Here is a 72,089-nt window from a genome sequence, read left to right as displayed (position 1 = left end):
TGTTATGTGTAAATGTTCTTGAAGAAAAGTGATTGAGAAGATGAAGAAGATGAAGTCTCTTTCAGGTTTCTATGTGCTCACAAAACAATTGCTCCAACACTGCTTTTGATCTGTGTTCAATTGTTTTTCCCTCAATGAATTCGTTCCCATCATCTGCTGTTGAGACCTGTTCTTATATGTGCTGCAAAAACAGTTGCTGTTATGACTTAAAACAACTTTGTGTATTGATGCATAGGAGTGTGTATCGATACATACTGTAAGTTGTGTGAATATTTGGTGAAATTAATTACTCATGTATCGATGCATAAATCGTGTGTATCGATGCATGTGATTTTTACACTGATATGTATCGATGCTTAATGCTTATGTATTGATGCACAGGCTGTCTCAGGTGGTCATGTATCGATGCCTATTGCGCATGTATTGATGCACAGGCTGTCTCAAGTGGTCATGTATCAATGCAGAATTCGTGTGTATCGATGCATAGAGTTTTTGCCCTTCCATGTATTGATGCATGGCTCGTATGCATCGATGCATACTGAACAGAAATTATTTTGTGATTAATCACATGCTACATGTATCGATGCAGAGGCTCATGTGTTGATACATACTGATATAAAATGCATTTGAATTGTTATTTGAAGGGAATTTTCAATGTAGATTTGTATGTATGTTTATGCAACAATAAAGTGGGATGATGGACAAAATAAGAACACAAATATATCATGTAATGCAATGCACAATCAATTTGGATGATGATCACACAATTTGCTATCATTAAAAATTAATTCAAGTTAAAGAATTCTTTCACAGCACTTTTTTACTTGACACATATACACGTTAACAATAACATATTTATTATTGGTTTAGGGCATTACACCTTGTCAGTTGTATCTATCGTCACCAACTTATCGCATAGTTGGCAAGGGAAAAGTGCACAACACTTCGGGTGAATTACTTCAGCATAATCCCCTCCTGGTGGGATATATGAAAGTTTCGGTTGACCTTGTATTAGATACGGACGCGCTTCTACCATTACCTGACGTTGTTTCAGAGACAACGTTGATGTGAGATGCAGTCGGATCCTTTGTTGGATGGCCGTCAGATCTAATTTTCCCAGATGCCGAGGTATATATGTTCTAAATGATTATGAATATTTAGTATTCACATTTCAATTCAGCTACAATTATGATATTTAATCAATCCTTATTACATGGTAATGTTAGACTCCTACAAGACCCACACATAAAGCTGGTAAAGGGATTTCAAGACGCATCGAGTCGGTTGCATCTCAAAAAGAGGTACAAAAATATATACCCATTGAATTATATACGCAACGATTTTGTTGCATCACAAAAAGTCATGATTTAATTTATATGAATTTTTAGGTTCCCGGTCGAATGTTGAAAAAAGCTGGTAAGGATATTCCAACGAAGTCCGGGACAAAAACAAATCCTAAATCTCAAAAAGAGGTACAAATATATATACCCATTGAATTATATACACAACGATTCTGTTGCATCACAAAAAGTCATGATTTAATTTATATGAATTTTTAGGTTCCCGGTCGAATGTTGAAAAAAGTTGGTAAGGATATTCCAACGAAGTCCGGGATAAAAACAAATCTTAAATCTCAAAAAGAGGTACAAATATATATACCCATTGAATTATATACACAACGATTCTGTTGCATCACAAAAAGTCATGATTTAATTTATATTTTTAGGTTCCCGGTCAAATGTTGGACAAAGCTAGTAAGGAAATTCCAACGACGTCCGGGACAAAATCTCAAATTATGATGCGTCTTGAGAAAATGGTGGAAGAGTCAGATATTATGCACGGCGCCATCCGTAGTGTATATATGGATGAAGGTGTTTTCGGAATTGCTCATTCCGAATTAATTGCAAAGGAGGACATGCAACAACTTTTTGAACACGAAGAATTGGGCATCGCTGTCATTCATACATACATATGGTACTCCGATCAATCTATTATTTACTTAGTTGAACAATTTATTTACACATTTCAATGAGTAGTCTAATGTTTATTATGTTTCTATTTAAGGTATATGTATGACACATTGATGCGGGGAACTGAATTGTGTAACCGATTCAATTTTATTGCTGCTTCCCGTATCAACACAATGTTTATAACGAAAAATCCAACATCCGTAATGAATGAACTAGTCGATAGATTCATGGTGGCCGGCGATAATACTACACCCAGTTTGTATTTTTTACCGTTTAATTCTGGCAACGGGTTAGATTTTCTTTCTAATAATTTCATTCTAATCTATGTATATCTTTTACGTAGAAAATTTTCATGCATCTAAATTTTTGTTTTATTTTACAGTGGTCACTGGGTATTGGTTGCTATGGATCTTTCGAGACTAATGGTGTATTATCTCGATTCGTTACCGGGTGATTGGAGTAAATATCCAAGTATGAAGAAGACGGTTGACGCGTAAGTGAAATTCCCCTAAATATTCGTGTGTATTTGTATATTTAATTATGTCTGTCAGATTGATCTCAATATACGTTTTTATTTTGTTAGGGCAATACTAAAATTTAGATCGAAAAAGAATTATCGTAATAGGAAGGACATTACCTGGGTCAGAGTTCAGGTATATATTAAGTTTCTTATTTTTGCTTATAATAGTGTTTGTTTTTTTCTTATAATAGTGTTTGTAAGAAATTAACTATATATATATATATATATATATATATATATATATATATATATATATATATATATATATATATATATATATATATATATATATATATATATATTGTTTGTTTGTTTTTCTGTGTAGTGTCCTCAACAAAACAATTCGATCGATTGCGGATTTTTTGTATTGAGATTTATGAGAGATATCATTGCGTTGAATCGTATAGACATCCCAAAAATGGTATGGAATAATAACTTAGGGTTTATTTTAATATTATCGGATATTTCATCTAATTTGTTACTAAATCATGAATATGTTTTATTCTCTTAATTGTAGTACTTTGACGAATACAAATCTTACTCAAGAGCTCATTTGGATGAAATGAAGTATGAATTGTGTCAATTCATTATTGATCATAGAATCATATAGGTTGTAGTTGTTATACATATATGTATGGAATGTTGTTGTACATGCATGAATATCAATATATTAATGTTGTGTATATGGAGGATTAATGTTGTATATAAATGGATTCATGTTGTATATATCAATGGATTAATGGTGTATAACATTGGATTAAAGGATGAAATCAATATGAATTTTACACTTTTGCAGCATGTGAACAGGTTCCCAATTAAATACCCACTGTTTTTCAAACAAATTTTTTTAAAATAACTAACACTTTAGAGGGCGCTTTCTGTAGGAAGCGCCCTCTAAACACTTTACATTGACAACTTTAGAGGGCGCTTTGTCCAGAAAGCGCCCTCTAAGGTGACCCTTTATGGACCACTCCAGAGGGCGCTTTTTTCTGAAAGCGCACTATAATGTGGCCCTTAAAGGGCCACTTTAGAGAGCGTTTTCTCCAGGAAAACAAAGCGCTGTCTTTACCTATGTCAGCGCCACTTTAGAGGGCGCTTAAAAGCGCTATTATAGGCCAAAATAAGCGCCCTCTTTTCCCTTATTTGGCGTAGTGTGAATCATAAAGGAAGATATTTTGTTAATAATAAAAACTGATTCCATTATCGCTGATGCATTTCTTTTTGTGCACTGCAACTGAAAGCACACCTAGGGTCAGTGCTAGTTCCATAATCCGTTGTTTAACATTATTTATGCTTTAACTCACACTTTATAACTGGTTATAGTATATTCTTATCGAAGGGAGATATAAAAAGATGTTATTTAATACCTCGGTTAATGTAAATCGAGAGGTAAAGTTATTTAATAATGGATTCGAACCCCAATATCTATATTTTTATTATTTACAAAGTTGGATGGTGCGCCCAACATAAAATCTCGATTTTGTTTAAAAATTGAAGTAATAGTCTTATATATTATTACGTCGGTTTTATTTAAAAATCGAAGGGTGAATTTTTTTTTTATATTTTCGTTTATACTTGAATTACATAATTAGATGACTGAGTACAGAACCATATTTTACAGATTTTTGAAACAGAAACATTGTACCTGCATTACAGAACCATATCATAGAAGAACAATAGTTTACACCAAATGCAAAGTCAAAATTGGACAAACCTTATAATTTCACAACAAAACTAAATCAAATGATTAACCAACAAAAGCAATCACAAAAATGGAAAGTGATCTTGTAGAAAACCGAGATGAAAGATAAAGTTTCTTAAAAAAAAATAATATATAGTGCGTTCCAGGTCGTTTGACCTCGGTTTTTCAATAACTGAGGTGAAAGCTTCGTCATAAAATGTAGTATTTATAGTAGTGATTTCTAACAGAGATGTATGTAGTTTTATTCTATATATTAATGTATGAGATGTAAGTAATAAATTTTAATATTGTATGATACAAGATTGTATGTTTATGTTCGAAAAATGCAAACATTTTAATAGTGAAATATTACTTGAGCCGAATAAAATTGTTATAAAAAGTATATATCAAACAATGCTTATTATCAGAAAGCACTATCTAATGATGATTTACACCAACGCATTAGAAAGTGTTGCCTAATAATGACTTATACCAGCTGTCATATCCCAAAATTTGCCTGTTAATTTTTATGATAAATTGATTCATGGCATTCATTTCACATTTACATTCATTCATTAGCATACATTCTCATATAAATTATAAATTTTAATTTGTTTATTATGTGATACAAATATAAAAAATAATAATGATTTTGGTTATCTGTATGATATAAATAAATTATATATATATATATATATAAATAAAATAGTTTTAATTTAATGATAAATAAAAATAGATTTGAATTTTAATTGTATAATTAAAATTTTAAATTAATTTTATTTGTTAAAGCTCATTAAATTATAATAACTATTTTTTATAATTTAGTGACTCATGTTCCATTTATTCATTATTTATAAATAGTATTTATTTAGTAATTCACGTTTTTTACTTAATAAAATTTATTCATAAGAGTAATATTTTTTTTAAAAAAGCCAATAAATTATAAAATAATTTTGATTGATATAAGTAAGAATAATTTTGATTTTTTTTAAATGATGAAAGTAAAAATAGAATGAGGTTTAAATTTTAATTCAATTATGTAACTAAAATTTAAATTAATTTTTATTTGTTAAAAGTCATTTAAATTATTCATTATTTATAATAATATTTGTATTTAATAAATATTTATTTATAATAATAGATATTTAAGACCAAATCCAAACCAAAAATATATAAATAATCATAGTATTATTTATCATATGATGGTTTTGTTTTATAAAAAATAATTTTGGCTCTAATTTAATAACAAAAATTTTAATTTTAATTGTGCAATTAAAGCTTTAAACTAATTTTATTTTCGTTTTATTATTAAATTGCATTTTATTATAATTTAGAAAAGTGAAGTTTGAATGAGTATTCCATGCCTCACGTGGAATTTGAACTTTTGAAATACCAGCCCATGCAAAATGTTAGAGCTAACTCTCCTAAATTATAGGGTGAGATCCTAAAGTATAGGAAGGGATCCAAATATTTAGCAAGGTTAAACCCTAATCCACACCATTATAAATATTTCATATGGCTGCAGCAAAAGGGGGAAGACGAAAAAGAGGAGAGATACAGGAGAAGAAGATACACAAGGCAAGGTAGAAGCAAGAAGATTCACGGGCAGGGAAAAGAGAAGCAACCATAAAGCACTCATAGCTTGAATAAAAACAACACACATACAGTGAGCAAGCTAGAAGAATCAAATCCCCAGTAAGTGTTCATTATGGAATTTGCATCCAACATGATTACCTTGCAATACTCCTTAATTCATGCATGAATAATATTGGTTTAATATATATATTGAGATGATGTATTCATGGTTTGGTGGATGTTGATATTGCTTTATTCAAGTATGCATCTGTTCTTGATATGTCATAGCATGTTGGAGAAATTCTGTTTGCATGATTAAAGAATTATATCTGTCATTTAATTATTATTATATGAGTGTTGTTTCTAACATGATTATGTTTATTTCACATGCTGTTATTACATAATAATGATGATGATGATATAAAGGCGATAATATAAATAATTGGTTGTCTTTAACATGTATGTGTAAGGTTTGTTTTATCATTATCACTTGCAGTAAAGAGAACTAATACATGAGTAAAATAATATAAGCTTCTTGATTTGTGCATGGCTATTTTTATTATTGCATGATGATTACATATGATCTTATTTTATGTGTGTGGTTTGATATAAGATGAAGTTACAGGTTTGTTGTATTCACATGAAAGAAACAGTATGAGAAAAAATAAAGTAGTTTGCCGTAAGAGAGAAAGTTGTAACATGCATGGTGGTGTTGTGTCAAAATGGAAAAATCCATGTAGAATTAATATATATTTTAATGAAGGCGAATAAATAACGAATGGACCAACATGGCTCGTTGGTAGGGTCCTGGGTTCGAGCCCCCAGGACCTATTTTTTAGCTTTTCAGTGTTTTACTATGTTTACTCCCTTTCCACTATAATTAATTCACCACTATTTTTCTATTATTAAAATAAAACTCATTAATTAATTTTTTAATTAATATATTATATTAGTTATTTAAACTAGGATATAATTTAATCTAGTTTATTAATTAAATTTTTATATATCACTTAATTAATTAAAATGGGCTATTTTGAATAATAAAAATCTAATTATATTTTTTTTTCTCTTTTCTTTTAAAATTTCTATCAATTTAGTCTAAGTTTTTCCATAAATTCATAAAAAAAAGTTTCTATTATTATAGACTAAAAATATTCTTAATTCATTCTTAAATTTAGTTTATTTATTTCATTTGTCATGAACTTTCTATGTAATAGATTTAATTAGGATTTTTTTTTATTTCTTTCTTTTTAGTTTAATTAGGTTTTATTATTTTGTATGCCCTTTTAATTTTATACTCGTTAATTAAGATTTAGATATTTTATATCCCCTTTTAAATTATGTACCCCCATCCCGAAGCCATGTAATAACGTAGTCTTATTTTTCGCACTTTAATTTTTCCATACTGTGAATATAACTGTCTAGATGTATGCTAATAGGATTGCATGGAAAGATAAATAATCGAACTTAGATAAATTAATTCAAGATAATATATCATTTCCACACTTGCACCTCTAGGGTAACCCTCTCTTTGTTGCCTTACGATATTACGATCATGTCCCGCGAATGTGGGGATACCCTTAGCAAAGACCCTTTCGATTAAATCATCATCATCCCTAAACAGATAAGTCATAGTCCCTTCGATCAAAAGGTCAATGTCCCTACAAGATAAATCATAGTCCCTCGAACAATGCCTTCGAATATATGACCTTGTCCCTCGAACGTTGCCTTCGAATATATGACTTTGTCCCTCGATGACCCTTCTTTGTAGCCTACGATTAAATGATGATCGTCCCTTCGAATGCTAAGGTATCCTTACAAATGTTGCCTTCAATGGCCAATCGACGACCCCACGATGTCCCTTTACATCCAAAGGATAAGACTACTTACTTCTCAATAGTAAGGACAGTTTTACCCTCCTAAGGATAGGAAATACCCATAAAGACCTTGGTTAGGTATAACTCTTAAATGCTTGCTCACAGCTTAAAATACTTTTCACACCTCACACTTTTCAAAACATCTTTTAGAAAATCACCACTTGGTATACATTCGCACCAGAATCATCGCCGAGTTATATTTTTCTAAACATCTTTCAAAATCAAACGAGATAAACACTTTGTATACATTCGTACAAGAATCATTACAAAGTTAAACTCTCCTTTCAAAATATTTTCTAAATACACCACATTTCTCAAACACTTTCTCAAACAAGGAAAACATAAGTGAGTTAAGCAATTAAGAGCCCATGGATAACCATGGATACAAAGGGTGCTAACACCTTCCCTTTGTATAATGTACCTCCCGAACTCAAAATCTAATCAAGGTCTTTCCTGTTCTTTTCCGCCTTTCCTTATTGGATAAAAGAAAAGTCAGTGGCGACTCTTGCTATCCGCAACATTGCTTTTCAAAGCAAAAACACAAAGTTAGTTCACCATATCACACCAGCGTTTTTAATAGAAAGCGCTTCTAATAATGACTTACACCTTAATGATACTTTTTGCTAGCGCTTTTATTAGAAAGCGTTCATTAAGAGGTATTGCTTTAGCAGAGAACGTTGCCTAACGATGTCTTTTGCCAGCACTTTTATCAGAAAGCATTGCCTTAAGAGGTCTTACGCCAACACTTTTCATAATAAGCGCTGTCTAAAATGCACTTAAGCCAGCGTTTTTACATTAAAGAAAAATGTTTCCTTTACCTATGCTAGCGCCAGAATAGACAACTCTTGAAAGCATTTTCTAAGGTAAAAAAACCGATGTCTTCTTTGGCATAGTAATAGCACTTGAATATTTTTCCTCCTAACTGAGAAAGATAAGTGAGTTATAAATTATACGTAGATAGCAGAAAACTAGAATGATTTGGCACCAAACAAGTAATTAAACTAAACACAAATTTCTAAAAAAACACTTGAGAGAAAGATAAGTGAGTTCTTGTGCACTTCTATGTTCAAACCCTTTAAAATTGTCAGGTTTCTTTATTTTAGAATGAGTACACTTTGAGATAGACTTGCCATTTATCATGAAAACAAAAATGACAGAAGAAAGTGAGTCTTTTGTAACTTCTGTATTTTGATTAGAATACACCCTTGGTCTTTATACAGACTCAGAAACTTTAGTTATTCTAGAAAATATAATAATTAGTAAATACTATTAATTGGCCACTATCTCTTGACCTTCTACAACAGACTCTTAATCTCTCCATTAACTTATTAATAAAATCCATTAACTATAACATTAAAGTTTATTCAACAAAACTCCTATGTAAACTTAAATGTTTCTTCTATTCATCATGTCTATCAATTTCTTGCCTTTGTCGAAGATTTCTTTTGATAGTGGTTTTGTGAAAATGTCTGCTGCTTGGTCCTTACTTGCTACATGCTTCAATTCGACATTTCCTTCCTTCACGTGTTCTCGAATGAAGTGGAAACGAACATCAATGTGTTTGCTCCTTTCATGGTTAACTGGATTCTTTGCTAACTCAATTGCTGACCTATTGTTGACTTGTATTGTTGTTGCACCTTTCTGTTTTAGCTCCATTTTACTCATCAATCTTCTGAGCCATATTGCATGACAAACGCACCAGGATGTTGTGTTAGATGCCCAAAAGTGCTTATTTGAGCTATCAAATGTGGGCATCTTTCACTCCTTTTTGTTGCTAAAGTGTTTGAAACCGCCTTTGTTTTAGATGAATTGCAATACAATGTTAAACGATCTTGGTACCTTTAATTTGTGCGTTATTGTGCAGGAATTAGGCATGAAATAATAGAAAATAAAGGCACAAGAAAGTTGGCAAAGGGACCAAGAAAAGAATGCATTCATCAGCATACTCGCTAGGCGAGTGTTGGGGCGAAGTGCTCGCTAGGCGAGCACCCAGCAAGCAGCTAGCGAGCAACCCCAGAATTTTACAGTAGCAAAGTCAGCAAACTCGCTAGGCGAGCGCCTAGCGAAGGTGGTAGCGAACACGCCCAGACTTGGTCAAAAGCACAACCAGCACTTGCTCGCTAGGCGAGCCACTAGAGAGCTCTCAGCAAACAATTCCAGTAGCAAAACCACCTAAGCTCGCTGGAGCGAAGGTGGAAGCGTAGGCTTCGCCTAGCGAAGGTTTTGTTCGCCTAGCGAACATGAAATCTGGCCAAGATATTTTCTCTGGGCACAGGTGCCTATGGTGCCTATTTTGGGGCTCGCTAGGCGAACCATTCTGCTCGCCTAGCGAGCATGACAGCTCAGACATCAATACTATAAGTAGCAGGGGCTACTTTTTGGGACGAGACTTTTGTACTTTTACTTAGCATTTTCTTAGATATTTTTCCAGCATTTTTCTCTAGAGATATTTTGTAACCTAAAAACCCATTTTTCATCTTTGATCTTCTCTTAGCAATATTTTACAAAAAGAAGGTGGATTCCCATCCAATCTCGATTCTTCGACTCGGATGTTGATCAACCTTCTTCCGAAACTTGTTGTACAAGCCACCATGAAAATGAGTGGCTAAGTTCTTCATTTTGTCAAGGTTAGATGTAGATGATCATAAGCTTTGTATGTAAATGGGATGATCTTCATTTGTAAACTCTTTAATGACGAATGTATGGTGAAAACTTTGTTTTATTGAAAACTCTTTGTGTTGGTTTATGATCGAGAGATGTTTACCAACTCTTTACCTAGGTTTTCATCCAATCTTGTTTGTTAGCTAGAGATAGTAATGAATGATTTTGTTCACCATAAAGTTGAACCAAAAAGTTGTCATTTTGATATATTGTGTTAGAGATAAACAATGGATCAAAATGGGAAAACCCACAATGTGTGTTAGAGATAAACACATTGGGAGGACTTTGTAAAATAATTTATCATCTAAAGGAGTTTATGAGTTTGTTGATCGAACATATACATGCAAAGTGATCGTCGAACCCTAACTTTGACAATCTTTCTCAAATAGAAAAACCAAAACTTCTACCGCATTTTCTTACACTTTTATGCAAGCTACTGTGACTAAAACCAAAACCCCCTTGTTACTACGAGTTAAGAATTAAAACAACTATCGAACGGCGGCAATATCTCACAATCCCTGTGGAAACGATAACAAAAACCCGACACCAAAACTACACTCAACAAAATGGCGCAGTTGCCGGGGATTGTGAATTGATATTGCGAGCATCGCAATAGTTGCTTAATTTTTAACTTTTGAATTTTTGACTTGTGCTTGTAATTTGTTTGGTTTTGTGTGCAGCTTTCGTTTTATGCGAGGGCAGGTTCCCAAGGATGAACTTCTTTTTGATCCCGAGATCGAAAGAACTGCCAGGAGACTGAATAGCAGAACGAGACGAAGGAGGCAACAAGCTAGACAATGACAAGAACAAGGAGAAAGTTCTTCTACAACACATCCACCACCTTTCATACCTATTATGGATCAACCACCATAACCACCGCCCATGTCCATACCGTGTGTCAACAGTCCAAGGAATACTGCTCAGTTTGCCAACCACACGGGAAGGCAAGCCGAGATGAAAACGAGAACTCTTAACCTACTATATGGAAGTCCATTCACCGGAATGGACCACGAAGACCCCTTTGCTTTTCTCACCAAATTTTATGAGATAGCATTGGCGGTCGGAGTTGATCAAGCTCAAGAGCTACCGTTGTTCAAAAGATTATTTCCCCACGCTTTGCTCGGCAAAGCAAAAGATTGGTACTTGGATCAAACACCTGCAGTCATGACGGATTGGAACGTGTTGGAAGAGAAGTTCATTGAAAGATTTTTCTCCCACAACCGTTTCATGGAATCCAAAACGGCAATCTCCGTGTTTTCACAAGGGACCAACGAATCATTGAATGAGGCGTGGGAAAGATTCAAATCCATGCTTCGGAAGTGTAAAGGACATGGTTTTGACGAATTGACTCAAATCCACATTTTCAAAAATGGCCTTCAACCAAATTGCAAAACTTTGTTGGATGCTACCTCGGGTGGTTCCTTGTTGTCTAAAAGCGCCGAAGAAGCTACTTATATCATCAACAGAATGGCTCTAAATGACCTCCAAAGTCAAAGTAGAGGCAACTCTTTGAAGAAACCGGGAGTGCTTGAACTTGGGACGAACGATGCCATTCTTGCCCAAAACAAACTCATTTCACAACAAGTGGAACTCTTAACTCAACAAATAAAAGAGTTGAGAGAACCTTCAAAAGCTAAAAAAATAGCTTGTTGTGAGCTTTGCAAAGGTGAGCATGACACCGGATTTTGTCCACCTCCCGGGTTCGAAGAAGTGAATTACATGGAAAACCAACAAGACTACCAACCGAGGCAACAACCACAACAATCGTATCAACCACATCCTCCAAATCAACAACAACACTTTCAAGGGAATCAAGGGTTCCAACCAAGGACTAACTATTACCATAACCAAGGTTATGGGGGTGGTTCTTCTAACCGTCAAAACCCTCCCCAAAATCCTTACCAACCTCAACAACCGCCGGTCGTGACTTCAAAATTGGAAGAGACATTGACACAATTTATGCAAATGTCGATGACTAATCAAAAGAGCACCGATGCGGCAATCAAAAATCTCGAAACTCAAGTAGGTCAACTTGCTACACAACTAGCGGAACAACAACCCGGACCATCTTTTTCGGCGAACACGCAAACGAATCCAAAAGAGTATTGTAAAGCGATAACGACGAGAAGTGGAAGGAAGTTGATTAGTGGGAGTGACAAGAGAGATGAGAGTAAAAAAAGAGAGGAAGAAAAAAATGATGAGGAGAAAATAATAGAGGATAGTATTAATGGTGAAGTGGGGGAGTGGAGTGAGGAAGAAGTTGAAAAGGATGAAAAGAATGGTGAAGTCGAAAATAAAGAAAGTGTGGAAATTGAGAAAAATAATAATGATGAAGTGAAGGTGGAGCCAGTGAAAAAGAAAAGAGAGAGGAATCCTAGAAGTTCTTGAGGAAAGGAGGTAGTAAGCGCTACTCCAATCCAAAACCTTTCGTATTCACATGCTCCATCTAAAAGGGAGAATGAACGGCATTACGCCCGGTTCATGGATATATTCAAACAATTGAAAGTGAACATTCCGTTTGTCGAAGCATTGGAGCAAATGCCTAAGTATGCAAAATTCATGAAAGACATACTTACTAAAAAGCGGAGGTACACGGAACCAGAGACAGTCTTGCTTGATGCACGATGTAGTGCCATCATTCAAAAAACTCTCCCAAGGAAGGAATCTGATCCGGGACGAGTCGCTTTACCGGTAACCATCGGAGACACCTACACGAGTAATGGCTTGATTGACTTGGGATCCAGCATCAATTTGATTCCCCTATCCATTGTTAAAAGATTGGGAAATGTTGAGATCAAATCTACTAAGATGACTTTACAACTAGCTGATAAGTCTACAACTGCACCATATGGAGTGGCTCAAGACGTGTTAGTGAAAGTTGACAAATTCTTTTTCCCAGTTGATTTCATTGTTATTGATATGGAAGAGGACGATGATGCTCCATTTATTCTTGACCGACCATTCATGAAAACCGCACGCATGATGATTGACGTTGACAACGGTTTGATGAAAGTAAGGGTCCAAAATGAAGAGGTAGCCTTCCATCTTTTTGAAGCCAAAAAGCATCCTAATGAGAAGCATGATTCTTTCCGAATCGATGCCACCAAGGAGAAGCATGTGGAGGTCACAAACCAGGTTCATGTTTCTAATCCTTCCGAAAGATCTCTTATCGGAGTATACAAAGTTCCGACCAAAAATAAAGGAAAAGAGATGGAAGCATTATTGCATGAATTAGAAGCTTGTGGAGAACTTGTTTATCATGAAGACACAAGCGAAGGTTTGGATATGACAAGGAAAGTGGAGGAGCCAAAACTAGAGCCACATTCGAAGTACGTGTTCCTTGGAGATAATTGTACTAAACCGGTAATCATTAGCGATATTTTATCCACAAAAAAGGAGAATCAATTGATGCGAGTGCTGAAAAAGAAGGACATTATCAAACTAGTAGAGGCCGGGATGAATTGTTCTATCTCCAATGGTGAATGGGTGAGCGTTGTGCAAATAGTTCCGAAAAAGGGTGGTATCAGGTTTTATCGAAGGTTCATCAAGAACCTGTTGAAGACAAAAAAGCCCTTGAGGAAGTTGCTCAAAAAGTGGATCGCGGGAGCTGTGCTATTTCCTTGGATGCTCCTCTGTGAGCATCAAACCATCGAGCTTATCCGACGTTAAACAAGCGCTTATTGGGAGGCACCCCAACATTGTAAGTATTTACAGTTTTCTGTTATGTTGTATTGGTGTCCATTTTAAAAAAACCTTGCTGAATGTGCTTTACCTGCTGTTAGAAAAAAACAAAATGTTGTCATGCTCGCTAGCTGCTCGCTAGGCGAAGGCAATAGCGAGCTGATTCGCTATCTGCTCGCTAGACGAAGAAGTAGCAAGCGCTGCGTGGCAGCACTTTATTTCTGTTTCACAGGGCCACTCATTTGGGCCCAAACACTTGTTATTTCGTTTTCTTTTAGTATGGTAAAAGTATCAAGCTTATTCTCACACACTCACACTATCACTCTAACATTCATTCTCACTCAAACCCTAACCTCCTGTGCATTTCAAATTCAATAGATCTCAAACCAGGTTTGCCCCTTCTTCATTACTTTCTGTTTCCAATTGCTTGAAATTTCTGAATATGAGACATTTAGGGTGAATTTGGGGGAATGAGTACATTAGGTTTTGCATGTGGGTGTAGATTTGCATGTACCTTAGAACGATGCCTTTCATGATAAATCATTTTGTTTCTGAAAGGGATACCATGAGACTTAGGTTTTTCTGGAATTTGGTTGTTAAACATTGCAGAACCCAAAACCCGTAAGATTCGCTAGCATCTTGCTAGGCGAATTAGTGGCGAGCATTCGCTGCCACTTCGCTAGGCGAACCTGTAGCGAAGCTTCGCTAGATTCTCGCTAGGCAAAGCAGCAGCGACCATGACAGTAGTTGGATTTTCTATTTTGCTTTCTAATCTGTTCTGTGGTTTTGTGTGTTTCTTCTCTATGTCTTTGCAGATGGAATCCAGGTCCGGCGCTTCTAAAAAGAGAAAGGGCGGGAGCACTTCCCGTCCCGTGCCCATACAGTTCGACACCAACAAATTTGTCGGGCCAAAGCAAGCGGCTAGATATGTGGCTTTGGAGAAGAGAAAAATTCTCCCGGAAAAGAGATTTATAATCAACCCCGAAGGCACCTACCGTACATTTGCCGGGTTGATTCATAGCAAAAAGTGGGACCGGTTGATTTCTCCCCTTGAGCATTATGACATCGAAACAGTGCGTGAGTTCTACGCGAACGCACTACCGAACGACGACGAGCCATTCACATGGACGACTAGAGTATCCGGCCGTACAGTTGCGTTCGATCGGGATACAATCAACCGGGTGCTGGGTGAACCGCTCCATCTGGGAGCGAATGAGAGGGACGCTTACCACCGTGATTTGAGGCTACACAGAGATACCGATTCAATTTCTGCTGCCCTGCTATTTGAAGGGAAATCAGTTGAGTTGAACCCATCTGGGGTTCCGATTAGATACCATAGGGAGGACATGATTCCCATGGCTCAGCTGATACTCATGTTGGTTCTGACAAATATAAAACCTAAGTCTCACACCTCAACCGTGCCGATACCAGTGGCACATCTGGTTCACTGCATCCTCACGGATATTCAAATCGATGTGGCGAGGATAATTGCTTTAGAGTTGAAGTCCGAGATTGAGAGCGGACTAAAGTCGGGGGCACGAGTTAAATGCTCCCTTGCTTTCCCGTGTCTCATCATGGCTTTGTGCCAGCATGCGAGGGTGAAGTTACCCTCCCGGAGTCAAGTGAGGATCCCGCCAGCTATTGATGACAGATACGTGGCCAAGTACTGCAAACCGAAGAACTTAAGGAGTTGTTCAGCTGCTGATGTTACCGGGACTTCTGATGGTCCTGGTACTTTTGCTCAGGGATCCGATTCTTTCCAGCAGGCTGTCTGTAACTATAATTGGGATTGGATGGCGGCAACTCAGCGCGCCATGCTAGATATTCATGGTTCTATGCAGTTGTTATAGTTGCAGGCACGTGACCCTATCGGAGAACATACGATGATGACGCGAGAGCAGTTCCTGGAGAACGCTAGCTGGCCTGTGGACAGGCCTGTGTTCGGAGAGGGGGCGGGTGCCGGTGCTTCTGGTGGTGTCGGTGATGACGGTGATGACGATGATAGTGATGAGGGTTCTGAGTCCTTTGAGGGCTAAGTTTGTTTTATTTTTACTGTATTTTCAGATTTGTTGTATTTTGGTTATGTACTTTTGGGGTGTTTTGTCCCCCATGCACATTTTTAAAATTTTTAAGTAATGAGTATTGTTTATGTTTTTAATTGGTGTGTTTGGTTTAAATTTCTTTTTGTTTAATAAATTTTTGGTTGTTGAGTGTCAAACCTTCTAGATTGGTTGCTCCTCAAAGAAGTATCCAATGAAGGTGCATCCGAGCTTGGATGGCAATGATAAAAATAAACAAGTGAATAATGCTAAGGTACATGGTTACCTCCGGTTAGAATTTTAGAATGCATTAAGAACTTTACTCTTTTTGTAATTGAATATTGTTCTTTTTGCAACATATTGGAATGAATGTTTCATCTAAGACTTAGAACCACAAATTGTGAGGAAACCTCCATTGTACACTTAAATGCTGGATTCTAATAAACTTTGTTGATTCATTTGATTCATGCTTGGTCTTTTATTATTGTGAATTTGTGGAAGCAATTAGAAATGATCAAGGCGTTTGTTTTCTATCGAGCACAACCAATTCCAAATACAACTTACCCGTGAGCAGAGAGAGTATTCGTTAACCCCTTTGAGCTTAAACAGTTGAATCTCAGCTTGAAATAAAGCGAGATGTCAAAAATCTTTTTTCTTGAAACCCGAAAAATTTTGATAATTGTTCTTTTGCCGTAAAAAGTCAAAAGCATTCACTTAGGGTGAGTAAGAAATAAGTTGGGGAGAACGAAAAAGAGAATCGGTAAGTGTCACAACTCTTGAAAAACCGAGCAAGCATTGAAAAAAATGATGACAAAAGAGAAACATCTGTTTTGTGAATACGATGTGAAAAGAAAATAAAAAAATAGAGAAAATGAATGCTTGCTTGGAAGAAAAATAGTGAAAAACAAAAATTGAGTTGTGAAATAAGAGTTGTGAAGGTTTCAAATGAGAAACAAATGGAACGAAGTTGAGATGTGTGAATAGTGTACAGTGAATGTCTCTTTTGCATCGGCAATTTCGTTTTCAATGGCCTTAGATATGACCCTTGTTTCTAAACCTAACCAAGCTACAACCGGAAAAGTCCTTAGTGATCTTCGCGCTTTCGCATTTTCATTTATAATTGTTAGACATTGTATGAATTGAATTGATTTCTTCATTGTTTGTTGGAGAGAGAGATTGTCCCCGCGGTCGCAAACGCGTAATTTCTTCAATCCTTATTCGAAGAGGAGAGATAGGGTGATTCATTCAAGATAATATTGTTGTGGATTGTTACACGTTTTACATTGCTATTAAGTTTTAGTTCTTGTGTATTATGTTATTCTAACCATTGGGAATTTGTATCTGGTTGATTCGCTTGTGTTTGAGCCGTTTTATCCGACTTCGGAGAAACCTTTTTCTTAAAGCAAATCCTCTTGTCCTTCAAGAGGCATACTTTGCTTGAGGACAAGCAAGAATCTAGTTGGGGAGAGTTGTTAGATGCCCAAAAGTGCTTATTTGAGCTATCAAATGTGGGCATCTTTCACTCCTTTTTGTTGCTAAAGTGTTTGAAACCGCCTTTGTTTTAGATGAATTGCAATACAATGTTAAACGATCTTGGTACCTTTAATTTGTGCGTTATTGTGCAGGAATTAGGCATGAAATAATAGAAAATAAAGGCACAAGAAAGTTGGCAAAGGGACCAAGAAAAGAATGCATTCATCAGCATACTCGCTAGGCGAGTGTTGGGGCGAAGTGCTCGCTAGGCGAGCACCCAGCAAGCAGCTAGCGAGCAACCCCAGAATTTTACAGTAGCAAAGTCAGCAAACTCGCTAGGCGAGCGCCTAGCGAAGGTGGTAGCGAACACGCCCAGACTTGGTCAAAAGCACAACCAGCACTTGCTCGCTAGGCGAGCCACTAGCGAGCTCTCAGCGAACAATTCCAGTAGCAAAACCACCTAAGCTCGCTGGAGCGAAGGTGGAAGCGTAAGCTTCGCCTAGCGAAGGTTTTGTTCGCCTAGCGAACATGAAATCTGGCCAAGATATTTTCTCTGGGCACAGGTGCCTATGGTGCCTATTTTGGGGCTCGCTAGGCGAACCATTCTGCTCGCCTAGTGAGCATGACAGCTCAGACAACAATACTATAAGTAGCAGGGGCTACTTTTTGGGACGAGACTTTTGTACTTTTACTTAGCATTTTCTTAGATATGTTTCCAGCATTTTTCTCTAGAGATATTTTGTAACCTAAAAACCCATTTTTCATCTTTGATCTTCTCTTAGCAATATTTTACAAAAAGAAGGTGGATTCCCATCCAATCTCGATTCTTCGACTCGGATGTTGATCAACCTTCTTCTGAAACTTGTTGTACAAGCCACCATGAAAATGAGTGGCTAAGTTCTTCATTTTGTCAAGGTTAGATGTAGATGATCATAAGCTTTGTATGTAAGTGGGATGATCTTCATTTGTAAACTCTTTAATGACGAATGTATGGTGAAAACTTTGTTTTATTGAAAACTCTTTGTGTTGGTTTATGATCGAGAGATGTTTACCAACTCTTTACCTAGGTTTTCATCCAATCTTGTTTGTTAGCTAGAGATAGTAATGAATGATTTTGTTCACCATAAAGTTGAACCAAAAAGTTGTCATTTTGATAGATTGTGTTAGAGATAAACAATGGATAAAAATGGGAAAACCCACAATGTGTGGTAGAGATAAACACATTGGGAGGACTTTGTGAAATGATTTATCATCTAAAGGAGTTTATGAGTTTGTTGATCGAACATATACATGCAAAGTGATCGTCGAACCCTAACTTTGACAATCTTTCTCAAATAGAAAAAGCAAAACTTTTACCGCATTTTCTTACACTTTTATGCAAGCTACCGTGACTAAAACCAAAACCCCCTTGTTACTACGAGTTAAGAATTAAAATAACTGTCGAACGGCGGCGATATCTCACAATCCCTGTGGAGACGATAACAAAAACCCGACACCAAAACTACACTTAACATGCTGCTACATATTCTGCTTCACATGTCGAAAGTGTTACTATTGGCTGCTTTTTAGAAAGCCAAGTGAATGCAGTATTTCCCATGAAGAACACATATCCAGAAGTGCTTTTTCGATCATCTATGTCTCCGCACCAATCACTATCAGAGTAACCAACCAACTTGTATTTGTCTGAATTCGAGTAGAACATCCCAAGTGACACTGTTCCTTGGGTGTACCTCAGAATTCGCTTCAATGCTTTCCAATGTGTGTAAACTGGCTCCTTCATGAATCGACTTACTATGCCTACACTTAATGAAATATATGGCCTTGTACATGTGAGATAGCGAAGACTTCCTACCAAACTTCGATATTTGCCTGCTTCGACACGTTCTCCTCCATCAAATTTCGGCAACTTTGTTCCTGGTTCCATTGGCGTCGAAGCCGGATTACAGCTTTCCATCTTATATTTTTTCAAGATTTCTTTTGCATATTTTTCTTGTGAGATGAAGATTCCTGTTTCTTCTTGTCGAACCTCCAGACCAAGAAAGAATCTCATCAGGCCTAAGTCTGTCATCTCGAATTCACGTGTCATTATGCTTTTGAATTCTTCTATCATCTGATCATTATTGCCCAGAAAAATAAGATCATCGACATAGAGAGCAACAAGTAATACATTTCTTCCATTTTTCTTCACATAGAGGGCATGTTCGTACGGACATTGCTCGAACCCGTTCTCCTTGAAATGTGTGTCGATACGTGTGTTCCATGCCCACGGTGCTTGCTTCAGCCCATATAGCGCTTTCTTCAATTTCAGTACCTTCTTCTCTTCTCCAGCTTTCATGTACCCGAGTGGTTGTTCAACATAGACTTCTTCTTCGAGTACACCATTCAGAAAAGCTGTTTTGACATCCATTTGAAATATTGGCCATTTGAATTGAGCAGCTTGAGATATGAGTAATCGATTTGTCTCCATTCTTGCAACAGGTGCAAATACTTCGTCATTATCAACTCCTGCTTTCTGTTTGTATCCCTTCACAACAAGTCTCGCTTTGTATCGTTCTATTTCTCCTTGAGCGATCATCTTTTTCTTGAATACCCACTTTACACCAATGGGTTGACTACCTTTTCGCAATTCAACTAGCTCCCAAGTGTTGTTGTGGTTAATCGCCCCGATCTCTTCGTCCATGGCACTTTTCCACTTCTAGTCTTGTACTGCTTCTTCAAAACTGATGTTTTCAGCATCTGCCAAGAGACATACAAGGTGCACTTCACTTGTCGAATCATACAGATCTTGCAAACTTCGCATTCTGGGTTGTGGAGGTTCATCTTCATTGTCAGAGTCTTCAAGTTTTGTTGAAATGTTTGGTGGTACAACGACAGATGATTCTTCAACTTCGACGATAACTTTTGTAGAACTATTCCAGTCCCACTTACTTGCTTCGTTTATTCGAACGTCTCTACTCACTATCACCTTCTTTCTTATGGGATCAAATAGCTTGTACCCTTTTGTTTTCTCATCATACCCAATGAGTATGTATTTCTGACTTTTGTCTTCAAGCTTCGTTCTTCGTTGATCTGGTACGTGTGCATAAGCCACACTACCAAATACTTTGAGATGAGAAACTGTTGGCTTCTGTCCGCTTCATGCTTCTTGTGGTGTTTGATCTTCTAAGTTCGAATGTGGACATCGATTCTGAACATAAATGGCACATTGTACATCTTCTGCCCAAAATTCCTTTGGCATGTTCTTGCTTTTAAGCATTGAACGAACCATGTCAAGGACTATTCGATTCTTCCTTTCAGCCACCCCATTTTGTTGAGGTGAGTATGCTGCAGTTAGAAATCTCCTTATGCCCTGCTCTTCACAATACTTCATAAAGGCTGTCGAAGTATACTCACCACCTCTATCAGATCGAACTGCTTTAATGTGTCTGTCGGTTGCCTTCTCCACCATTACTTTGAACCTTTTGAACACCTCGAATGCTTCAGACTTTTCTTTCAAGAAATAAACCCATGTCTTCTGTGAGTAATCGTCGATAAAGGAAATAAAGTATCTTTTGCTGCTGAAAGATTCTGGCGTGATTGACCCACATATGTCGGTGTGAATCAATTCAAGGATATGCTTAGCTTGATATTCTGCCTTCTTTTGAAATGAAGTTCTTGTTTGTTTTCTAAGCACACATTCTTCACAGAACTTTCCTTCATAATCCATATCTGGTAGTCCATGCACCATGTTCTTTTTCGCCAACCTTTTTAAACCAGCATGATGTAGATGACCAAAGCGTAGATGCCATAGTGACGCTTTGTCTTCGACATTTACTTGTAAACATTTTTCTCAAACGTTTATCAGATTCAGTTTGTACATTCGATTTCTCTCCATTTCGACACGAGCAATCAGATGTCCCAGCTTATTCTTCAAATGCAGTATCCGTTCTTTCATAAGTATCGAATAACCTTTTTCTGTAAGTTGCCCCAAACTCAAGATGTTGGTCTTAAGATTTGGTACACAATAAACATCTTGAATTGATCCAATCAACTTATCCTTCTGCAAGTAACGGATCGTTCCCTTGCCTTCGACCTTCACTTTCGATGCATCTCCGAAAGATACATTTCCATCTTCAATCTTTCTCATTTCTTTAAACAAGTGTTTGTGACCACACATATGGTTACTTGCTCCTGAGTCAAGATACCAAACATTGTCATTTGTGTTGATCTCATTTTGAGCCATCAAGAGAAAACCTTCATTTGCTTCAGCTTCCAAAGTTAGATTGGTTGTTTCTTCTACCTTCTTTTCGATTCGACAATCTTTTGCAAGATGTCCCACTTTATCACAGTTATAGCATTTGAATGAGTTGCAATCCTTCGCATAATGACCATACTTGCCACACTTGTAGCATTCAAAGTTGGAATTGTTCGTCCTACCACCTCTTTGACCACGTCCTCTGCCACGCCAATTTTGCTAGCTCGACTGTCCTCTCTCGAAGTTGATGCCTCTACCACTTCGACCACTGTCACGTCCTCCACGACCACGTCCTCTTCCTCGAAAATTTTGAGAAAGGAGTACTTTTTCTTCTTTGATTTGCTCATTGGTTTGATTTGCGTCCTCTACTCCTTCTTCCTTCTTTTTCATCTTACATTGTTCGTGTGCTTCGAGGGAACCAGCGAGCTCTTCGACTGAGAGCGTCGAAAGGTCCTTCGACTCTTCTATTGCACACACAATATTCTCAAATTTATCTGTTAAAGATCTCAAAATCTTTTCAACAACTCGTGCATCAGTTACTGTTTCGCCATTTCTGGTGAGTTGGTTCACCACCTTTTGTACACGTGTGATGTAGTCAGATACATTTTCTGACTCCTTCATCTGCATCCTCTCCAATTCGCCACGAAGTGTTTAGAGTCGAACTTGCTTTACTCGATCTGCTCCTTTGAACACTTTCTCTAGCGTGTCCCATGCTTCTTTCGACATAGTCGAACCGACAATCTTTTCGAAGCCTGATTCATCAACAACCCTAAGCAGCATGTATAATGTCGTTTTATCCTTCGATCGCGTCTCTTTCAAAGCCTTGTTTTGAGCTGTTGTATATCCCACAATATCTGTTGGTTCTTCAAACCCATCTTTGGTCACCTCCCACGCGTCTAGAGATCCGAGAAGAGCTTTCATTTGGATACTCCAGTTTTCGTAATTTAACTTCGTTAGTCATGGCAACGGCATTTGATTCAACATGTTTGCCATTAGCTCTGATGCCAATTTGACAGAAGAAAGCGAGTCTTTTGTAACTTCTGTATTTTGATTAGAATACACTCTTGGTCTTTATACAGACTCAGAAACTTCAGCTATTCTAGGAAACATAATAATTAGTAAATACTATTAATTGGCTACTATCTCTTGACCTTCTACAACAGACTCTTAATCTCTCCATTAACTTATTAATAAAATCCATTAACTATAACATTAAAGTTTATTCAACAAAAAAAAACTACATCATGCATTAGAAGTTTAACAGCAATCACAACTCATAATAAATAGGTAAACAAATAAACGATGAAGTTATGCATCACCTTTCAAACAAAACAAAACAATTTTTTTATACACAAATGGTATATTTAAATATACACAACTAACGGGTCTTAATTAAAGACAAATACTTACATATGATGGGAATGGAAACCATGGCTGGTATTTTTTTCCAATGTATACTAGTGCAGAGGATAATGTCATTTCTATACATACACAATTATAATTATATTATATATGAGAAACAACATGAACTATAATTATATTATATATGAGAAACAACATGAACTTGGGTTAGTTATAAAATTGAGGTATAAACTAACATATATTGAATATCATATACATTGTAATCCAATTCAATCTAGTCTCTCATGCAGGAAAATTTAAAGACAATAAAATACAATAAAAGCATACCTTTTAAAATCAAAATCCTAAATCGTTGCAACAAGACACCACAAGTTTGATGAACAATAATGAAAGAGAGAGAGAATCTTATATATTTATACACATGTTACCAAATGATTAGGACCCAAAACACATCAGCAAAATACAAGAAAAAGCAAAAATTTGGGTTCGTAATCGGTTAACACAAATTGTTAACCGATTACTTTGTGTTAACCGATTACAACTGACAACAATAAAATACATACTATCAGGTGTAATCGGTTAACGCATTTGGTTAACCGGTTAACACAACTCAAAATTGCTTTTTCCTTTTCTCAAAAGTGATTTTCTTCCAACTGTAACTCGTTACACTCTCGTGTTACCCGGTTATAGCACTTGAATTACTTAGTTAGCACTCAACACCCCATCTTAATTCAAGTGCTACAATTCTTCCATGCTCAGGTTCGTGTTTAACCTCTTGAACAAATCATTTGTGACTCCCTTAATTAACAAATCAGCAACTTCGTCCTCACTTCTTGAATATCCCAATCGTAAACTTCCTTCACTACCAAGTTCCCTCAAGTAGTGAAATCGCATCTCAATATGCTTGCTCCTCCCATGTGCAATTGGGTTCTTAGCATGGTTAATCGCGGAAATGTTGTTAACTAGAAGTGTGACAACCTCACCCTCACTGATGTCCAGCTCCTCTAATAGATTCATAATTTATACGACTTGGCATGCACATAACGAAACAACAATGTACTCAACCTTACAAGATGAGAGTGCAACTATCGGTTCCTTCTTCGAACACCAAGAGATTTGTGTAACACCGAACATAAAGATGTATCCAGCTGTAGACTTTTGACCATTTTTATCTCCGCACAATTTTGAATCGGTAAAACCGAGCAATTTACATTTTCCTCTTGTATCCGCTGCGAGAAAGAGAATTTCACAACCAATAGAACCTTTGACATATCGTAGGATCCTCTTGACTGCTTCCAAGTGAGACACCTTGAGTCTACCCATGAATCTACTCACAATACCGACACTAAATGTCAAGTCTGATCGCGTATTGCACAACTAATGTAAGGATCCAATCAACCTGCTATATTGAGTTGGATTAACATCTTTCTCATCCTCATTCATAGACAACTGTAGCCTTGGTTCAGCTGGAGAAATTTCAGCATTGCATTGCTCCATTTCAAACTTCTTCAATATCTCAAGAGCATATCTTCTTTGGTGCATGATCAGTCCTCTTTTGGACTTGTGGAACTCAATACCAAGGAAGTATGTCATGAGGCCAAGGTCGGTCATCTCAAACTCTTTCATAAGTTCACTCTTGAACTTTGAAATGCAATTTCCGTTGCTACCCATAATCAATAAGTTGTCTACATATGGACAAAGGATAATTACTCATTCGCTCATATCCGTCTTCACATACACTCCATGCTCGGATACACATTTCTTGAAGACAACATACTTTAGGAAACCATCGATTATTTTGTTCCAAACTCTTAGAGCTTGCTTCAAACCATATAATGATTTCTTCAACTTATAGAACTCCAACTCTTGGTCTTTCATAACAAAACCAGTGAGTTGTCCTACATATACCTCCTCTTCAAGTGGTTTGTTCAAAAATGCAAATTTGACGTCCATTTCGTAGATAAGCCATTTCGTAACCGGTTAATACAAACTGTTAACCTGTTATATATGAAAATAATAAAATACATACTCTCATGTGTAACCGGTTATCGCATTTGGTTAACCAGTTAACACAATTCAAAACTACTTTTTCCTTTTCCCAGAAGTGTTTTTCTTCCAGCTATAACCGGTTACATCACTTGAATTACTTGGTTTACACTCAAAGTAAATAAATAAATGGAAGGATGGAGAAAACACACAATTAATTAAACTAAGAAAAACATTAAATCAATCAAATATCAGCAACAAACAACATTTCTTCTTCAAATTCAACATTAAAAACTATAAATCTTACAGAGGGGAGATAAAAATTTACCTCTTGTGTGTACAAGCCTCTTGCATATGGTGATCGTGTGGTTTTTTTTGTTCTTCATATGTGATGACAAGGAGAAATTGTACAACAGTAGAAGAATGATAGAGCGACAACACAATGACAGTGGGAGGCAGACTCATGAGAGTTGATGGGAAAGATAATGTGAAAGGGAAAATGTTGTTATTTTTATTAGGGTAAGATATTGAGATAAAGTATAACAGAGGTCAATGAAATTATTATTATTATTATTATTATTATTATTATTATTATTTGAATAAAATATTTAAAATAAAAAAGGAGGGAAATTGAAACCGAGCGCTCTAATAAAATAAAGACACGACGAAAAAAGATGCAAATCAGGGAGGTTTACATGTATAATATTACGTTAGTTTTAAAAACCCTGTCATATTTATAGTTAATAATGGAGGTTTTATTAACCTCTTTAACAAAACCACCATAATTTACCCATTTTTTATAGTGATTAAAACCGAGATTAGGTTGGAAAGTTCATCCCGTATAAAAGCTTTCATTAGGTTCAAGCTCATCCCCTAAAAAGTTTGGATGGTTCGAGATTATCCCGGTATTAAAATTTCACAGGTTATTGGTTATACCGTATAAAATCAAGGAATAAGGTTTGTGAGCTCAGCCCATATAAAAACTTACATAGTTTGTAGAAAAAAAGACTAACCAATTCAACCTACCATTTATGGATAAGAAGACTAACTGCTTCAACTCACCAATAGAATATGCACAAGTTAAATCTATTGTCTTGTATTATTTGGTTGTAGGTTAACCATCATTTCCTTAAATAAGGAGGTTCGTGAGTCTTGCCTTCTAAAAGCTCTCAACTATTATTCGAAACTCCCAAGATCAATTCTTGGGGAGAGGAATAGGTCTTTTTGTTTTGAACGAACCTCTACATCGTGGTGTTCATCTCTTTCCATGAAACTCCTTTAATTTCCACAATTTATTTTCTACTGTTTATTTTTTCCACTTCTAAAGTTTTGAAAATGTTTTTAAACTCTGATTTTATTTCCCAAAGTTTTCAAAACCAAGTTTTTCAAAGTGGCAACAATGACAAACAAAAGATTGACTTATTCTTAGCTTTAAAGATTCTCAACTGAATAGCCGTGACCAGGAGTGTGTTGTTTAAAACCATAGGTCGGTGTGTCTAAACCAAAGAGTTTGGCATTAACCAAAAGATGGTGTGGCCAATGTATAATTGTAGGATTTTCCTAGATCTGGGAGATCAAGACCTACAAGAAATGGATTTGCCTAAGCATGAAGCTTATAGGGCAAAAAATAAATGAGGTTGCCTAATAACAGAACTTGTAGGGCTTGAATAATTTTCTTGATCACGGAGCTCATAGGGCATGCATGAGTTGTTGGAGCACAGAGCTCCACATGGCAAAATAAAAAAAGAGTCTGCTCGAGCTCGGAGCTCGCATGGAAATTCACGAGGGTTTCTAGAGCACAAAGCTCGACAGGAAATGCATGAAGATTTACAAAGTATAAAGCTCTATAGGTCTATGTATCATCCTTTTGATGGAAGTCCCTTAATCATTAATACTAGTTGTCATCCTTTTGATGATGGACATTATCCTTTTGGTGATGGTGACCTTTGAAATCATTGTGACTTTTTATCATCCTTTTGGTGATAGCAAGATATGATTGACCTAACCATCATCCTTTTGGTGATGTCGACGTTTGTCATTGTGGTCTAACCATCATCCTTTTGGTGATGACAATCTTTACAATTATGGTGTACTTACTATCATCCTTTTAGTGATAACAAGTTTTGTTATTGATCTTACCTTCATCCTTTTGGTGATGGTGATCATTGAATTTGTGTACTTACTATCATCCTTTTGGTGATAACAAGTTTTATGGTTTTATCTTACCATCATCCTTTTGGTGTCGATGATCGTCGAAGTCATTATGAATTAATAATCACCCTTTTAGTGATGGCCCTCATCCTTTTGGTGATAGCAAGTTTTGTTGTTGATCTTACCATCATCCTTTTGGTGACGGTGATCTTTATCATTGTTATAGTAACCATCATCCTTTTGGTGATGGCGATCATTGAAGTTTGATTTAACCATCATCCTTTTGGCGATGGCGATATTTGAAAGTTGGATCTAACCATCATCCTTTTGATGAAGATCTTTGAAATCATTGTGACTTACTACCACCCTTTTGATGATAATAAGTTTTGTTGTTGATCTTACCGTCATCCTTTTGGTGTCGGCGATCTTTGCAGTTTTAATCTCACCATTTTCCTTTGGCTAATGATGACCTTTGTAAGTTATTCATTGTCCACTCAAGGTTCTACATTGATTTGATATCCTACCCCCAATATCTAGGTTCTCTTAAAAACTCATTACAATTTATTTCTTTTAAGATAAATTTGAGGTCTTTTCGTATCTAATTGACTTCTACATTGAAAGTATGAACATTGTAGTAGTTCCTCTTACTAGGTTTAAGGCAATTAGATATGAGCAAGTGTCATACCCTAAACTTGTTGTATCTTAAATATGTATATGCATTTTTTTTACTTTCTCAAATCATCTCCATCTGCATCAATATAACCATTCCATTTGAGCATGTATTGTCATCATTTTAAAATCATTGATTTGCATGACAATTGGTTATTGAGTCTCGTATGCATTCATCAACTGAAAATTCTGATCTTTTACACATTTAGGTATCATTCATCCCATTTTTATTTTAGACAACATTTCATTAATCATATTTCATTTTGAGTAGTCATATTATTCTATCATTGTCGTCCCATTTTTATTTTTAGTATTTTATTAAATAATAATCTTCATTATTATAAATCAATATTATCATATTTATTTTAATTCTTTTATATATTAAGAAGAACATTTTATCATAATAACTATTTCTTATCTCATTTTAAAATATATATGAATAGTCTTCTTGTTTGTAACTTTTCTTTTCTTTGATCTAATTTTATTAAACATACACATCTCATTATTTTAAATAAATATTTTGCCTTCTTATTTGCATAATCTTCATTTAATATTTTATTTGCCTCCAAGAGAAGTCTGATTTGCATTTTTTGCATTAGGTGAAAGTTTGATTGTTTGCACCAATAAAAAGAACAAATTAGCATGAGTTAAAGTCCTTTTGCTGTAAAAAAAGACTAAGTCATTTCAACTTGTATTAGTAGGAATTAATTCCATTTACATTATCAAAATGAAAACCAATTTTATGCATCAGCAGAAATTACTCAAAAAATATTATATCAGTACCAAAATTAACTGCATCATACATCAATAAAATGGTTAACTTACATCAATAAAAATTCACATCAGTAGAAATTCACAAACTCATTTGCATCAGTGTTAAAATAGGCTAGTATATTTTGCATCAATATAAACAATTTATACTAGTAGTAAACCAAATTACATAGGTAAAAAAGAAGAAAAATTACAATTCATAAAATGACAAGAAATACAAGCAAAATCATATTACAAATTTAATAATGAAACCTTCAAGAAGTTGGAACTACAACCCCTGCAAAATCATATTACAAATCCCAACAACATATAAAGAGAGGGGAAGACGGGGAACGAACAAGCAACTCAGATATTGAAACGCACATGAGGTAAAAATTCAATTAGAGGCCATCAAACCTTCGTCGGAGCTTCAAACCTCGGCGGGGTCTTGTATTTCTTTCCTTCATTTTTTATTCTTCGTGTATTGTTGCTATTTTTCTCTGCTATATTGTTGAAATCTGAAACAAATATTGGATTGGAGTACGATAGGATTTTGGAAGTGTGAGTTTTGATTGTTATATGTAACTGCTCGTATATATTCATGCTTCTTGACGTTGTTTTGTTCAAAAGAGGTAAATTAGGGGCGATTTAGGTTTGATTATTTTGGGCTATGTGTTTTTAGATCCTTCCATTTCGCTAGGAATTTGGAGAAATTAAGATTAGATTCATATTCTACACTAAAAACTAAGGGGGTTGGTCTTTGCACTTTTAGGTTTTAAGGTGCATCCGTCGGAGGAGACGGCGATGGCCACGGAGGGCCGCCGGCATCGCTGCCACCGGAAGTGGAGGGGAGGACGAACAGACTCGGTTGAGTCTGAGAGAAGAGAGAGTGAGAACACGGTTATGAAAGAGGTAAATGTGAGAGCACATAGATATATGAACCTACGTTAATTTGCTTTTACTAATTTTTTTGGTTCTCCAAATATTGTACGCCTCTTCTCCTGTATTACACACCTTTTCACTTCTGACACAAAGCTCTTTGTAGGAAGCAACTAATTCTTCATAAGAGACATCCTCATCATAAAAATCTTCATCAGATTCATATCTACCAGTGAAAGCTATAACATGCTTAGCAGTTTCATCATCAGTTTCACCTTCAGAATCATCAGACAAAGAAACAGACAAGCCTTTTTTTTGTTTCTTGAGATATGTAGGGCATTCTGATCTAATGTGACCAAAACCCTCACATTCATCACACTGAATACCTTTTCCTTGATTGGGATTTTCTTTTGTTCATGCTTTTTTTTTGGGGAATCACTATTCTTACTAATGTCAGATGAGATGTTCTTGACATTTGCTCTCTACTTCCTGTCCATTCCCTTCGGCACCTTGTTGAATTATCTCTTATGCAGTACAATAGCATTATACATTCCCACATCAGTATCCAAGTCACATTGATCCTCTTCATCTTCAGTGTTGGATAAAAAAGTTATACTTTTGTTCTTCTTTTCAGATTTGTCACTAATACCCAATTCAAAAGTTTGGAGTGACCCAACAAGTTCACCTACTCTCATGTTGCTGATGTCTTGGGCTTCTTAAATGGTTGTGACCTTCATGTCAAATTTCTTAGGTAGGGACCTGAGAATTTTTCTAACCAACTTTTCTTCTGACATATTCTCTCCCAAGGCACTAGATGAATTTGCAATTTCAAGAACATTCATATAAAAATCATGAATACTCTCATCATTTTTCATCTTTAGATTCTCAAATCTGGTAGTGAGAAGTTGGAGTTTAGACATTTCAATTTAGATGTGCCTTAATGGGTGGTTACGAGAATTTCTCATGCATCTTTGGCCATAGTACAATTGTTTATTAACTTGAATATGTTTTTGTCAACTCTATTGAATAGTGCAGTTAAATCTTTGGAGTTTCCAAGAGGCAGTTCAGCTTCTTCCTTAGACCAGTCCTCTTCAGAATTCAAGTCGGTAGTAGCCTTCCCATCTTTGTCCTTCATAACAAGATGTTCCCAACCCTTGATGACAGCTTTCCAAGTCTTACTATCCATAGATTTTAGGAATTCCACCATACGTGCCTTCCAATAGTCATAGTTGGTGCCATCTAAGATGGGTGGTCTGTTAACAAGTCCTCCTTCCATGGTACCAGAAAGTATCTTCCCTGGATCTCACCCAGAAACAGAGCAGGATGCCTGCTCTGATACCAAATGAAATTATGGTATGCAGATATCAGATGTCCTAATAGATGTCGAGAGATTGATATCTGATCAAAAAACAATAACAAGATAACTTACAGATATGAGAACAAAAAGTAACAAAACACAATGTCAAGACAAATGTTAAGAGATCATCTGCTGACAGAAACACTTTTACCAAAATAGTAATTATGCAAAATTAAATTGCAGAAGATAAAAGACACAATCAATTGTTAACCCATTTCGGTGCAATGTCACCTACATTTGGGGGCTACCAAGCTAGGAAGGAAATCCACTAATAGTATTAGTTCAAAGCCTATACAATCTCAGTTTACAACTTATCACCTAATCATTACCCATACAATTTCTACCTAGAACCCTTATAGATATGAGAATCCCCCTCTAACTTCCAATCACCGTAGTGATATCCTAAGTCACAAACCAGTGACAATAACCCAAACCACACGATTACACTTCCAATAAACAATACTTGGTTATGTCTTTAAAGCTTTCAATCCAGAACAATACTTAACTCTTAGCTTAAAAGCTCATGAGTGAGAATAATAACTTCATATACAATCAAGTACAATCAGTCAACCTCTATACATGAAAAGATACACGAGGGAAGTACGAACAAACACTAAAACCTAAGGAACTCTCAAAACCCTAAACCCTTATTTGTGCACACGGTTTCTTCAATGTGAATTGCTTGAAAATTTAGGTTTAGGGAGTCCTTATAAATAGACTCTTGCATTATGGGCTTGGACTCTTCAAATTAGATCCAATATTCTCTTGTAAATTAGATGCAAGATTTTCTCCACAATAATAGGAACAAATCTATAATATTTCCTAAAAAGTATCAAAAGATCCTTTTTGTGAAATCACATCAAATTTGCAATGTTCCTAAAACATCCTTGATTTGCTGCATATATAGGAGAACTAGAATCATCCAAAACCTCGCATTTTAAAATCAAATCTTCAAGGATTCACACTTGCAGACCTCTATAGGTGTACTGGTGTAAGATATCATAACATCTGTCAGGACATAAGTGTGCAAGGAACATAAGCAACACCTACTGCACAGTTATTCAAGATGTCATGACACTTTGTTCAACATTTCTCAGGACAGCAGTCTGCAAGGAACATAAGCAACACCTGTTGTACAGTTATTCAAGATGGCATGACACTTTGTTCAACATTAGGTTGTGATACATGATTTCCTAAATTATTATTCTAACCAGTTTTTCTTCTAACATCTTTTCTCCCAAGGCACTTGGTAAATTGGCTATTTCAAGAATACTCATGTGAAACTCATGATTATTCTCATCATCTTTCATCTTTAGATTCTCAAATCTAGTAGTGAGGAGCTGAAGTCTAGACATCTTCATTTTAGATGTGCCTTCATGAGTAGTTCTGAGGATCACCCATGTATCTTTAGCTACAATACAAGTGTTTATCAAACTGAATATGTTTTTTTCAACACCATTGAATAGAGCATTCAAAGCTTTGTAGTTTCCAAGAGCCAATTCATCTTCTTCCTTGGACCAATCATCTTCAGGCTTCAAATCAGCAGTAACGTTCCAGTCTTTGTCATTCACGACAGGATGTTCCCATCCCTTGATGACAGCTTTCTAGGTCTTTCTATCCATAGATTTTAGGAATGCCATCATTATTGCCTTATAATAGTCATAAGTGGATTCATCTAAGATAGGGGGTCTGTTAATAAATCCTCCATCCTTGTCCATGGTACTAGAAAGTATCTTCCCTGGATCTCATCCAGAAACAGAATAGGATGTCTGCTCTGATACCAATTGAAATTCTAGTAACCAGATCCTGGATGTCGTACACGATGTCACGACACCATGGTCAACACATTGTCACACCACAAACAATATTAAGATTTAACTAAGATCACAAAAAAAGCAGTTGTTAACCTAGTTCGGTGCAACGTCACCTACATTTGAGGGCTAAAAAGCCATGAAGGAAATCCACTATCATATAATTAGTTCGAAGATCCAAACAACCTCAGGTTTTACAAACTTATCACCTAATCTATAACCGTGGACGTTTCTATATAAGACTCTCCTAGATATGAGACCCTTATCACTTCCCTTCAATCACAAACAATGATAATGACTTTAATCAAATAATAGAATACACTCTTCTAAAACATATAATCCAGTCTCGCTTAAAAGCTTATGGGTGATTAACAATAACAACTCAAAAACACATTCCAACTCTAATATCAACGAGATATAAGAGCGACTCACAAATAACAAAAACACTAAACCCTAACACATACAATATTCAACATTGCTTCGATGCCTTCTTAGGTTTAGAAACGATCTATAAATAGCAGTGGAAAGTGTAACACCCCAATAAAATAAAATAATTATTAAAAAATTGAATTAATAGTATATTATTAATTTAATTAAATAATTAGATTATTATTATTGGATTATTTTAATTATTTTGGAATAATAATTATTGTTGGAAAATATATAAGTGTGAAATGAGGAAAGAGAATCCCATTTGGTAAAGGAGTGTTTTCACGTGAAAACAGAGAAACTGCAGAGAAGAGGAAAAGGGCAGAGGCAGAGCAAGAGGAAGAAAGTTGGAGAAGAGGAAGAGCTTGAACTCAAAGAATTGCCGGATTATCTCAGGTAAGGGGGGTTTATCGTCGATTAATGGGAATTATGGGATAATATGTAATGGGTAGTGATAAGCCGTCGATTTAACCCTAATTGGGACTGTATATGCTGAAATTGATGTTGGATAAACTGTGTTAAAAACTGTAAATTGAATCGATAGTTGTGCGAGTCGTAAATGTTAGACTATGGCACGGATCCCAATTAAAAACTTGAATCGGCCCTACCAATTTATGAGACAAATTGGGTTTTTGGAGAAAGGGTTTTAGATGCGGGAGCGGCCGGAAAACCTGATATGCATTAAGCTGACGGAACTTGGAATAACTCAGAAAAATCTGAGTCTGCGCGCGAACGGTCGACCATAGAGTCGGCGTGCGCTGACCCGTGGGGCAAGCGCCGACTGTATGCGTCGACGCAAGGCATTTTTGCGCCGACCCGTGAGATAAGCGCCGACTGTATGCGTCGACGCAAGGGGTGTTTGCGCTGACTCCCTCCAGTTGAGCAGAGCCTTTGCGCCGACCAGCGAGCTTTGAGCTGACCCCTATAGTCGACTCAAAAGCCTTCATTCTTTGTTCATGGACGTGCATAATGGTTTTGTCATCATCGAAACTGGATATCGTATGTTGCAGAGTGGAAAGATGGATATGTTAATGTTGTGTACATAATTGAGAGCTGGCCTATGTTGGCACGTGATGTAATAGAGATTGTATTCCGCTGTTGTGAGCCGTATAGGTATTAGTAGAGAGTGCTAATACGGTGTTTAATTGACTTACATGATAATGATGTGTTGATTGATGTATGATGGCATGCCTAATGATGTGAATGTATATATATTGCCTGTGTTGTGAATGGACTGTTGTATGGCTTAGAGTGTAAGCTTATGTCCGTTGTGAATTATTGTTGATGCTGCATTGTTAGGTGATTAGCGTGTATAGCATAGCCTTCGGGGCTGTAGCTAATTCCCATTGTGAGGAATTAGTGAGTGAATTGTTGTGGTAATTGTTGTTGATGTTTGCATGCTAGATGATTAGCTTGCATAGTCTAGCCTTCGGGGCTGTAGCTAATTTCCATTGTGAGGAATTAGTGAGTGAGTCATTAGATCTCAATGAGTGGGACTAGTGAGCTTAGTAGCCGTATCCGGAGGGATCGGTGAGCTTGAACTGTATGTTCAAGAAGAGTCGGTACCGCATTTCATGGAGTCTCATTACATAGTGAATGCATGGCATAGCCTGTGGGGCTGTAGCTAATTCCCATTGTGAGGAGTTAGTGAGTAAATCGTTGTGTTGTGTTGTAATGTTGAATATGGTTTGAAAATTATACATATGATATATATTATTGTTGAGTATGATGTTGGAGTTAATACTGCCGTTATTGAGGGTGTAGTCTGGTTAGGGTGAATTGTTGCGTTATTTACTTAACATTACATAATGTTGTATAATGCCTATTACATTGATTGAGGAACTCACCCTTACAGCTATTTTTCAGGTAACAAGCAGTGAGTTGAGTAGAAGCTATTCTTTGGAGTCTAATGTCGTCTTTAGCGGGTCATGCTCTGATAGATGTAACATCGGGAGGGGATGTTTTAATTAATTGATATTGGTTGTTGAATGATTTACATGTATCGTGTTACATGCTTTACATTGATGCTAGATTTTATTCCGCTGCGAATTATGCAAAAGAACCTTATTTTGATTTAATAAATGAGCATGACAGGACATTTTGATAATTGTGGTGAAATGATTGTGTGACACCCTTCGGGGCATAATTACTCTGAGTTGACATGTTATATATTTTAATTAAATATTTTGGGGTATTTAGAAGGGTGTTACATTAGTGGTATCAGAGCATAGTTGGTCGAGTCGAGTCGTAGTTATTCTGTTTCCCCTGTACGGGATAGGTGTTGTGTAACCCTATCAGTACTTATTGTTTTAGCTTGTTGGGTTTTCAGAATAGAGATGGCTGGAAGAGGTAGAGACGATGCTGCGATTGCTGAGGCTCTGGGTATGCTAGCTGGAGTACTTGGAGGGAATCCGAATGTTGTGGGGATGGGAGCTGCTCGTCAACTGAGTGAGTTCCAGAAGAACAATCCTCCAATGTTCAAGGGAGCATACGATCCAGATGGCGCTCAGAAGTGGTTGAAGGAGATAGAGAGAATCTTCCGAGTGACTGAGTGTGCCGATAACCAGAAGGTCAGGTTCGGTACGCATATGCTGTCAGAAGAAGCTGATGATTGGTGGGTTGCTACCCGCACTGAGTTGGAAACTGCTGGGAACGCTGAAATTACTTGGGCTGTATTCAGAGAGAGATTCCTGAGGAAGTATTTTCCAGAGGATGTTAGAGGAAAGAAAGAGATAGAGTTCTTGGAATTGAAGCAGGGTAACAGGTCTGTTACTGAGTATGCTGCTAAATTTACAGAGTTGTCAAAGTATTATACTCCCTATAATGAGGCTGCGGGAGAATTTTCGAAATGTGTGAAGTTTGAGAACGGGTTGCGTCCCGAGATCAAGCAGGCGATTGGATATCAGCGAATCAGGGTGTTTTCTGATTTGGTTGACTGTTGCAGGATTTTTGAACAGGATTCCAAGGCCAGAGCAGAGAGCTATCAGCAAAGGGTTGATAGGAAAGGTAAGAATCGGATTGATCGTGGGAAACCGTATGCAGCTGGCGAAGGTTTCCAGAAGCAGAGTGGGATGAAGAGGCCTAGTGGGGGAGACTCTAGTGCTCCTGTTAAGTGTTATAGATGTGGTCGGGCTGGACATCGTGTTCATGAGTGTACCAGTGCTGAGATGAAGTGTTTCAAGTGTGGTAAAGGTGGTCATTTGGCTGCAGAGTGTAGGTTGAAGACTGTGACTTGTTTCAACTGTGGAGAAGTGGGTCATATCAGCCCACAGTGTCCTAAGCCGAAGAAAGAGAATCAGTCAGGAGGCAAGGTCTTTGCTTTATCGGGTTCTGAGACTTCTGCAGATGATCGTTTGATCCGAGGTACGTGTTATATTAATGGCTTTCCTCTTGTAGCTATTATTGACACCGGTGCTACTCATTCCTTTATATCTTTGGATTGTGCTGTGAAACTTAAGTTAGAGATATCTGAGATGTTGGGTAGTATGGTGATTGATACTCCTGCGAAGGGTTCAGTGACTACTACTTCAGTTTGTTTAAGTTGCCCATTGAGTATTTTTGGTAGGGATTTTGGGATAGACCTTGTGTGTCTTCCTCTAGTACAGATTGACGTTATCTTGGGTATGAACTGGTTGGTGTTTAACCGGGTTTCTATCAACTGTTTTGATAAGACTGTGATATTTCCTGAGATTGAAGAAGGAAAGAGTTTGTTTCTATCAGCCAGGCAGGTGAATGAGGAAGTAGCAGATGGGGCGGAGTTGTTTATGCTGTTAGCGACTCTGGAGGCTAAAGATAAACTGGTGATTGGCGATCTAGCAGTGGTGTGTGATTTTCCTGATGTGTTTCCTGAAGAAGTGAATGAATTGCCGCCAGAGCGTGAAGTTGAGTTTTCGATTGATTTGGTACCTGGTACTAGGCCGATATCGATGGCTCCGTACCGTATGTCTGCGGTTGAGTTAACTGAATTGAAGAGTCAGTTGGAAGATCTGTTGGATAAGAAATTTATTCGTCCGAGTGTGTCACCGTGGGGTGCACCAGTGTTGTTGGTTAAGAAGAAAGAAGGTACTATGAGGTTGTGTGTGGACTACAGGCAACTGAATAAAGCGACGATCAAGAATCGGTATCCTTCGCCGAGGATTGATGATTTGATGGATCAGTTGGTTGGTGCGAGTGTGTTCAGCAAGATAGATTTGAGATCTGGGTATCATCAGATACGTGTGAAAACTGAGGATATTCAGAAGACTGCTTTCAGAACAAGGTATGGACATTATGAGTATTCTGTAATGCCTTTTGGCGTGACTAATGCGCCTGGAGTATTTATGGAGTATATGAATAGGATTTTCCATCCGTACCTGGACAAGTTTGTTGTGGTGTTTATTGATGACATTTTGGTGTATTCGAAATCTGAAGAAGAGCATTCGGAGCATTTGAGATTGGTTTTAGAAATTCTACGAGAAAAGAAGTTATTTGCTAAACTATCCAAGTGTGAATTTTGGTTGGAAGAGGTTAGTTTTCTTGGTCATGTGATTTCCAGAGGTGGTGTGGCTGTTGATCCTTCTAAGATAGAAGCGGTGTCTAAGTGGGAAGCTCCTAAGTCTGTTGCTGAGATTCGAAGTTTTCTTGGATTGGCTGGTTATTATAGGAAGTTCATTGAGGGATTTTCTAAGTTGGCGTTACCGTTGACGATGTTGACCAGAAAGGGGCAAGCGTTTGTGTGGGACTCAACATGTGAAGAAGGTTTCCAAGAGTTAAAGAGGAGGTTAACTAGTGCTCCTGTTCTGATATTACCGAGTTCGTCGGAATTATTTGAGGTTTACTGTGACGCTTCATTGTTGGGTTTAGGTGGTGTGTTGATGCAGAATAAGCAGGTGATAGCTTATGCTTCGAGACAGCTAAGGGTTCATGAGAGGAACTATCCGACACATGATTTAGAGTTGGCAGCCGTGGTATTTGTTCTGAAGTTGTGGAGGCATTATTTGTACGGGTCAAGATTTGAAGTTTTCAGTGACCATAAGAGTTTAAAGTATTTGTTCGATCAGAAAGAGCTGAATATGAGACAGAGGAGATGGTTAGAATTTCTGAAGGATTATGATTTTGGTTTGAATTACCATCCGGGTAAAGCAAATGTAGTAGCTGATGCGTTAAGCCGGAAATCGTTACATATGTCTATGTTAATGGTTAAAGAGTTGGATTTAATTGAGCAGTTTAGAGATTTGAGTTTGGTGTGTGAGAGTACTCACAATAGTGTTAAATTGGGAATGTTGAAGTTAACGAGTAGTATTCTGGATGAAATCAGAGAGGGTCAGAAATCCGATATGCTTTTGGTTGATAAGTTGACTCTAGTTAATCAAGGTCAAGGTGGTGAATTCAGAGTTGATGAGAATGGTGTTTTGAGATTTGGTAATCGGGTGTGTGTTCCGGACGTTGCCGAACTTAAGAAGAGTATTCTTGAGGAAGGACATCGTAGTGGTCTGAGTATTCATCCTGGAGCTACGAAGATGTATCATGATTTGAAGAAGTTATTTTGGTGGCCGGGAATGAAAAGAGAAATTGCAAGTTTTGTTTATTCTTGTTTGACTTGTCAGAAGTCGAAGATTGAGCATCAGAAGCCGTCTGGGCTAATGCAACCGTTGGCTATTCCAGAGTGGAAGTGGGATAGTATCAGTATGGATTTTGTTTCGGGTTTACCGAGGACGAGTAGGAATTTTGAAGCTATTTGGGTGATTGTTGATAGATTGACGAAATCGGCTCATTTCATTCCGATCAGAATGGATTATCCGTTAGAGAGATTAGCTGAGTTGTATATTGAGAAGATTGTAATTTTGCATGGTATTCCGTCGAGTATTGTTTCAGACAGAGATCCTAGATTTACATCGAAGTTCTGGGAAGGTTTGCAGAGGGCGTTGGGAACTAAGCTGAGATTGAGTTCTGCATATCATCCGCAGACTGATGGTCAGACTGAGAGGACGATTCAGTCATTGGAGGATCTTTTGAGAGCTTGTGTTTTGGAAAAAGGAGGTGCTTGGGATAGTTATTTACCTTTGATTGAGTTTACCTACAACAATAGTTTTCATTCGAGTATTGGTATGGCACCGTTTGAAGCTTTGTATGGTAGGAGATGTCGGACACCGTTATGTTGGTATGAATCCGGTGAGAGTGCTGTGGTTGGACCGGAGATTGTCCAACAGACTACAGAAAAGATTAAGATGATTCAGGAGAAGATGAGAATTGCTCAGAGTCGTCAGAAGAGTTATCATGACAAGAGGAGGAAGTCACTTGAGTTCCAAGAGGGAGACCATGTGTTTCTTCGTGTCACTCCGATAACTGGTGTTGGTCGAGCTTTGAAGTCGAAGAAGTTGACACCTCGATTTATTGGTCCGTATCAGATTTTGGAAAGGATAGGAGAGGTAGCCTATCGTATCGCCTTACCGCCGTCACTTGCGAATTTGCATGAGGTTTTTCATGTGTCTCAGTTGAGGAGATATATTCATGATCCGTCGCATGTTGTCCAAGTAGATGATGTACAGGTGAGAGATAACCTGACTGTTGAAACATCACCTATGAGGATCGAGGATCGAGAGTTGAAACAGTTGCGGGGTAAAGAGATTGCCTTGGTGAAGGTAGCTTGGGGAGGACCAGCAGGTGGCAACGCGACTTGGGAACTGGAGAGTAAGATGAAGGAGTCTTATCCAGAGTTGTTCGCTTGAGGAGGTATGTTTTCGAGGACGAAAACTCTTTTAGTGGGGGAGAGTTGTAACACCCCAATAAAATAAAATAATTATTAAAAAATTGAATTAATAGTATATTATTAATTTAATTAAATAATTAGATTATTATTGGATTATTTTAATTATTTTGGAATAATAATTATTGTTGGAAAATATATAAGTGTGAAATGAGGAAAGAGAATCCCATTTGGTAAAGGAGTGTTTTCACGTGAAAACAGAGAAACTACAGAGAAGAGGAAAAGGGCAGAGGCAGAGCAAGAGGAAGAAAGTTGGAGAAGAGGAAGAGCTTGAACTCAAAGAATTGCCGGATTATCTCAGGTAAGGGGGGTTTATCGTCGATTAATGGGAATTATGGGATAATATGTAATGGGTAGTGATAAGCCGTCGATTTAACCCTAATTGGGACTGTATATGCTGAAATTGATGTTGGATAAACTGTGTTAAAAACTGTAAATTGAATCGATAGTTGTGTGAGTCGTAAATGTTAGACTATGGCACGGATCCCAATTAAAAACTTGAATCGGCCCTACCAATTTATGAGACAAATTGGGTTTTTGGAGAAAGGGTTTTAGATGCGGGAGCGGCCGGAAAACCTGATATGCATTAAGCTGACGGAACTTGGAATAACTCAGAAAAATCTGAGTCTGCGCGCGAACGGTCGACCATAGAGTCGGCGTGCGCTGACCCGTGGGGCAAGCGCCGACTGTATGCGTCGACGCAAGGCATTTTTGCGCCGACCCGTGAGATAAGCGCCGACTGTATGCGTCGACGCAAGGGGTGTTTGCGCTGACTCCCTCCAGTTGAGCAGAGCCTTTGCGCCGACCAGCGAGCTTTGAGCTGACCCCTATAGTCGACTCAAAAGCCTTCATTCTTTGTTCATGGACGTGCATAATGGTTTTGTCATCATCGAAACTGGATATCGTATGTTGCAGAGTGGAAAGATGGATATGTTAATGTTGTGTACATAATTGAGAGCTGGCCTATGTTGGCACGTGATGTAATAGGGATTGTATTCCGCTGTTGTGAGCCGTATAGGTATTAGTAGAGAGTGCTAATACGGTGTTTAATTGACTTACATGATAATGATGTGTTGATTGATGTATGATGGCATGCCTAATGATGTGAATGTATATATATTGCCTGTGTTGTGAATGGACTGTTGTATGGCTTAGAGTGTAAGCTTATGTCCGTTGTGAATTATTGTTGATGCTGCATTGTTAGGTGATTAGCGTGTATAGCATAGCCTTCGGGGCTGTAGCTAATTCCCATTGTGAGGAATTAGTGAGTGAATTGTTGTGGTAATTGTTGTTGATGTTTGCATGCTAGATGATTAGCTTGCATAGTCTAGCCTTCGGGGCTGTAGCTAATTTCCATTGTGAGGAATTAGTGAGTGAGTCATTAGATCTCAATGAGTGGGACTAGTGAGCTTAGTAGCCGTATCCGGAGGGATCGGTGAGCTTGAACTGTATGTTCAAGAAGAGTCGGTACCGCATTTCATGGAGTCTCATTACATAGTGAATGCATGGCATAGCCTGTGGGGCTGTAGCTAATTCCCATTGTGAGGAGTTAGTGAGTAAATCGTTGTGTTGTGTTGTAATGTTGAATATGGTTTGAAAATTATACATATGATATATATTATTGTTGAGTATGATGTTGGAGTTAATACTGCCGTTATTGAGGGTGTAGTCTGGTTAGGGTGAATTGTTGCGTTATTTACTTAACATTACATAATGTTGTATAATGCCTATTACATTGATTGAGGAACTCACCCTTACAGCTATTTTTCAGGTAACAAGCAGTGAGTTGAGTAGAAGCTATTCTTTGGAGTCTAATGTCGTCTTTAGCGGGTCATGCTCTGATAGATGTAACATCGGGAGGGGATGTTTTAATTAATTGATATTGGTTGTTGAATGATTTACATGTATCGTGTTACATGCTTTACATTGATGCTAGATTTTATTCCGCTGCGAATTATGCAAAAGAACCTTATTTTGATTTAATAAATGAGCATGACAGGACATTTTGATAATTGTGGTGAAATGATTGTGTGACACCCTTCGGGGCATAATTACTCTGAGTTGACATGTTATATATTTTAATTAAATATTTTGGGGTATTTAGAAGGGTGTTACAGAAAGACATGGGCTTCAGGCTTGATTCATAGAAGATCCAAGGAATCTGCACAATCTTCTGCAGATTTGATTTCAATTAGATTAGATGTTTCCTAAAGTGTTTTGACATCTTTACTTCGTAAACAAGTCAAGGAAAAATAGTCTTTTTCTTTGTCGAAAATGCTCTACATAATTCATGAACTAAATCTTCATAGTATCTTCAGATAAATCATAAAAGGAAATAAATCTCACAAGATACTAAAATAGGTCACACTCCAATGTTGAACCAACATTTCAGGACATCTTGTTCAACATCTGTCAATAATACTTGTTTTTGCAAAATCCAACCAACCACTACATATCAGACCTAACAGAACTTGTTGAATTGACTTGGATTAATGGGAATGTTGAATCAATTGAAAAAGATTAGTTAAAATTTAATTGTTAATTTTGTTGTTTATTGACTGTTAAGGTGTTTAGGTTAGTTGAATTGAAGTTTGAAGTTTTAACAACAATCAAATGGTATCAGAGTCTTTGGTCAATAGCTATGAGGTCAAAAAAAATAGATGGAAAACCAATTATGATTGTTCATATTTTTGTACTATCATGGCTTTAGGACCTAGCTAGCCAAGTTGGTTAATTGGCCATGGTTAGGGTAATTGGACCCTTGACTATGAACGGTTTCGATAATGAACTGGTATTGAAAGTTGAAGTGCACTTTAGATGTTTTTGAATCTGAATGTTGCATTGGTGTGTTGACTTGAATGTATTGATGATGAATTGATGTAGTGATGATGTGTTTTACATTTTGGATTCGAGTTTTGGACATGTGTGTGTATGGTGTGTTGAACTTGTTGTGCACAGATGTGGACCATTTGAACAACATGTTTACCTCTTATTTGATGTTTATTTGAACTCTGAACTTCTTGAATTTGTATGTTTGACTTGTGTTGTATCACATCTTTGAACTTATGCCACGAAATGAACATGTTTGATTTACACCGCATTTCCTTTTGAGTTTGACTTGAAATATGATAGTTTCTTGGATGTTGGTACTGACTTATGCAGGTTTGTGAGTTGCTTGTGGATTGATGGGCTGATTTTTTGTTTTCGCTTATGGAAAAATGTGATAGCCTGGTGTATGTCATGCAGGTTTGACCAAGTTTGATGCACATGCCAAGAAAAATGAAGAAAAGAAGCAAATTGGAAGTGAATCATGATGAAGATGCTAAATTGAAGAGAGATAGGTCTAGGAATAGATTTTCACTTAAGATCAAGGTAGATAAAATTGTTTTTCTCATGTTTTAAAAAACTTATATTTTGTCTTGTAAAAAAAGAAACTAATATTTTGTTACAATTTTAAAATAAATTTTTTAAATATATTTATTGGGTTATGCTCTCTATAATCAGTAAAAAAACTTTTTAACGTGATTATAGTGGATGGAGAACAACTTTCAACAAAGATGAGTTATTTTGTGCTCTTTTAAAGACTTCAGTGGTATAAGAAAAAAAAGGTACTTGTGAAATAAAGTTGAGTTTTTAAAATATTAGGACTGAACAAGGGTTTAATAAGGAATCAATAAGATCAAGTAAAGATCGACGTCAAAACAGAAGAAAACTCAGATTTAGACATGGATTGATTTAAATATTAATTGACTTTGAAGTGTCCAGTGTTATTTAATTATTTGTTGTAACCAAAACTCTATAAATTTATTTTCAAAATAATGGAAGACCCTCCTACGTTAACATTGAAGGTTAGACTAAGCAAACATACGAGCATTCACACATACTCTAAGCATTATTTATTAAATTATTTAACAAATTTGCACAAATCTTAAATTACATGAAATTTTGTAGACAATCAAAAGACAACTAGAGTTTATTATACAACACAACCAGACGTGTCCATTCGAAACCTGGGATATTCACCTGAAATTAAATCAAGAAAGATATCAATTCAAAATAATATGGATTTAAATTATATAAACATTTAGGCAGTGTAGTGCACATACATTTAAACTTTGTTTGAAAATTTGAAGGGAGAGGAAGTAAAGGCTTAAAAAAAACGACACTTTAAAAAATAAAGAGAACTTTTTAATATATATTTTTTAAATAAAATATTTTATATAGATGGATAAAAGAGTATTTATCATTAACATATTTTTTTATTTTTGAAAATACTATAACATAAATTATACTTAAATAATTTTTTTAAATCCTCCAAAATCTTACAAACCGCTCCTCCAATACAATTTTATAATTCCTCCACATTTGAAAGATTTTTATTTTTTAATAACATTAAATTTCTTAAAACCCTCTCCATCTAAATCATTTTATTTTTTTCACACAATCATTCATTTTTTTCAAAAACCTTCCTTTCCCTTCCTCTCCAAATCCCAAAGAAAATCTTAGAAAAAATATACTTGCAATGATTTTACTTTCAATGACAATAAAAATATGTACTCTCTCTTTATTTATAAGTGTCATTTTTTGAGTTCTTTATACATATTAAGAAAACTAATAATTATTGTTACTTTTTAAGTAATGATTTTTTTTTTTATTTTATCTTTAACTTTCTATTGATTTATTTGACCTTTTCACTGTATATAATAAATAATTAGGGATAATTTTGACAAAACAATTGAAATGACACCTAAAAAGAAACAATTTTTTTTCTAAAAAGTGACATTTAATAATTCCTTTGAAAGAAAAGTTAATTACATTAATTTTACTTGCAATTTCACTCAATGATTTTACTCTCAAAATAGTTTTTTTTTCCAACAAAATTTAGTTAGATTAATTATAAATGTATATTTGAAATGGTTAACAAATAGTGATTTGATAATTCTATAGAAACACATAGATTAATAAACTTATTTTCTTACCACATTGACAATCCTTCTAGCAAAAGAGTCTGAATTTCAGAACCATCTTTGCATCATAAACCAATCTTTGACATCATAAAGAAAATTGAAGTAAGCATGTCTCCATGTCCGTTTGAACAAAAGGGTACCAAATACTATCCAAAAGCATGTTGCAAATCCAACTCCCATGCCCATATAGAACCATTGCATTACCTCTGATTCTTCCTCTTCCTTTTCCATCCATTTTGTCTCACCATCACCACAGGCTCCATCATGGTTGCATTTTTCACCGAGTGGAATTCCACAAAGTTCAGGATTTCCCATATAACTAAGATTCGAAAAGCTTTGAAGTTGGGTTCCTAATGGGATTTGACCCCGAAAATTGTTGAACGAGAGATTCAACACCTCAAGAAAAGACAGAGCAGACATGGTTTGAGGAATTTCTCCTGATAATGTGTTATTTGAGAAATCAAGTGACTCTAATGCTTTCATATTTCCTATTTCTTGTGGTATAGTTCCCATTAATTGATTTTGTGACAAGTTTAAGGATTGCAACGCAGTGAGACTGGATATTTCTAAAGGTATTCTACCCGACAAACGGTTGTTAGAAAAGTCCATAACACACATATACTCGTAATAGTATAAGTCGCTTCCCTTTGCTAGCAATGGAACATCTATTCTAATCGCGACAACAGCACTTTCAAACTTGATAGTAATTTTAAATTCATCACTTTCTAGAGTTTTATTGGAAATCATGGTGGTGAAATTACCTAGGCAATGAGGTATTGTCCCTGTTAATCTATTATTTGCGAGATCCAAAACCAAGAGAGAAGATAGTTGGCATATTTGTAGAGGAATATCACCACTAAATTCATTTGATCTTAATTGAACAACTTTTACATCTTGTCCAATCCAATTTGATATATTTCCAGAAAATTTATTTCTGCCAAGATTAACAATGACAAGTCTTTGGAAATATTTTAATGACATAGGTATCTCTCCATGCAACTTGTTATCATAAATATGCAGTGACAAAAGGTTGGATAAAGTACCCATTGAGTGTGGAATAATGCCGGTTAGATTATTTTTTCCTAAATCAACATGAATAAGTGATTTCCAATTTCCCCAACATTCAGTGAGCTCTCCGGATAAATTGTTACCAGAGACATCCAAGTAATTCAAATCACTTTGCTCTGTCCTATTTTGGCATAAGAGAGAAGAAAGAGATCCAGACAGATTGTTATCATTTATAAGAAAAGCCCTCACATTTGAAGTTAATTTGGGAAGACTGCCACTCAAACCATTTCTTTCCAGTTCTACAATTTCAGAGTTCAAAACTACATTTGACATGTCCCACGACATGATATTGTCGGATAGGGAAATATAATAACAAGTATTTGCCAAACTCCAAAATATTTCTTGAGAATCCTCTTTAAAAAAGGAATTTTCAATTTTTAAAGTAATTAGAGATTTGTGTGTATACAACCATGGAAGAAGTTTAAGATCTGCATACTCTAAGTCTAGATGTTGAAGTTTAAATGGAGGAATCCAGTGGAAATCAAAATTAAAGACAAAGGTGGGTGAACCCAACCCTAACCCTTGTAACTTTGAGAGCTTGGAAAAATGTCTATTAGACACAACACCAGACAATAAAGGATTTTGTTTGACATACAACCTCTCCAAATTAGATAGTTTACCCAAACTTTCAGGAAGGCTACCAGTCAAGTTGTTTGAGTTAACATTAAGTTCTGTTAATGATGATAGGTTCCCTAAAGTTGTAGGAATAGAACTAGTAAATAAATTCATGGAGAGATCAAGACCGTTTAGGCCTCCAAGTTGGCCTAACCAATTAGGAATTTTTCCACTCAGCATGTTTTGTGCTAAATTCAATGCATGCAAGTTTCGAAGATTCAATAAAGTTTCGGGTATTTGGCCGTGGAAACGATTGTGACTAAGAATCAAATAAGAAAGGCTGGTAAGATTAAACAACCAAATAGGCAGCTCAGAGGAAAAATCATTGAAAGAAAGATCAAGACTATTAAGTAAAGTGAAATTGGCATATTGAAGAGATGAGCTTGCGCTTTCAAGTGAACAATTAATCAAACGTAACTTGGAAAGCGATGGAAGCATAGTCAAAATTTGAAGCCATTCCGTTTGTTTGTGGAGATTTAGGGAATTCAAGTTGAGATATTCTAAGGATGACGATAGACGAAGAAGCCATCTTAAATCATCAACAACAAGATTCTCATTATAGGACAAGTCAAGATGAACAACATTAGAAAAGTTTCCACTTCTACGACGAGTGTTAACTGATGACATGTTTTGACCATCCAAAGGTAAGACCATAGATTTGAAGTCATTATCGCTCAAATCCAAGTATTTCAAAAATTCAAGCTCAAATAAAGAAAGATGCAACTCACCTGACAAGCAATGTGTTTTGTTGTCATAAGTGTTGCAAGAGAGGTTGATATCGGTGACTCTACCATGGATGTCACAACGAACTCCATTCCATTCACAGCAATCTTCTTTACTGTTGGACCATGTAGATAACATTCCTGATGGATCAATCACTCCATGCTTAAAACTGACAAGTATTTGTTTGTCTTTTTGGTTGCAAGAACTCTTTGTTTCACATCTTGCTATATTGCATATGATTACAAATGACAATAATAGAGATAATAGTTTATTTGGGGAGGGAAATCTCATTCTCACCATGATATCACTAGTAATCAAAGTTTAAGAAATTGTATTGGCTTGAGGTTGATTCTGAATTATACCTTGGATGCATTATTTATAGGTTCCAAAAATGGAGTGTCAATTGGTTTTAACACCATAATAGTTTTCTATTTTACACCCACATTGTTATTGTTTAATCACATGCAAACATGTTTAATTCAAAAAAATGAATGGTTGATTCAATTCACTTTTAAATTGGGATAAATTCAACTGTATAAATTAACTCATAAATATTATGTACATTTTTTTAAGATTTAGTATACTGAACAACACATAAAAATTTGATAAAAAAAACCTAATATAAAAATGAAAATTTTGGAGATATACCTCCATATAAAATATCATATCTTACGTTGTGAAATGATTATAAGTGCTATTGGGATTAACTTTTTTTTCTCATGTTTTAAAATTTTTATATTTTGTTACAATTTTAAACTAAAACTTTTTAATATATTTTATTGGGTTATACTCTCTATCAGAAGAAAAAAAATTAATATGATTTTATTGATATAATTAATTTAAATATTATTTAGAATATAATATAAATTTTTAATATCTTAAAAATTGAAAATATCATCTAAGTGTACCTCAAGTCTTATTACTTCTGCTATTCCCTCTCCTCAAGTTTTATTACATGATTTTGTACATGTTTTTTTTTCTTCTATATATATATATTATCATTATGGTTTGATACATTGATAACTCGTTATATTATTTCAACTTAATAAATGATATTTACGACTTTTCAACCGTAACTTTATTTGACTTTTAAATTTGTTATACGTTTAGCTAAGTTCCCTACCATTTTTGTCACATAATGTTTTTCTCATGGTTTAGCTTGTTTCGCTATTTTCATCCATCATTTTGGTTCCTCTTTGTATTTTATTGATAAGTCTCATTCCTATGTCTAATTATTGTACTCTACTGTATTAATTATGATGGTTAATGAGGTTATTGAAATCAACAATTCTAACAAAGCAATCGATCAATGTCACCGACACATTAATTGATGTTTTCTTCAAAAGACGATTTGGTTAGAAATCTTTTCATTTGAACAGTTGTGTTTGCAGTGTGGTTTCGGCGATTTTGATGTTAAAAAATATCCAAATTACAAGAGAAAAAGGTATACGGTTTGGTTTGGTTCAGTATGCTTTTAAAAAAAATTAAACCAATGCGATTTGGGTTGGTTCGGTTGATTCGCTTTTTTACAAGATTTTTATTGAGACATACATACACCTATAGAGAACAACATAATTTTGTGTTTAGTCATTAACAAAAAAACTCATTATGTTTAGAAAAAATCTACATAAAATAATATAAAAAATATTATAATAAAAAAGAAAAACAAGGGAGATGAGAGATTAGAGAAGATGAAAAAGAAAGAATATAAGAGATGCGAGATTAAAGAAGAAATGTGCGATAAAAACGTAATTGGAAGAGAAAACAATAACATACAAATGAGAAGATGGAAAATAAAAAACATAAGAGATGAGAGATTAGAGTCGAAGTGGTAAGATGTACATGACAAAAAAGATGAGAAGAATATACTATACTACTATGAGAGATTTGAGAAGGTTGAAACTAAAACTCTAAGTGTGAGTAAGATAATATTTGTAAGGTTAAAGCATAATAGGTTTGTGTTTTGGGTTGGATGAAGGATAAGTGAAGTTTGGGTTGTAACATAATGCGGTTTGATTTGGTTTAGTTCGATTTGCAAAATACAAACCGCAAACAAAACCGAACCGCACGATTTTGTTAAAAAATGGCTCAAACACATCCCAGCCAAATGTCGTATTTTCCGGTTTCGGTTTGCTTTAGTTTGGTTTGCAGTTTTCTTTTGGGTTGGTTTTGTTTTGAACGCCTCTATTATTGCGTATGCATGATGTCGACTTATCAACTTTGAAAATGTGACGACTTTTCTGTTAAGAGAATTTTAGTAATTCAAGTGTTATAACTGGTTTCCACGAGTGTGTAACCGGTTACATGTATGCCAAAACAAAATAATATGTTGAAGAAAAAATGATTATGGCGTTGATGTAACTGGTTACGCATTCGCAGTAACCAGTTACCACTGTTATGATATTTTTTATTTTTAGCAACTGTAACCGCTTACAGGTTTTGTATAATCGTTTATAGATCCATGAATTTTGTTTTTTCAGTTATTTGATGATGTAATTTATGTCTCAATCCACTTGTAAACATTTATATACCTTGGAGGTATTGTTTTCAATGTTATTGTGAATGATAACTCTCACCCATGATTTCTCGATTATTCACTAATTTTATGGTTTCATGTTCTAACATTTGGCATCAAGAGCCTGACTTAGATCCACAAACACCTAGTGTATGAATTGTGTCTCTAATGAAAGAATCCCTACAAACCTATCCATCTTTGATGCGAAGAATTACGACAAATGGTGCAAACAAATGAAAGTGTTATTTAGCTACCAAGATGTTCTTGAAGTGATCAAGAACGGGGTGAAACCTTTTGTCGAAGGTGCAACAGATGTACAACAAGGAATGCACAAGGAAGATAAGCAAAAATATTTCAAGGTGTTGTTTTTAACCATCAATGTGTGGATGGTGACAACTTTGAGAAAGTTGGTGATTGCGAATCGTCAAAGCAAGCGTGAGAAATCTTAGAGAAGACATATGCATGGGCTGAAAAGGAGAAGGTGGTGAGGTTACAAACTCACAAGCGTCAACTTAAATTTGTTCAAATGGAAGAAAAGGAGATGATCAAAAGTTTCACAACAAGAATCACTCGATTAATGAATCAAGTGAATGCATGTGGAGAAACAGTCACAAAGCAGTATGTTGTCGTGAAAATCCTATGTTCTTTAACTCCAAGATTTGACAACGTGGTTGTAGAAAATGAGAAATCGAAGGATATTGCAACGATGAGCAAAGAGGAGTTGCAAATCTCTCTTGAAGATCATGGGCAAAGGATAGTGGGGAGAAATAATGATAAGGCAATGTCGAAGATCGTTTTGCAAGCTCTTTTCAACAGGAAGGACAGGAGATCGAAAGGAAAATGACCCATGAAGCGTAAAGGTAATTTTAGGAATTTTGGTGGAAGAGAGTCTCAAAATTTCAGAATCCGACTTGTCAAAGGGTGAGAGTAGTTGCAATAAAAATGGTGGTCAAGGAAACTTTAGAGTTGAAAGGAAGAGGATTCACAAAAACAAGGTGTGGTGCTTTAATTTTCAACAGTTCTGGCATTTTGCAAAAGTATGCAATGAAAACAAGAAGGAATCTAAAGGATATGAAGTTAAGGTTGAAAGATAAAAGTTTGATGAGGATAATACACTCTTGATCATGATCATGGAAGGAGAATGTAGCAGCAATAGGTTGCGAGACAACATCAGCAACAATTTTGAAAATGTTGCAGAAACATGATGTAACCGGTTACGTAAAAGTTGTAACCGGTTACAAGTAAAAGAAAATGTCATGATGAGTACGAAATATTCAGTTCAGTGCAATGAGGAATGTTATTTGGACTCCGGGTGTTATCCTCATATTACAGAGAGGAAGGATTAGTTTGTTAAAATCAATTGTTCCATGAAGAACAAAGTGAAATTCGCGGATGACACCAATCTCTTGGTTGATGGGATCGATGATCTTTTGATCATGAGAATGAGTGATGGACATTCATTGTTAAAAGATGTATTGTACATTCAAAGAATCAAATGTAACCTTCTAAGTATTGGCTAATTTCTTGAGAAAGGTTACAAGATTCCCATGGAAAACAAGGGGGTGCGTGTTATGGATGCAAACGGGGTTTTGGTCTATAAAGCTTCTATTGCTGAAAACAGAACCTTCAAGGTTGAGGTCAAGGTTATGAAGTATAGGTGTCTTTTTACAATGGTAAGTTGAGAAGAGTGGATATGACACTATCATCTTGGGCATCTCAATTTCTGAGATCTCAAAGACTTGCAAAAGAACGGAATGGTAACGGGGTTTCCATTGATCATCATACCGGATGAAATTTGTGAAGGATGCTTGCAAGAGAAGAAAAATAAGAGTAAATTCATAAAGGATGCAGGTTGTGGAACCAAGAATCTCCTTGATACGGTGTATTCGGATGTGTGTGAACCGATGCAAGTAGATTTCATTGGTGACAATAAATATTTGTCACGTTCGTCGAAGATCATAGTAGAAAGCTATGGACATACCTAATCAAGACAAATGATGAGATATTTGAAGTGTTGGAGAAGTTCAAGTCCATGGTTGAGAGGCAACGTGGTCACAAGCAAAAAGTGCTCAAAACGAATGGTGGAGGAGAATGTTTCAAAAGACATTAAGAGGTTTTGTGATCAAGAAGGGATAATACATGAGGTTGTACCACCTTATACACCGCAGAAAAATGGTTTTGCCGAAAAGAGGAATAGATTAATCATGAACATGGTAAGAAGCATGTGAAAGGGGAAGAATTTGCAGAAAGAGTTATGGAGAGAAGCGTTTTCCAAAGTTGCCTATATATTGAATAAATGTCTAACAGAGAAGCTTGAGAAGATAACACCGGAGGAAGCATGGTCGGGATTCAAACCGAATTTGAACCATTTGAGATTTTTTGGTTCTGTAGCCTATTGACATGTTCTGAGGCAGCTTAGAAAGAAGTTGGATGATAAAGAAGAAATGATGATACTTGTAGAGTATCACTCCACTGGTGGTTACAAGTTATTTGATGCAACAATCAAGAGAGTTGTGATCATCCGAGACGTCATCTTCGACGAGATAAAGCAATTGCAGCAACCTGTAACCGATTACGTAAAAGTAAAAGCAATTTGCACTACTAGGATAACAAGGTAAGAGAGAGAACTATCCCAATAGTGGGTATATGCATGAGGCGTAGAATTGAGGAGTCCTTAATCTCCAATAGGACTTTGGAATTTTAATAAAATTATGTTATGCATGATTGAATGATATTTGTGATGATGGTTTGGTGATGAAATTCATGTACCATGATGTGTGACAATTTCTGTTTTGATGTGTTATCATATAATCACCATTGTTGCTATTTTAAGGGTTTGGGAATAACATGAACTTATGTAAACCATGAACTAATGTGTTGATTTGATGAAATTAGGTGTTGTTGATGAATATATAATACGTGGGTAATATCTTTGGATCCATTTTAGATGTTTCGATTGAGAATTTGGAGTTTTGCCTTTCGAGATTATGCAAATCTCTATAATTTTAAAAGTAAAAGATAAAATCACACCAAACAAAACATTTAAGCATTATTTACTAAGTTATTTAACAAATTCACACAAATCTTAAATTACATGAAATTCTCTAGACAATTAAAAGACAACCAAAGTTTATTAAACAACAGAATTGAAAGATACATGAAGACGACTAGACGTGTCCACTAGAATCGCAAAAGACATAAACCTGCTGACGTCACCTGAAAAATAAATCAAGAAATATATCAAATATGAGTTATCTTCACTAAATATTATCGATTTAAATTATATATATAAAAACATTTAGGCAGTATAGTGCACGTACACTCCGAAAAAAATATACTTGAAGTTATTTTACTTGAAGTGACAATATAAATACGTAATTTCTTGGAAGGAAAAGTTGTTCTCAAAAAAGGTTTTGTTTTTCAAAAAAATTTACTTAGATTAATTTTAAATGTATATTTGAAATAGGTAAAAAATAGTGATTTTGATAATTGTATATGAACACGTATAGATTAATAAACTTTTTTCTTACCACATTGACAATCCTTCTAGCAAAAGAGTCAATTTCAAAACCATCTTGACATAAACCAATCTTTGACATCATAAAGAAAGTTGAAATAAGCATGTCTCCATGTTCGTTTGAATAAAAGGGTACCAAATACTATCCAGAAACCGGTTGCAAATCCAACTCCCATGCCCATATAGAACCATTCCATTAGCTCGGATCCTTCCTCCTCACTTGCCATCCATTTTGTGTCACCACTGCCAGAGACTTTGTCATGGTTGCATTTCTCCATGAGTGGAGTTCCACAAAGTTCAGGATTTCCCATATAACTAAGATTTGTAATGCAATGAGATTGAATAATTCTAAAGGTATTCTACCAGACAAAAGGTTGTTAGAAAGGTCAATAAGATGCATATATCGATAGTAATCTAAGTAGTTTCCTTTTGGTTGCAATTTAACACCAATTTTAGAGGTAACATGAACAAGTGTGTTTAAAATGATACCAAATCCATCAATTCTTGAAGCATTAACCATGTTGGTGAAATTACCTAGGCAATGAGGTATAGTTCCTGTTAATCTATTATTTGCGAGATCCAAAACCAAGAGAGAAGATAGTTGGCATATTTGTAGAGGAATATCACCACTAAATTCATTTGATCTTAATTGAACAACTTTTACATCTTGTCCAATCCAATTTGATATATTTCCAGAAAATTGATTTCTGCCAAGATTAACAATGACAAGTCTTTGGAAATATTTTAATGACATAGGTATCTCTCCATGCAACTTGTTATGATAAATATGCAGTGACAAAAGGTTGGATAAGGTACCCATTGAATGTGGAATCATGCCTGTTAAATTATTATTTCCTAATTCAACATGAATAAGTGATTTCCAATTTTTCCAACATGTAGTGAGCCCTCCAGATAAAAGGTTATCAGAGACATCCAAAAATTTCAAATTGCTTTTCCCTGTCATTTTTTGGCATAAGAGAGAAGAAAGAGATCCAGACAAATCGTTACCACTTATCTGAAAAACACTCACATTTGAAGTTAATCTGGGAAGACCACCTTTCAAACCATTTCTACTTAGCCATACAACTTCAGAGTTTAACAACACATTTGACATGTCCCAAGGCATGTTATTACCGGTTAGAGAGAGTAATATGCAGTGATTTGCCAAACTCCAAAACATGTCTTGAGATACAGTTTGAAGAAAGGAGTAGTCAATTGTTAAAGCAATTAGAGATTTATGTGTATACAACCATGGAAGAAGTTTAAGATCTGCATACCTCAAGGTGAGGTATTGAAGTTTAAATGGAGGAATCCAGTGGGAATCAAATTCAAAGACAAAGAAGGGTGAACCCAACCGTAACACTTGTAACTTTGAGAGTTGGGCAAAAAATTTATCTGACACAACACCACACAATAAAGGATTTTCATCAACAAACAATTCCTCTAGATTAGATAGTTTACCCAAACTTTCAGGAAGGCTACCAGTAAAGTTGTTTGAGTTAACATTAAGTTCTATTAATGATGATAGTTTACCCAAACTTTCAGGAAGGCTACTAGTAAATAAATTCATGGAGAGATCAAGATTGTTTAGGCCTCCAAGTTGGCCTAACCAATTAGGAATTGTTCCACTCAACTTGTTGTGTCCCAAATACAATACTTGCAAGTTTCCAAGATTCAATAAAGTTTCGGGTATTTTGCCGTGGAAATTATTGTCCCTAAGATTCAAATAAGAAAGACTGCTAAGATTGAACAGCCAAATAGGCAGTTCAGAGAAAAAATCATTGGAAGAGAGATCAATATATTCAAGTGAAGTGAGATTGGCATATTGAAGAGACGGACTTGCGGTTTCAAGTAGGCAATTACTCGAATGTAACACGGAAAGCGATGGAAGCATAGTCAAAATTTGAAGCCATTGAGTTTGTTTGTGGAAATTTAGGGAATTCAAGCTGAGATATTCTAAGGATGATGATAGACGAAGAAGCCATCTTAAATCATCAACAACAAGATTCTCATTATAGGACAAGTCAAGATGAACAACATTAGAAAAGTTTCCACTTCTACGACGAGTGTTAACTGATGACATGTTTTGACAATCCAAAGGTAAGACCACAGATTTGAAGTCATTATAGCTCAAATCCAAGTATTTCAAAAATTCAAGCTCAAATAAAGAAAGATGCAGTTCACCTGACAAACAATGTGTTTTGTTGGCAATAATGATATCATCATCAGTGGAACAAGGGAGGCTGAGATCAGTGACTCTACCATTGATGTCACAGATAACTCCTCTCCATTCACAACAATCTTCTGTATCGGACCATATTGACAACATGCCTAATGGATCAGTGAGTCCATGCTTAAAACTGACAAGTATTTGTTTGTCTTTTTCGTTGCAAGATCCCTTTGTTTCACATCTTACTATATTACATATGATTACAAATGACATTAAAAGAGACAGCAGTTTATTTGGGAAGGGAAATTTCATTCTCACCATGATATCAATAAAATGAAAGTTTAAGAAATTGTATTGGCTTGAGGTTGGTTCTGAATTATACCTTGGATGAATTATTTATAGGTTGGTTTTAAAACCATAGCATTTTTCATTTTTATATATATATTTTTTTGTTTTCAAACAGTTTTCATTTTTATATATATATTTATTACTTTTGTTATTCCCTCTCGTTTTATTAGATGAGTTTTTATTTCTATAGATTTCATCATGATGGTTTGATGTATTGATATCTCTTTCATTATTTCAACTTAATAATTCATATTTACGACTTTTGAACCGTTAATCTTATCTTTATTTGACCTTTAAACTTGTTACACGTTCATCTAATTTCCCATACCATCTTTGTCGCATAATGTTTTTCTCATGGTTTAGCTTGTCTCTCGCTAGTTTCATTCATTATTTTGGTTCCTTCTTTGTAATTTCTTCATTTCTATGTGTTATTATTGTACTCTATTAACAATGATGGTTAATGTGATGTTGTTGAAATCAATGATTCTAAGAAAACAATCGATTAGGGTTGGACAATCGGTCGGATTGGGTCGATATTGAACCTAAAACTTAAATCCGACGCAAACTAAAGTTTCATTTTAAAGGTCTAATTTCATCTGATAAAATTTTAGTTTTCGACGGTGTAACACCCACATATAATGGTACTTATGCAAAACGAATAATATACAAAATTTGGCACATGACATACAAGAGTGCTTAAATAAAACTAAGATCTCTGTACAACATTCACATGATCCACAACAGAAGGTACTAATCAAAAGTTGAGTCGTCAAATATCATCAAACAAGCTTATTCTTGACTTTAACCTGTAAAGAATTACCTGAAAAACAACAATAATATAATATTGGGGTGAGATAATAATTTCAGTGAGTTTCCCTATCATATGGGTCCACTCGGCTCTACAGGGTCTTTTATCAATGTCTTGCTTAAGCATTTCCACTTTACATTACTTGTGTATCACTCACACAATTCTAACAAGGAATTAAACGTTCAAGAGGTTTTGCGCTTCGTATGGAAACACACAATGTGAGTTAATATAACTCAATGAATCACTATTCAGGAATGCAAACAATAAAGTATCTTTCCCCGACCGATCCCACGTTTAAGACTATGTACACGGGTCACGAATCTTTGTTACCTCAGACAACTTCTTCCCGACCAATCCAAATCCATGGATTATTACGACAGATCATGGATGTTTGCTCAATAAGAAAAGTCGTCTCCACGACCTATCCCAATCCAAGGCCATTGACACGGGTCACAGACTTCCTATAGTTTGATTACTTATCCTCTACCAATCCAAAAACATAAACTATATACACAGTTCACAGTATCCAACTCAATGGTTTGTCTTCCCGATCACTACTTATATAAGTCTCAAGCTCGGGATAAACACGAATACGTGGTTATTCCTTAATACGTGATTATTCTCATCAATCACCATGTGATTATATCACACCCATCATGAGATTATACACAATTTCCATGTGATTATATCACAATCACAATTTCCATGTGATTATATCACAATCACAATCACAAATTTCATGTGACTATGACATCGTTCCCCATCCATACCTTTGACATTCGCGTGGATGAGATGACTCATCTCACGTGATTACTTGCTCACGGATACACACCGAGGTACCTCTTACATTCGAGTATCACAACCTAAGTTATTTACCATAACTTAGTCATATTTGTTCATATTATTCACCTAATTACAATTCTAGGTTTAATCCCACACATCATCATAGTATTGAATCAATTACTTTTATCAATACAATATGTCATTGTATAAGTCATAAAGCATACATGATAGTATAACATCATCAATCATTTAATATTGGCATTCACATATGATTTTCTTTACAAGTTCTTCAATTAACTTGATAATTAAGCATTAGGTGAAGCTTTCACGCAACTTGTTTCAACCTAAGCCAATCTACTTACACACCACATAGTAAGTGCATGTACGATCATCTTATGGTAGGGTTAACCGGGTCAAACAAGGAATTAGAGTGGAATAAGAACATATAGGCGTCACTATATTATAGTTTTTTATTATTCACCAAACATATTTGGTCTACAAGCATGGTTTTTACTTCATCATATGGTAGAGCATCAATTTAGCTTTCCAATTCATCCGACCGCATCACGTTTCGAGTTACGAAACTCAAGATATGTTATTTTCTGTGCTGCTAAATTTCTAATATCAGTAGATCTCGCAAAGCGAGTCTTCCGGGGATAAGCGGGCTTGACAGAACAGAATTCCATAAATCTCACTTTTAAATCCATCTTATTTAACCTCTAAACATGCAAACCATACCCAAACATGGTAACATATTAGTTGAAGGTAGAGAAAAACAAGAAAGAGAGGTTTGAATTGTTTTCACAGACAATAAAAACTTTTGGAGTTTCTACACACACAAATCAAAGATAAACAACACAGAAGTTATCCTGGTTCGCTTGAAATTCAAAGCTACTTTAGTCCACCCTACCAAGGTGATTTCGCCTTCAAAAAGGACTTAATCCAATAATCTTGAAAGATTGCATCAACGTCTAAGAGTACAATAGTCCCTTAGCCCTCTCAAGTCTACATACTTCACAAGTCACTTGAAGAACTTTACAACAACTATGATAGAAATACAAGAAAGTGTTTAGTGCTTCTAGGTAAGCAATATGAACACAGTAAGAACAATTGAATCTCACACTAAGAGCAACAACTCATGTGAAAATGTAGAACAAGAATTAGTGAATGATTGAATTTTTGATGAACATAACTCTTGTAGATTAGATTCGTATGCTGGTATGATGATGGTTGGACCTTTTTATAGTGCTTGGAGATGATACCGTTGAATGTAGCATTAATGTTGATATCTTGTCAATAATAAGACTTAATGACATTAAAAAATGTTGTCTTTTCCATAGCAGTTTAGGAGAGTATTCAATTTTCTCCATATATAGATTTATACCATTTTTGGAATACTTCGTTGTTAAGTCTTGATCTAATTTGTTTGGCTTGAATAAGAGTGCGCGGAATTCAGATACTTCTCTTAGATCTTGTATTCTTCAGATAGTTGCGTGAAGTGTTTTCTTTATAAGTTCTTGATTGATCTCTAATTTGGAGTTCCTCGGATGTAATGATCATTAGAGAATTTAGATGTGGGATCCTTCAAATGTAGAATATCATAGTCTTCAGATGTCAGAGCGAATACTTTTAGCTTTAAGTTAGTTGTTTTGGACTTGTGTGACGTTAGATGTTATTTCATCAGATTCATTTATCGTTAGATCCCTGCACACTTAGAGAATTTTATTAGGGTACCAAAATGTTTCATCATTTGTTATCATCAAAACTTAGAGATAAATTGCAGAACCAAAATCTTGTTCTAACATTAGAAACCTTATTCTTGTGATTCTCTAATGAACTCACAACCATAACAACACAACTCCATGACATCAACATGTCATCACATCATACAACAATAACATAGCTTCAACACAACATTAATACAACAAGGAAAACAATAAAGCAAACAATTTATCAAAATATCAGAGCCCTAATGCTAGATTCAAGAGAGCTCTCGATTAGCGAGCTAAGGGAGAGGTCCAAGCGAGACCAAACAAAATTTCATTTTCTCCAAAATCAAATATTTCTCTTAGTGAGACATATCCTCGCCAGCGAGTGTAGCAGAATAACTATGCACCAAGGAACTAATATGCTCGCCTAGCGAGTAGCTCTCTTGCTTAACGCAAATTGCATGACACAACCAGTGAAGAACACAATATATAGGGAAAACAAGAAACATTTATCATATCATCCAATTTCACACATAGAGCAAGTTTCACAAAACCCAATCCCTCTTTTTTGAAATCCCCCCCCCCCCCCCAAAGCTAGGTCCAACTAGGAATCCACCTCTAGAGTATGAAGATGATGAAAGATGGAGACGAGTTCTTGATGTTTCAAGCTCTTGATCTTCACTTATAAGCTTTTCCTCTTTGCCCTTCTTCTCTTCTTTTTCTTTCTCTTTTCTCTTCTTATCCTTACTTACAAAAGGATGGAATGAATGGTAAGAGAGGGTGAAGAGAAATATCTAGGTTGGGCTTTGTCTCCTAGTGACAATTGATCATCTACCAATAATAGAAAAATGACATTTCTCGTACTAGTTAGCAAAGCTCAATCGAATTGAGTAATAACTAATCTCATGTGAGCATAATAATTACTCTATTTGTCTAAATTGACAATGAATTGAGAATTTAGTAATACCATTTATCCCAAATGACAAAGAATATAGCATTTAAGAGGATATGAGATATTACATTTTGCCCCCCCCCCCCTAAATTGAAATTCATTTCCGAATTTGTTCTGAGTAAGGAGATGAATACACTTTTTGTATCTTTTACTTAAGTTAACAATTGACTTTGCTTGAGTTCGATTCTCTTCCTGATGTATAACCCTCTGACATACTCGAACTTCTAACTTTTCTTATTGGAAACTTCTGTTCTTTCGCGACTTCTCAAGACCTCATTTGTCTAACCATCCTTATATTTTCGTTCTTGGACTAACTCCAAATTTTGTACATCTTAACTCTTCTAATGTGTCACTCTGAACTGCTTAGTCATGGATTTTCCCGAAGTCTGCGACTTTCACTTTCTTGTATTGAGTTAGCAAAATTCATTAATCGTTGCACCTTGCTCTATTTAAATAGCCAGTACTGTTAAAATTTTGTGGCGTTAACCACTGATCCCTTATATACATGCGATAACGATGACTCTTATCTTATAAATTGTTCAACATTTGTGAATGACTTTACAATCCAGCTATCGATATTCTTATTAGGCTTCCTTTGCCCTGATATTGCATACTAAGCGTGCATACATCTGATGTCTCTCCTCCTCAGCACAACTCCAATGCGATTTCACACACTTGGTGTGGAAATGTCTTACTTCCAATCCTAGGAGAGATTATCCCCATGATTCTCCATGAAATTTACTAAGATCATCCATCCATCACATCCATTGTGTTATTATGACTCAAGCAACATGGAACACGTGGGATTCATAGGCACTATTTGTTAGCTTATGGGGCTTAATAGAAAATCTGCATTGGCCCTTCTGAGCGCCTAAGTTTAATGTACTACTTGGAGTTCATACGACATTATTAAATATTCATTTTATACAAAATCAAACGATGATCGTAGTATCATGAAAAATAGTGGGGTTATGGTTGAAGTTCAATCCATGCACTTCTCTAGTTTGAAAGATAAGAATCTTGTACTAACACCTAGAGCGTATTTGGGGTCATTGAGGAGATTACATAGATTTATTATGTTACTTATAAAGTTCCTTTATTTAAGTGAAAATGGATTGACAGTAACACTTGTGTAGAAACCGATGAATTGGGATTCACATGGGTTGATCTTTGAAAGAATACATATATGAATGAACCATTCATCATGGCATCCCATGCAAAACAAGTCTTTTATTTCACTGATCCTTCTAACACAAGATGATCAATTGTTCTTCAAGGAAGATATTTTCTTGATAGTGATGAAAATCAAGATTTTAATTTTGATACCCCTTCTTTCGCAACACTTGTACGTCTTTCATCAGAAGAAAATGATTTCGATGATGATGTGCATGTTACTCGTCGTGATCATCCAGAGGGAATATGCGAAAACTAGTATGTAAATTTTTTATATCACTTATATTCTTTTTACTAAATATTTACTGGTGTTATTATTGTTGATTATGATAATGGTCTTAATTGGTTTCAAATATGATTCAAATTATAGGCGCTTAACAACCGGTGACAAATCACATAAGAGAACTTTTAGACGGCCTTCAAGACTTTGTATTTTGGTTATGCTTTTGTTGGTTTATCATTTGCAAATGGTTATAGCATTTTAGTTTTAAATTTTTGTAAAATTATAAGATGTACATGTGCCATTTTGGCTTTGCAAATTGTGTAAACAATGAGTACTTATGGTACAATTATTATGTTTGAGAAATGGGAAAAATGTACAAAATGTATGTTTCTGAAATGGCCAAAATATGGTTCTATAATTATTTTTGTGTTTCGAAAATGACCAAAATATGGTTTTTAAATTCAGGTTAAAACCAAAATATAGAAAACATAAAATAAATAAAAAATTAAACACCAATGTTTCTCCTCGATCATTATTTTAAATCGGGTAATAATGTTAATCTATTACCTTGGTTACTCAAATAACCAAGTGGTAATGGGGGGCACACCATCCAGTTCTGAAAATAATAAAAATATAGAAGTTGGGGATCGAAGTGATGTGAGGAACTCTTTACCCCTCGGTTATTCTAAAACCAAGGGGTAAAGTGGCAAGTTTTCATAACGACATTCGTTATTTCGCATGTGCAACTAAGGTTAAAGCCCTTTTGCATCCAAGGTAAAATTCATTTTTTGTATTAGTGATTTGACCAGGGAATGACAACCGAAAGCGACAGAGATATCTGAAAATAAAATACTCTCAAAGATGTCTTCATCTGCACTTTTCAGAAAACTTTAAGAGCATGACATTGAACTCGGAAATTTAGGAAGGCGCGAAGATAAAACTAGAAATTAAAAAGATTTTGTCTTAAGGACCAACGTCAAAAATTATGATAGTAATCAAGAGGATGAGTCCACTTATGATGAATATGATGATCTTATAAAAAAATTGAAAATTTCCTAAGAAAAGAAAAAAAGAAGATCATTCAAGAAGAAGCATCAATAAAGAAGGTTACATGTTTTGAATATGGTGAAAGAGGACATTTCAAGAGTGAATTCCCTACACTTGAAAAGAAGAATACAAACCTCAAAAGGAAGAAGGATAGAAGGCCAAATAAAGCATATGTCGCATGAGATGACAATGAAATAAGTTCACCTTTAAATGAAGGTCATGAATACAACGCATTAATGGCATCACATCATTCCAATGATGAAATAGAGGTTAGTGATTATCATTAATTATTCATTTAAGGAATTAAAAATCTATGAAGTTGACCAACATTTCAGCGACATGCATTGGATATTCATATTTTAGGGTTGTTGCATTCAAATCTATGAAGTCGATGCAAACCCTCAATATCCCATTTTTCTTAATTACTGGAATGATGTTTGCAAGCCATTCGACACACCTTTTTGTCTAAATGAACTTTATTTTCAGGAGTCTTTTGATCTCCTCTTTAATTTTGAATATAACCTCTAGTGCAACTGATTGGGAAAATAGAAAGTGTACTATTTTGCCGATGTAATAATAAGAGGGATGCTTCACAAAGATCGATCTCGAGGATTGTGCAACAATATATGTGTAAACAATCACTCAATTGAATAAAAGTAATAGTTTGTGTTTTCTAAAATTTATTGTAAGGAAAAATAAAATAAAATAAGTATTTTCACAGATTATAATAATATGCCAAGGGTGGTGTGTAAAAATCTCCTGTAATAACCCTTAAGTGTATATCTCCTTAAGAATGAAAATTGTTTCACTTACCGGATCTTAAGACTGTTTCCCCTAAGACCTCGGAGGGAAACCTTTGGTATTCAATCTAACCTCTAAGTCCTTAGGTTATTATGATGAACCCAAGTCATATTAGTTTAACAAGAATAACCCGATAACCATAGGGTATCCCTAGTCCTAGGTGATATCTACTATGGTTTCACTATTTAAAAATCTTAACAATTGCAATTCTTCTAATCGTTAACCATACATCAATCTTAATTTTTCTGAAAAAGAAATCATTACGTAAATTACACAGTGAAATTGGAAACAAATAACATATATTAAGGAAATTATAACATCAGAGTCATTACATGATCAATTCAGGGACACCCCTTGACATTGGGGGGTTTAGCCTCTCGTACTATTCAAATAAGATACAAGATGAAATTGAGACATTACAAAAAGTTTGGAATTCTGTTGATCTTCAATCGCGTACGCTCTTGAAAGATCTCTGTTCTTCGTTGCTTTCCACTACTTCAATCTTTATCGTCTCTAATTTTTGATCTTGAAAAGTCCCTCTCTCCATATTCAAATCTCCCCTAAATAGTTCCCGATGACAATTTTTATCTAGTAAAAGTCCAGAATTCCCTCCGGAATAAGTTGTGCCAAAAATAGCACAAAACTGGAAAATCAAGTGTCCAAGTCAACATTGGTCATGTCAGGAACGACGACAGGCCGTGTTGGGCTTCTGGAGTAAAAGGCTTGACACGCCCATTCAGGGAGGCTGACACGGGCCGTTTCAGCTGACACGGGCACCCGTGTCAGCTCCCTGTTTTCCTCTTCCAAGTGTCTTCTCTTGACATGGCCCGTGTTGGGCAACACGGGTGGTCGTGTCAGGACTACTGTACTATCCAATTTTCTTCTTCCGACTGGTCCGGAACATCCGATTTGCTTGTTTATCCCTCTGGTACTCTTGCTTACACCTGAAACCTATAGAACTACCACAAAGGGACATAAAATGGAGTATAATGATGCATATAACATGTAATCAACAACTGGAAATAAAAAATGCAAAACATCTAAATCACTAAACAAAATAATAAAATAAGTGGACTAATGTATTTCCGACTTCGTACAAAGGTGTCAAATGAGTGTCAGAAAACAAGTAGAATTGGAGACTGATCACAACTGTGAGCAAATTCTTTACTTTGAATAAGTTTTGAATGATAGCAAATTGTGTGATCATTGTCTAATTGTTGGTTGTGCATTATTTTACATGTTTCTTTTGTGTTTTTAGCCTACACTATTGTTTCGTGTCTATACATAAAGATCCACATTGATACATTTCTTAAAAGAACTCATAAAAACTGTTTTGTGTCAGTATGTATCGATACATGTTCTTCTGCATCGATACATAAATTTGTTTTAAATCACAAAACGTTTCTGCTTCAGTATGTATCGATACATACGAGCTTTGTATCGATACATGCTTAGTTAAAATGTTCTATGTATCGATACATACGAGCTTTGTATCGATACATGCTTAGTTAAAATGTTCTATGTATCGATACATACGAGTTTTGTATCGATACATGCTTGTATTAATTCTCTAAAATTAATCAAAGCTACAGTATGTATCGATGCATAATCTTTTGTATCAATATATAATTCTGTTTTGTCTACTAATAGCTTCTGTCTTTCACATATAAGAAGTATTTTGACAGCTCAGTAAAAAAGCACGAATTCACAAGTGAAAAACAGTTGTAACACAAATCAAAGGAGTGTGTAGCAACAATTGTTTGAGCAGTTAGAAACCTGAAAGAGACTTCATATTCTTCATCTTCTCAATCTCTTTTCTTCAAGAACATCAACACATAATCATTCTTGTTCTTTGGATTAAAGGATCAACGAGATAGCGTTCAGTGGAACGATCAAGGATCTAACTGAGGTGTTCAGTGGAACGATCGAGGATCTAGCTGAGTTGAAGGTTGAAGGGGGTTTCGAGGAAAAACCAAATGGTTTGTCCTTCAAGAACTGGAGTGTTCTTGCGGGTTTGTTAGTCACGTTTGCAGAACAGATTCAGCTGTAGCGTAGGGTTTGGAAATTGGGTAATTTCACAAACAGGTCGTGGAACCGGTGAATTGTTTGCAATTTCTTGCAGGAAATTCTTGATTGAGCTCAGATCAAGTGGAGGTTTTATACAAGAAGAAGATCTTGGGATTTAGATTTCTGTCTTTGTATTGAAACCTTGTATCAACGAATTCGGCATTATTGATAATTACAGTTCTCAATTTCATTTGAAATTGAGAGGGAGACGTACCCACACGCAAGGACGACAGTGGGGAACTTCCTTACCAAATCTTTGCGTATCGTATTCTTTCCTTATCTATCTTTACGTTTTCAACAGTTTTGTGATTTCAGTTGGTGGATTTGAAGGAGAATTGCGGTCCAAAACGAAGCGGAAATTAAAATTTTCTCCTTTAGAGATCCTTACGAATGGTCATGATCAGTGATAGAATATTTACCTCTTGTGACGATTGAAACCTTTGGTGCAGATCTCTTGTGACGATCAAAACCTTTGATGCAGATCCACGAAGCGATCACGAACGTTGAACGATGACAACGTCTCTACTTAGTCCACACGAACGGATTCCTTCAATCTCAGTGCTAGCTGGTACGAATGAAGGCTTTGAGTGAAAGAGAGAGAGAATGAAAATAATGCAACCGCTATGAATGCTTCTGCACAAGGGTTCTATTTATAAAACCACTTGTGTGGGCTTCAAGCTAAAAAGCCCACTTAAGTGTATTTTGGCCCATATCTTATAATATGCCCAAAATCACTTAAGCCCATGGTACCTTACCATATTTCGTATTCTACTCAAGTACAACGTACCTTACGATGTTCTATAATCCACTTAAGAGAACCGTACCTTACGGTATTCCTTAGTTACTCTATCTCTCATCAATCCGTCCTTTGTGTGTGACCCTGTAGGTTTTCGTGACGTTGGCAATTATATTAAATCACACATTTAACATAATAAACAGTGAGCGGTATCTAGCAACACATCACTGCTACCCAAGTCACGAAAATGTCATGTGATCTGACAAAACCTCCTGTGATAATAATTATGTATATAATTACCCTTTTGCCCTTATGTCTATATTGAACACAAGGCATAGACCGTGTCATCCTTGTCCAGTTCAATATTGGGCCCATAGAGATTTATCCTGTTACGCAGGATTGGCAAATTCCATCTAGGACACTCATGTCCCTCAGCATGCTTCGTGGAGTACCCATCAACTGTCTTTATGGTTATCCAGTTACGGACAACGTTGGATCAACAATAAAGCACTCGACTCTACATCTAGGATCCATAGTGGTTTCAGGTCGAAGAGTGGTATCCACTATTATCACCATGAGAATAACTTATGACACTTTGCATAACTTTCTATATAGTATTCTCATAGCGGGTCAATCCGGTATAAATATTACTCCTAATATTCATACCTATGTTTAAGACTTGATAACTCTTTATCCATGATCCATGAGATGTGATCATCAGTCTACAAACATAATAGTCTTAATGCTTTACTATTATCCCACTTCACACTAAAGCTCTACTACGGATACTTTAAGAACAATGCCCTTATGTTTAATGTGTTCTCATGATTAAGTCACACTTAATACATTAAACAGACTATCTATTCCAGGGACTTTATTAATCAACCATAATAAAGAAAATGCCTTTTATTATTAATAAATAATTCGATACAAGTACCAAAAAGTATTGGCCTCTAGGGCTTACACCAACAATCTTCCACTAGCACTAGAGCCAATCAGGCATACCCCTTATGCCCATTGATCTAGTATGGCCATCATGCTTCTGCTGCGCAAGAGGCTTTGTCAATGGGTCAGCTATATTGTCAAGTGTAGGTACTTTACATATTTTCACATCTCCTCTATCTATTATCTCTTGAATGAGATGATAACGCCTAAGTATGTGTTTGGATCGTTGGTGAGATCTAGGTTCCTTGGCTTGTGCGATAGCACCATTGTTATCACAGTAGAGACCAATGGGATCCACAATGCTAGGAACTATGCCAAGTTCACTAATGAACTTTTTTGATCCAAACAGCTTCCTTTGCTGCACTTGAGGCAGCAATATACTCGGCCTCGGTTGTAGAATCAACAACTGTATCTTGCTTTGAACTTTTCCAGCTCACAGTGCCACCGTTTAAGCAAAACACATAACCAGATTGCGATCTAAAGTCATCCTTATCTGTCTGGAAGCTAGCATCGGTGTATCCAATTACAGCCAACTCTTCCTGACCTCCATATATCAAGAATGAGTCCTTAGTCCTTCTCAAATACTTAAGGATATTCTTGACAGCTACCAATGAGCATCACCAGGATCAGATTGGTACCTACTCGTTGCACTTAAAGCATACGAGACATCTGGTCGAGTACATAACATGGCATACATGATAGATCCTATTGCAAATGCATATGGAATCTTATTCATGCGATCCCTTTCTTCCTTAGTTAAAGGGGATTGTGTTTTTGATAGACACATGCCATGTTGCATAGGTATGAATCCTTTCTTGGAATCATGCATATTAAAGCGTCTCAACACTTTGTCTATGTATGTACTCTGACTTAGGCCAAGCAGTTTTTGTGATCTATCTCTATAGATTCTGATTCCTAATATATAGGCTGCTTCACCTAGGTCCTTCATGGAAAAGCATTTCCCCAACCAAGACTTTACCTGTTGTAGGGTAGGGATATCGTTTCCAATGAGTAATATGTCATCTACATATAATACCAGGAAAATGATCATGCTCCCACTAACCTTCTTGTAGACACAAGGCTCATCTTCATTCTTGATGAATCCATGTTGTTTTACTGTTTCATCAAAACGAAGATTCCAGCTTCTGGAAGCTTGCTTCAATCCATAAATTGATCTTTGTAACTTACATATCTTTTGGGCTTCCTCTGGTATGTCAAATCCTTCAGGTTGTGTCATGTACACATCCTCAAGAAGATTTCCATTAAGGAAAGAAGTTTTGACATCCATCTGCCATATTTCATAATCATGATATGCAACGATAGCAAGTAAAATCTGAACAGATTTAAGCATTGCAACTGGTGAAAAGGTTTCATCATAGTCAACCCCATGAATTTGTTTATATCCTTTTGCAACCAGTCTTGCCTTATAGATATGTACCTTACCATCCGTGTCAATCTTCTTTTTGAAGACCCACTTGCATCCTATAGGGTTAACCCATACAGGAGGCTCTACCAAGTTCCAAACTTGGTTTGTGTACATGGAATCTATTTCGGATTTCATGGCTTCTAGCCACTTCTCAGACTCGGGACCAGTTATGGCCTCTTGGTAGGTCACAGGCTCATCTTGATCCATGAGTAATACATCACCTTGATCAGTTATGAGATATCCATATCTCTCAGGTAGTTGACGTATCCTGCTTGACCTACGCTGGTCTTGTTCTACTTGAGCAGGTTGCTCTTCCACAACTTCTTGTGTTTCCTGCTCTAATTCCTCCATAGGTGTATCTATGCTTTGTGATTCTTGAACTTCTTCAAGCTCTACTTTCCTCCCACTGGTTCCTTTGGAAATAAAATCCTTTTCTAGGAAAACTCCAGTTCGAGCGACAAACACTTTGCCTTCAGAAGGATTGTAGAAGTAATACCCTCTTGTTTCTTTAGGATACCCCACAAATAAGCATTTGTCAGATTTGGGCTCAAGCTTAGTTGAAATTTGTCGTTTCACATAAACCTCGCAACCCAAAATCTTTATGTAAGACATATGTGGTTTCTTACCACTCCATATCTCATATGGTGTCTTCTCAACCTTTTTGGATGGAACACGGTTAAGTGTGTAAGTTGCTGTCAATAGTGCATGTCCCCAAAAGGAGTTTGGAAGATCGACGTGACTCATCATGGATCAGACCATGTATAACAGGGTTCGATTTCTTCTCTCAGATACACCATTCCATTGGATTGTTCCAGGAGGAGTGAGTTGGGATAGAATCCCACACTCTTTCAGATGGTCATCAAACTCTAGGCTTAAATATTCACCACCTCGATCTGATCGAAGAGCTTTAATATTCTTACCTAGTTGGTTTTGTACTTCATTCTTGAATTCTTTGAATTTTTCAAAGGACTCTGATTTGTGTTTCATTAAATACACATAACCATATCTACTGAAATCATCAGTGAATGTGATGAAGTACTGAAAACCTCCTCTGGCTGGTATGTTTAGTGGACCACATACATCAGTATGTATGAGGGCCAAAAGATCATTAGCTCTTTCACCTTTTCCTGTGAATGGAGACTTTGTCATCTTTCCAATTAAACAAGATTTGCATGTCTCATATGATTCATAATCAAAAGAATCCAAGAGTCCATCTTTATGGAGTTTGGAAATGCGTTTCTCATTTATGTGGCCTAATCGACAATGCCAAAGGTAAGTTGGATTTAACTCGTTAGGTTTCATCCTTTTAGTATTAATGTTATATATAGAAATTTCGAGGTCAAGGACATACAGTCCATTGCTCATTTGTGCAGTAGCATAGAATATATCATTCAAATAAATTGAGCAACAATTGTTCTTTATCATGAATGAAAAACCAATCTTGTCCAAACAAGAAACGGAAATAATATTCCTGCTAATTGCTGGTACATAATAACAGTTCTCTTACTGAATTATTAAACCACTAGGTAAAGTTAATTCATAAGTTCCTACGGCTAAGGCAACAACCTTTGCTCCATTACCAACTCGTAGGTCGACTTCACCTTTTGCCAATTTTCTACTCCCTTTTAGTTCTTGCACATTTGTACAAATGTGAGAACCGCATCCGGTATCTAATACCCATGATGCTGAAGTAGATAAATTAATTTCAATAACAAAAATACCTGAAGTTGGAGTCTCTACTCCATTCTTCCTATCTTCCAGGTACTTTGGGCAGTTCCTCTTCCAGTGTGCGGTCTTACCGCAATGGAAGCTGGTGCCTTCTTTCTCTATGCTTCCACTAGGCTTCAAAGCAGCAATAGTGGGTTTGGGTTTGGCAACTTCCTTGCCTTTCCCTTTATCATGTTTGAGGACAATCCTCATGTTTCGGTACCAATCCAGAAAATTTGTCCCAGACAATTTTTCTTTCTCAAGGTTTGATCGCAATATGTTGTTAGAGGTGTTTGTTGTCATGGTTATCTACATAAGGATTAATGAAAATATAAGTATCATTGACATATTTAATTAGGCCTTTAATTAAACATGCTCCCACTATTTTATTCAAAACAAATGACCCTCATCATTTGATTCGGAAAATCCCGTTGGAAGATTTTCTAGTGGGTCGAGATCCATATTTCACTTCGTTCTAAGTCCGCGTAGGCGGATTACACAAAACTAGGTTATTTAGGTAGGAACTCCTTCCAGTTGTATCTCATACAACTCTCGAAAATTTCAGTTTGGTGAATAACTCCTTATTCCAATCCATCATATGGATCATTCCCAACTCTTGCTTCTAAACATATATAATAAAATTATAATTAAGTTTGAATCATCGTTTTAGCAGTTGGATATTACAATTATCCCATCGCACCTTAACTAATACAAAACATGCACCTCGCATAGACGAAACCTATATTATTCGATACCAGTCTTGATGAGTGCTAAAACTTGGAAAGCAAACATATATAATATTATTATAATTTGTTTAGTTAAGTTTTACCCATTGTCTTAGCAGTTGGATATTATAATTATCCCATCGCACCTTACTAATATATAGATCATGCACCTCGCGTAGGCGAAACCTACATTATCCGATACTAGTCTTGATGAGTGCTAAGACTTGGAAAGCGTAAACTTAATATTTTAGTTTGAGGGAATTGCAATTGTTCTGATCTCACCGGCTTATTTATCATATAAATCGTCTCTCACATGCATCAACATACATACACAATGAAACAGTTATGGCCCCTAGCGCAATTGTTCTCCCAAGCCAATGAGAGAACCTAAGCTAACCTAATAACGATCTAAGCTTCTCCAAGCAAGATCTTCAAGGTTGTCCTCCTTTAATATTGAATTCTTCTCTAAGCTTCTCCAAGAAAGATCTTCGAGGTTGTCCTCCTTTGATATTGAAATCTTCTCTAAGCTTCTCCAAGCAAGATCTTCGAGGTTGTCCTCCTTTGATATTGAAATCTTCTCTTTCTTCATAACATTGTCTTCTTCTCTTTCTTCATAACATTATATTCCAGAAGAAACTCGTTTTACATACGAGGGTTTGAGATGAGAAAAGAAGTTACATTAAGAGATCAAAAGGAGAGGCACGACATGCAGGTCGTATTTAAAAACCCAAAATAAAATGAAGGAAGACTAAGGCCATAACTGATCACCACAAGGCAATAATAATAAACATATTATTATTATTATTATTATTATTTTTAATTCCTTTAATTAATTAAACCAAATTAAATTTTGGCGACCGATCACACTACGCAGAGTTAGCCGGGGGTTTGGTGACCGATCACTCTGTGAGTGTGACGACCGTTACAGGCGTGTGACGACCGTCACAGGCAATTTTGGATATGTGAGTGTGACGACCGTCACAAAGCATGTGACGACCGTCACAGGCTTGTTACGACCGTCACGGGCTTGTTACGACCGTCACGCATTCAGCTTGTTACGCTCGTCACGAGCTTCACGCGGCCAAAGTAACAGAACTTTGAAACAGTCTACAGACCTCTTCCAAAAGCCCTAAATTCACAAAATTTTGACGGCACAACCCTTGCGCCGTCACCAACCCTAATGCGCCAATTTCAGACCGTCAAACACACCTCGA

At 36.0% G+C, this 72,089-nt stretch overlaps 3 protein-coding genes and 1 long non-coding RNA gene across 4 annotated transcripts; 1 reads left to right on the top strand and 3 right to left on the bottom strand.

The window, feature by feature from the left end:
* Positions 1-18,984: 18,984 nt before the first annotated feature.
* On the bottom strand, positions 18,985-19,812 carry LOC127137707 (uncharacterized mitochondrial protein AtMg00810-like). Its single transcript, XM_051064141.1, has one exon. It carries the CDS (start codon positions 19,810-19,812, stop codon positions 18,985-18,987), a length of 828 nt encoding a protein of 275 aa, XP_050920098.1.
* Positions 19,813-28,918: 9,106 nt separating this feature from the next.
* LOC127075653 (uncharacterized) lies at positions 28,919-35,197 on the top strand. The gene is made up of 3 exons (XR_007786619.1): positions 28,919-29,018; positions 29,402-29,541; positions 34,972-35,197. It is a non-coding gene; the product is annotated as an uncharacterized LOC127075653 (long non-coding RNA).
* An 8,508-nt stretch (positions 35,198-43,705) lies between these two features.
* Positions 43,706-47,666, bottom strand: LOC127075652 (receptor-like protein EIX2). The gene is made up of 2 exons (XM_051017105.1): positions 44,830-47,666; positions 43,706-43,873 (listed from the first exon to the last, which is right to left on the bottom strand). Exon 1 carries the CDS (start codon positions 47,521-47,523, stop codon positions 44,866-44,868), a length of 2,658 nt encoding a protein of 885 aa, XP_050873062.1. The 5' UTR covers positions 47,524-47,666; the 3' UTR covers positions 43,706-43,873; positions 44,830-44,865.
* Positions 47,667-52,774: 5,108 nt separating this feature from the next.
* Positions 52,775-55,817, bottom strand: LOC127075651 (receptor-like protein EIX2). Its single transcript, XM_051017104.1, has 2 exons — positions 53,269-55,817; positions 52,775-52,954 (listed from the first exon to the last, which is right to left on the bottom strand). Exon 1 carries the CDS (start codon positions 55,744-55,746, stop codon positions 53,452-53,454), a length of 2,295 nt encoding a protein of 764 aa, XP_050873061.1. The 5' UTR covers positions 55,747-55,817; the 3' UTR covers positions 52,775-52,954; positions 53,269-53,451.
* Positions 55,818-72,089: the final 16,272 nt, after the last annotated feature.

The sequence above is a fragment of the Lathyrus oleraceus genome, chromosome 4, assembly GCF_024323335.1.
Source record: "Lathyrus oleraceus cultivar Zhongwan6 chromosome 4, CAAS_Psat_ZW6_1.0, whole genome shotgun sequence".
Taxonomy (NCBI): domain Eukaryota; kingdom Viridiplantae; phylum Streptophyta; class Magnoliopsida; order Fabales; family Fabaceae; genus Lathyrus; species Lathyrus oleraceus.
The sequence above is the reverse complement of the archived record's forward strand: the minus strand, read 5'-3'. Positions and strand labels throughout refer to the sequence as shown.

Coding starts and splice junctions, on each gene's coding strand:
- LOC127137707 (XM_051064141.1), bottom strand. CDS start 19,812: ATGAAAGCTGGAGAAGAGAAGAAGGTACTGAAATTGAAGAAAGCGCTA.
- LOC127075652 (XM_051017105.1), bottom strand. CDS start 47,523: ATGGTGAGAATGAGATTTCCCTCCCCAAATAAACTATTATCTCTATTA.
- LOC127075651 (XM_051017104.1), bottom strand. CDS start 55,746: ATGGTGAGAATGAAATTTCCCTTCCCAAATAAACTGCTGTCTCTTTTA.